The following is a 56,183-nucleotide window of genomic DNA, read 5'->3' as shown; positions in this document are numbered from 1 at the left end:
AGAGAGAGAGAGAGACTGAGAGCAGAATGTGAGCGGGGGAGGGACAGAGAGAGAGGGAGACACAGAATTCGAAGCAGGCTCCAGGCTCCAAGCTGTCAGCACAGAACTGATCACAGGGCTCGAACTTGTGAACTGCAAGATCATGACCTGAGCCGAAATCAGACACTCAATCAACCGAGCCACCCAGGTGCCCCAGGAGCTGTCTTCCTCTTCTTATAAAGACACGAATCCCATTATGGGGGCCCTACTCTCATGACCTCACTTAAACCTAATTATCTCCCAAAGCCCCACCTCCAAATACCATCACAGTGAGGATTAGGACTTTAACAAGATTTGGGAGGAAACACAAACATTCAGTTCAAAACTTTGGGTAAATATCTCCTTCTCAAAGCAACAGTTAGTTCAACTGTATGTAACAAATGATTGTTTACTGTTTGAAGACTCGCTTCAAAAATCCTAACTTTCCTGTATTAACCAATACAAAACTGTTTTATCATAAACCTGTCCAATCCCAATAAGGCCTGACATCACCTTAAACCTGACATCACCTTAAGACTCACCTTAAACCAGACCCCAGCAACCCTGTAAATAATTCCCCCTCTAATCTCCCTCTTCAGTGACACTACTAAGACTTCAAATTAGTTACCTCTAGAAAGCGTTAGCAGTCATCAATATAATCATCAGTAAAAACACTTTAATAAAAAAACAAAATAAATATTATAGGACACAAATGGAAACATGTAATGATTTAAAAGCACATTACTTTTAGGATGCTGGGTGCCTCAGTTGGCTGTCATGATTCCAAGGTCATGGGATAGAGTCCCGATCACTTCCGAGCTGGGGCTAGAGACAGCTTAAGATTCCCCTCTCCCTCTGTCCTTCCTCTGCTCCATGCACGTGCACACTCTCTCTCTCTTGCTAAAATAAGAACATAAAAATACATTACTTTTTAAAATAAAAATACTTTACTTTTCTTAATTTTTAAAATAAAAAAATATAATTTTTTTAAAGGGGGCAAAACCTTATGCCTACCTGCGGTCTGCCACCATCATGAGTAGCATCCTGGTTTCTATCTTTAAGCTTTCACTTCTTCAGATTTTCCAATGATTGTCCAAGTCAACCTTCACACGTTTAATGGAGAGCATAGCTCTCTCCACTCGTGTTAAACAAAGGACACATTGAATTATTTTAATTTCTTAAGTATTTCAAATGAAGCAAATAGCTAAGAAAAAAACCTTAACCATAGGATGAGATTGGCAGGTTCATAATAATCTCATTTAATAAATCCCAGAGACTGTGATATTGTCAAGTTTCTTCAGAATGAAGGGTAGCAATGTTCAAACATCTCGGCAGGAAATAAATTTCCTAAAATATCTTCACCAAAATATTTATCTTAAATTTATTCTGTATTTGATTAAAACTTCCCAAATTTTTATTTTGCAAAAGTCAGCGAAAGTGGCTGAATGATAGTAAACAATGATTGTATTATTTTATTTATTTATTTATTTATTTATTTATTTATTTATTAGAGAGCATGCCCTCACGCATGTGCAAGCAGGAGGAGATGAATAAAGGGGGAGAAGAGAGAGAGAGAGAGAGAGAGAGAATCTCAAGCAGACTCCACGCTCAGCACAGTGGAGCCCAACTCAAGACTCAGTCCCACAACCATGAGATCATTCCCTGAACTGAAATCAAGAGTCAGGCACTCAATGGACTGAGCCACCCAGGTACCCCTGATCCTTTACTTTAGAATGAGAGTCTGGGTCTTGGTGAAAATGATTGAAACATTCACACATGTCCTTTTGATTTCTTCTGGCAATGCAAGGCAAGACACCCTTGTCATTCTGTGATATGTCTGTTTCCTTATGCTTTGTTTTCGTGGAGTTAGTGGTGTTCCTTGCAGTTCCTCTGTTCCAGTCTTTAATGAACAAATTAAAGCTTATCATTTCACTGTACAATGTGGGAGGTTGATTCTGATGGTTTGCAAATATGTTAGCATGGGTGCATGTAGACAGAATTAAAGTTGCTCTAGTTCCATTTCTTGTCTTTATAATCACTGAGTTATTATTGATTACTGCAGATATACAGGTTAGACTCAGGAATAAGTACTGAACTGTGCCCAGGTTGAGGTCTAAATGATTCCAACTGATCATGCACTTACTCCTGAAACCAATGGTTGGAGCTGAGTCTGCATGTGTCATAGGCTAAACGAGAACTAGTTCTCCAAATGAACTTGATGACATAGGACACAATGTTTATGAAAGGATAAGTAATAAAAATGTGTTAATTGGAAATTTATTTTTTTTTATAGAAACTAAGTAGAAACCAAAGTAGTTGTTTAGAATTTAGACCAGAAAAAAATTTCAGGGAGAATTATTTTATCGGTGCCATTTTTACAATTGCAGGCTGGTAGCAATACTAAAAAGTGGGCCACTTTTAGTTGGTTTTATTGTTGTTTTTCAGTTCCCTTTGGAACAGTGCACTCCATACTGCCAGCATGAGGGTTGTTCCCACTGCCTCTCCCATCTCCAGGCCTCCACCGCCTGAAGTCGGCCAGGCATGCAGAATGGGGGACAAGAGAGACTTAGGTAAGACTGTTAGGTGTCCTCTAACAGGACTTCTTCCTTGTAAACAGAAAACCAATTTTCTTTAGGTCTCTGCCTCTCAAGAAAGGGACTCTGGGGGCGCCTGGGTGGCTCAGTCAGTTAGGCCTCTGACTTCGGCTCAGGTCAGATCTCACGTTCGTGGGTTCGAGCCCCATGTCGGGCTCTGTGCTGACCGCTAGCTCAGAGCCTGGAGCCTGCTTCCATGTCTGTGTCTCCTTCTCTCTCTCTGCCCCTCCCCCTCTCATGCTCTGTCTCTCTCTGTATCAAAAAATAAATAAAACATTAAAAAAAAAAAAAAGAAAGGGACTCTGTGCTCCATTCAGGAAAATATACTGACTAATCCAAAATTTTGTGTCAATTTAATTCCCTTTGCCTGTGATTGGGTTAGGTATGGGTATTTGTGGAAGTTCCAGCCAAAGAGCCGTGAAGACAAGTCTGTTGTGAAGGCTTTCAAATCCATCAATGCATCCCAGCATAGTCTAGAGCTCAGACCAATAATTAAATCACACACATATGTGCCTATCTATATACCTATGCATCTATCTATATATGTATATGTATGTGTATTTACATTTACATTGAAAACAAGATAAATCATGTCATCTTGTTAATACATATATGTCATCTTGTTTTCAATCTAGATTAGATGTATACTATTGAAGTGAATAAAAATGCATTCACATAAAAGAGACACCAAATTCATAGTAGCTCTTTGACTTTGTATGTTTTCTCAGCCAAAAGATACTAGAAAGTACAAATCTATCAATATATGTTCATATCTTTGTTTAAAAGAAGTCTTTTTTAATGAACAATCTTCTATTTCTTTGTCATCATGTAGGCGTATCCCCAGAATTTTCTACCTACCACTAGAGGGTAGTATAAACCAGCAAAAGGTCCAACCATCCAGTCAGCAATAGCATAGGCCTAAGAACAACTAAGCAGCGATAAACAACAACCACTTCACCAGGATGGCCATGTTAGGCAAAGCAATATAGGTCCCATTTTTCTTTAACTCAAAATGAACATACCTTTACTAACTCTCATGACTAATCTGTGTATTTTAACTGGTTAGACAACCTTAGACATTAAGTGTTCACAGTCTAGAGTAAGAATGACTGGGTTTCCGTCTCGCATCCATCCTTCATAGCAGTGCAGCATTGGAACATTTTTCTACCTGTTTCCTTATCTGCAAAATGATAGTAATAATATCAACTGCATTCTCCATAAGTGCTAGCTCTTATTAAAGCTTAAAACACTTAGGCTTTGCTCCTCTACTGCCTGGATTCAAATATTGGCTCTACTAAGCTAAATGCATAGCTTAATAACTATGGGTATGTTACTTTTCTTAACTGTGGTGTTCTTGTCTGTAAAATGGGGCTAATATTACCAACCTGATGATGACTGCTTAAAGATTAAATGTGTATCAGTGCCTGGCACATAGTAAAATGTAATACATATGGTTAGTATTACTTCTAATATCTTTTTATACTTACTAACAATATTATTGTTAGACTTGCAATGATGAACTTGGCCCTTGTATTTGTACCATGTATTGTTTACCTTAAGGCATATTTGTGAAATAGCAACACAAAGTACATTTTCTGAGTCTTCCCAAACCTAGATAGACCCCTCTCCACCACTATTTTGAAGTTTTGTCTCTACCAGAAATCCAAATTGGAAAAATCATGCAATTAAGTGGAGAATTTGATCTTTGTCAACAGATAGTGCATGGAATTTGTGTCCCCTTTAAAACTTGCTTTTTTTTCAGAGGGAGTTCTTTTATGTCACTCATTCAAAAACTTTTGAGTCTCTGCTATGAGGTTGTGCATGAGGTGTCATCCCTTGTTTATTTCTGGATAGACTTTTACAGATCAAAGTGTCTGCTTTCTCCCTAAGCTGGTATCATCAGTCCAGCCTTCCTTGTCACTGAGCAAGGATGGCAACATTGGCACTCAGCCTTACCTACCTCCATGGAGAAGCTTGTCTTTTTGAAAAAAAATCAAACCAAAATGATATAAAAACATCATCAGTCATTTTGAGAGTTTTATTATATCTGCCATAAGATATAATAATTTGATGGTGTTGGACTGTTGCTTTGTATTGTGGTCTCTTTAGTAATAAGAAAATTTATTTTTAATGTTGGCAACAAAAATGAATTGATTTTATGACCTAACCAATAGTATTGGGGGATTTAGAGTTTGCCAAAATGAACCAAGAGGTCCAAATTGCTTATAAAGCCCACAGCTGTCAGCCTTTCTGGTCAATTCTTGGCAACAGACTGACTTCCCCATCAGTTTTGCTCCATCTCACCCCTGAACTTCCTATTCCATTGGATGCCATTGTTGTTCCTACCCCATTATGGCCAGGCTCCAGCAGTGATATCATGGAAAGATGGAGAAAATGGCTGGGTTGGATGACTGCAAGCCCTGGATCACTTCCAGAAAACAACTTCCCCCTGTGAGCCAATGAGTCTGTTTTTACCAAGAGTTCAAAAGTCTTATCCAAAAAGTCCAGAGTTTCTATAGTTGGACAACTGGTGTTCCAGTGTGATCATGTCTGCCCTTTCAATGTAAAAACTAAAGCACTTTGTAAAACCTGAAAACAGTTTAAGACATAAAAAAGACACGCACCCCCCTCCAAAAAAAGGAATTTTCATGCACTGTAGAAACCATTCAGAAGCAAAACATCACATCCTAGTGAATATAATAGGGTCTTGCTTTCTTCTTATTTGAACACAACTCTCATTGACTTAAAAGTGACATTTCAAACTGGCTGCAAGAATGATTTGTCCTCTAAACAAAGCAGGCTGCATTTGTTCTGGTAGAATGGCTTCTCTTCTTTGTCTCTGGATAATTTGATACAGCATTCATTCCTTCAAGTGTGACTCTCATTTGAAAAATTTCTCAATGAGACCATTTAAAAATATTTTTTAATCTTGAGCTTTCATGACTTACTTACTCCAAGTCTTATTTCAGCCTTGTCCTTGTTAGCTTAATAGAAATGGCAAAATTTGATCTTTTGAAATAGAATTGTTCCCAGTAAATTTCAACCTAAAAGCAATCATTTCCCCCTAAAACTCTGTTTGAACTATGCATGTGCCATTTATGTCTACAGTTTTAAGACTAGGGATTTTCTAATTGCCTGAAGGATTTTTTTCTTTTCCCAGATAAAATATCAAGCTTTCAGCCTTAAGACATGGAAGGGAAGGGAAGTTACTTAAATCTAGAGTCTTCCATATATGCCTGGGGCTTTTTCAAGAAGAATAACAAATCTTGGAGTGTTTAAAAACAGTGCCTTGGAAATTAGAGCTACAGGTAATATAATTTTCTCTTCTGGGAAATGTACCCCATCAGGGGCCAGTCTCCAAGCTTCCCACCTTCTCCAGTCTCAGGCATTTCCTGGCCTCTTAGGTCAGAATTCCCATAAATTTTAGGGCCTGCCATTTTCTCAGGGCAGAGGTGAGACCAGGGAAGAAGAGACTCCACAATCACATCTTCATAAACTCAAACAAAGCAGACTCGCAGGGTTTACATTTTAAGCCTATGAATCTGCTTTGTGATGGTTCCCATGTCTCTTGAAATAAACAATGTGGAAAGAAAAATATTATAGTCTTTATCTGCAGCATTTTCTGCTGAAAATAACTTGTGTAGGAAAGGGGTGAATCAGTGGCACATGCCTGAGCAAGGCTTTCTGACTTCACTTTCACAATTGCCTCTTCCTAATAAACAACCAGCTCACAGCACCTCAATACCTGTATGTACATAAGGAAGCCAAAATTTAAAATGTCTCTTTAATACTAAAGGTAAGGTCTGAGTTAAATTTAGAACTATCAAGAAGGCAATCTGGTTAGTGGCTGTGTTTTGCCTTCAGCTTCTGATTTTAGCATATGAATAATGGCTAAAAGAATAATCAGCACTTAAAGTCAGTGTGGCCCTTTAAGACATAAATAACTGAGACCATCAATGAGATTGTTAATTATCAAAGAGGTTACTACTACATCTTAAATTTCCCCTTGAGTGAGACGTGAATGATCAAATTCAGAAACACTTCGTTTGATAAAGCTAAATGCTACCCTTCATGCTAATCTCCTCCTGAGATTTTGCTCTTCACTTGAGCAAATTAACGGAGGGTGAGCAATGATCAAAAGAAAAACTTATGAAGAGCAAACTCCATAAATCACTAGTGAGACTGAAATACACATCAGAAAAAAAATCTTTCTTTACTCAGATAAAGATCTGAAGCAAAAGACACAGACATAATCATGAGATATAAAATAAAAAGAACACAGACACAGGAAGGTTGGATAAGGGTTAAGAATGTACTATCCAGGAGAAACTTTTGGGGGCCCGGCCATTTCCTCTTCCTATACCTTCCCTGGCAAGTAGAGTCTGAATTATGAGGAACTTCCAATTTATAGCCTCCCTAGGCCCACTGAATTCCCCCCCTCCACACACACACCATACACACACATACCAACTTTTTTTTTTAAGTTTATTTATTTAGAGACAGAGACAGAGACAGAGAGAATCCCAATCAGGGACTGGGATTCAGGGCTCAATCCCACCAACCCAACATCATGACCTGAGCCAAAATCAAGCATATGATGCTTAACTGAACGAGCCACCTAGGCACCCTACACCAGTTTTCTTTTTTATAAATAGGGTTTACACAAGACCCTTGAGCTGAGTTAAAATGAACAGAGGAAACTTACATAGTCATTAAGATAGCCATGCTTTAAGAACAGAAGTCTAAAAATTATTTTTGGAATATAGCCTACAGATATAACTGTGAGCATACCAAAGAACCTATGTACAAGGTTACTCATTGTATGCAGGGTTATTTGTAAAGAAATAATTGGAAACAAACATCCATCAATTGAGGACTGATTAAATAAGCCTTACCCCATAATAGAATCATATGTAACTGTGAACCATTCTGAGGATGCTTTTCAGAAGATACGAATGCTGAATGGTATACATAGTATGCTATTTCTGGTGTAAGGACAGAGAGAAGATAGGAATATATATTTGTATTTACATAAAGAAACTCTGAAAGGAAATATAAATTAATGAGAATGTTTTCTTTTTTGTTTTCTTTTTTTGGTTTATTTATTTTTGAGACAGAGGACCAGCAGGGGAGGGGCAGAGAGAGAGGGAGACACAGAATCTGAAACAGGCTCCAGGCTCTGAGCTGCCAGCACAGAACCTGATGCAGGGCTTGAACCTATGAACCATGAGATCATGACCTGAGCTGAAGTCAGACACTTAGCTGACTGAGCCATCCAGGTGCTCAAATGAAGTGTTTTCTAATAGGCTGCATAAACATGACAAATGAATTTGGGCATTTCCCAATGAATGACTTTTTTTTTTTACAGTTTTTGGGTTTTTTTGACTATGTGGATGTATTATCTATTCAGCACTTTTTATTTAAAATAATAATAATACAACTCAATAACAAAACAACCCATTTTTTTTTAATGGGCAACATATTTGGACGCTTCACCAAAGTAAAGATGTGGGTAGCAACTAAGCACATGAAAGATGCTCACCATCATTAGTCATTAAGGAAATCCAAACTAAAACCAGGATGACTCAAATTAAGAAAGCTGACAATACCAAGTGCTGAGGAGAATGGGGAACCACTGGAATTCATGCATTGCTGGTGAGAACTCATGCATTTCCACTTTGGAAAACAGACTATCCGTTTCTTGTAACATTTAACATGCATTTCCTATACTACCCAGAAATCCTACTCCTACAGACTGAACCAAGAGAAATGGACATAGAAGTCTCTCCATCCAAAAACTTCAAAAAACCTGAACACAAATGTTTGAGTAGCTTTAATTATGATCACCAAACTTAGGAAACCGTCCAAAGTCTACCAACTGATGGATAACCAGTTCTATCGCTAGAATACCAGTTAGCAATAAAAAGAAGAGAACTGACACGTGCAACTAATGAATGAATTTCAAATGCTCTCTGCTAAGTGAAAGAAACCAGATTCAAAAGGCTACATGTGGTATGATTGCATTTCTGTAACACCGTGGAAAAGGTAATACTAGAGAGACAAAAAACAGATCAGTGGCCAGGATCTATAGGCTGAGAAAGGTTTGCCTACAAAGGGGTTCAAGGGAACTGTTGGAAGCCATGGAATTGTTTTGTATCATGGATTTGATGTACATTTGTTAAAATTCATAAAATTGTATACCTTAAAAGGGTGAATTTTACTGTAATTTATACCTCAACAAATCTGGCTTTAAAAATTATTAATAGTAAATAGGAGGGAGACATGGTCCAACTTATGCCTTGGAAAGGTCACTCTGATTTGCTAGTTGGTAAAAACACCAGAGTGTGCAAGAGTAAAATTGCAGCTGTTACAGTGATTCTGTTGGACAACCCCCCTGAGGGCCAGGACTGAAACAACTCTCCTGAGGCCCAAGTGGTGACACTGGACAAAGGCAGGCCCCTTACAGGTATATTTCAAGGAGTAAAAGTTGGGAAGACCTACTAATGGACTGGACATGAGTCAGGAGAAACCTAGAGTTGTTAAAGGGGACTCCCAAAATTTTTTTATTTCCCGTGTGTCTTAGTCCATTCAGGCTGCTATAACAAAAGTACCAATGACTGGATGGCTTAAGCAACAAATATTCATTTCTCATATTTCCAGAGGCTGGGAAGTCCAAAATCAAGGTGCTGGGAGATTTGATGTCTGGAGAGGACTTGCGTCTTGACTCATATACAGCCATCTTCTCACTGTGCTTTCAGATGGCAGAAGGGGCAAGGGAGCTTCCTGGAATCTCTTTTCTAAGGGCACTAATCCCATTCACGAGGGCTCCACTCTCATGACCTAATAATCTCCCAAAGGCCCCACTCCCAGATACCATCACACTGGGGGGTAGATTTCCACATATGAATTAGAGGACATACAAACATTCAATCTGTAGCACTATGCCATATGAGGTAAGCAGATAGAAAATATCAAACAGTTCTATTCCCAATGCCACCATGAATTATTTGCAGAACCTCTGGTAGAGTCTCTAAATGTATGCTAAGATTGTAAGCATAATATAAAAACTAAAGACCATGAGACTGAGAATCCTTAAGTTGTTTGTCCTGGAAATTAAAGCGAAAAGAACCAAATCCAGGTCTTCTCAGGTAAGAAGGACTAAAAGGGTTGGGGGGGGGGGGCACCTGGCTGGCTCAAATGGAAGAACATTCAACTCTTGATTTCAGGGTCATGAGTTCGAGCCCCGCATTGGGTGTAGAGATTACTTAAAAAATAAACTTAAAAAAAAGAGGGGAATGTTGAGGTGGCTACTGTTAAAGAAAATGCTCCCACTCCAGAAGAGCAAGAGTAGAAAGATGAAACTTTGTCATTTCCATTTTCTGGTCAATATAAAATGGCCTGACAAGAAAACAAGAGAAAAAAATTGGTTGAAATGTATTTTGTTTATTAATAAATAAAAAATCATTGGCTTTATTTATTTATTTTTTTAATGTGTAAAGTTCATTTCCTGTGCTTGCATGTATATTTACGGTGGCTGATTATGGACTGACAATTGATTGCCCATTAGCTTAGTGTGGACTTTCCTCACCATGCCATTAACATGCTGACCCCAATTTGGATCCAACAGTCTAGAGCAAGGCAGTTGCCTTTGGTCACTTCAGTTCAGAATCATTTGGTCAAAAGAGCTAAATCATACCTTAGAATGTCATGTGAGGTTCAATAGGAAATCCTTTTAGGTTTGTGCTAGTGAAACCCCTTTGTGATAAAGGTTAAGATAATAAAGAAAAGCAATGATAGAGCCCAAACATAATATGTACAACCTCTTGTTTTATTTTACATATATATACACACACGTATACATACTTATATACAGATATATTCTGATTATAAAAATAACACATAAAGCCTATAAAACATTTTAGAAAACCCTCCCAAGTTCACTTACCAGATAATCACTATTAGCTTTTTGTTACATATTCATTCCTGTAGATTTGTTTTCTACCCAACCACGTTTATTTTAAGAGTATTATTTATATAAAGATAATTTAAAGAAATTTAAGCCGAGGTTTTGACACTGGGTATTAATACTTCTACCCTTATTAGAAGGAGGAAATTTTATGAGAGGATATATCTAAATATCTCTAAAGGATATGTCTAAATAATTCATTAACTTTTAAAGTATTAATCTAGGGTTGGTTCCTTTGAGGGTTATTAAGAGAACATGATAGAAAATTCATGTAAAAGAGTAAAATAAAACTACAGAATTATCTGATTCTAAATAAAGATTCTTAGCAACAGTATTTCAAAAAGAGGTAATACATTTAATTTATGATAGTGCCAAAGTTTAGAACACACTAACCCCAAATATGGCACCTTGGCATATTGCATATTTTAAGCTGAAGGAATTTGGGAAATGGCAGGTGCAGGAAGGACTCTTCCCTTTTGCCCTGAAGCAGGTCATAAGACCCTCATATGAGAAGTGCTCTTCCTCTACCCAGAGAAAAGGAACATTCTTTTTATCAAAGATAGAGGGGCTCTGAGAGGAATTCAAACAGATGTTGCTAAATTTCCTCCAGTTTCCCACTCTCAACTTGTGCACTTTTTCCTCCACATTTTTTCATGACTTTCCACTCTTCTTCAAACCCAGGATTAAACCACTCAGAGTTAGCGGCTTCTTGGGAACATCACTTCTTTATGAAGGCTCTTGCATTACATAAAATTTAGATTACATAAACTTGTATGTTGTGTACTTGCTAATCTGTCATTTGTTATAGCATCCCCATCAAGAACCTAAAAGAATTGAAGAAAAAAGATTTCTTTTCCTACCCTACAATGGAAAATTTTTACTCTAGTAGGAAGGTTTTTCACCTAATACAATCAAGTATATGCCCTAATGTATTTAGCTGTTTGAATTAGGAAAAAAGTAATTAATAACTAGTAGGTAATTAACATCAAGATATCTTGTTTGTCAACACTCAAAACTATTCCAGAAAGCTTAAGAAAACTTTTAAACAAATATGTTTTGTATCCCCTTGTATGCAGTTTCTTTTGATTATAAAAATATTTGGGGCAATCAAAAAAATACCCAGACATGTTTTGAAAGATCAACTAATACCACTACAATTATGAAAACAAATAGCAACAACAATAAAAACAGTATTTGGCCCCAGAATTAGATTTCCCAGAGGCAGAGGAAACTTTTGATCTAATTAGCTGTTTCTCCTCTTATATTTAACTCCTTTGTTTTCATAACTTTATGCTGCTATATATCGATTAAAAAATTTTAGACATTATGTACTCACTTCCTATATGGAAGATAATAACTTAATATCCTTTATGCCCCTACACACACACACATGCTCTTCTCCCCCCACCCTGTGTATTTTAATCATAATTTTGTATTAAATGAATATTCAATTTCTATAATATAATAATGCAAATATTGCTTACAAGCAAGCAATGCTTTTATACAATTCTTTTTTTATACTTCTTTTTGTTTTTCTGGGAGCTAAATATTGCTTATATATTCATTTTGTTTTGTTTTAGTATGTGTGAGTAGAGATTGTGTGTGTGTATATAACTTTTCTTTTTTCTTTTTTTCTATTTGTTTATTGAGAGAAAGCATGCACATGCATGGGGGAAGGGCAAAGGAAGGAGGAGAGAGAATCTTAAGCAGGCTTCATGCCCAGTCCAACATACAGGGCTCAAACTCATGAACCATGAGATCATGACCTGAGCTGAAACAAAGAGACAGATGCTCAACTGACTGAACCACCCAGGTGCCCTTCTGTTTTTGTTTTTAATGGACATATCTCTCTTAGATCCTTCCATCCTTCTGTTTCTATCTGGACTTGTTGATCTCTGGATCTGGTACATTTTGTCAGCCTAGTATTTTCTTCACTATGACTCTAGAAATTCAATTTGCCTCTTTCCTTTGTTGGAATTCTTGTTTCTTTACTCACATCTTTCTCTTTCTAGGTTTATTCTCCTCCTTTGGTAACATACATGTTCCAAAAGATCCCTGGGGGAAAAAATGTAAAGAAAGCAACTTTTGAGATTTGTCTATTAGAAAACATCTTTTTGCTGCCTTCATATTTAATATTTTAGCTGAGCAGAGAATTAGATTGGAAAGTTATTGTCTCAAAATTTTTAAGACATTGCTTCATTAGCTTTTAGCTACTGGTGTTGAGAGTTCAATACTGCAGTATTTCCTCATGACCTTTCTTTCTCTTTCTGGAAGCTTTTAGATTCTTTTTCTCCCTATTGGGGATTTTACAGTGCTGTGCCTTTGTAAGTGTCATTTTTTAAGAAAAATATCTTAAAGTTTACTATTTTGAGAGAGAGAGAGAGAGGGGGAGAGCATGCACCCATGAACGGGAATAGAGACAGATGGAGATAGAGAATCCCATGAGATCATGACCTGAGCTGAAATCAAGAGCTGGAGTCTCAACTGATTGAGCCACCCAGGTGCCCGTATGTATTTCTCATTTTTAAAGGCACCCTTCACATACATTATTCTGGGATATATTCCTCTATCTATCTATGATGGTGCATTATATGTGTCAGTTTGGCCACAAGGTGCCCAGATATTTGGTTAAACATTATTCTGGGTGTGTCTTTGTTTCTAGATGAGATTAATATTTAAATCAGTAGATTGCATAAAGCAAATTGCCCTCAGCAATGCTAGTAGGCCTCATTCAATTCATTGAAACCCCAAGAGCAGAACAGAATGCTGAATTCGAGAGAATTCACTTTCTCTGCCTACCACCTGGGGTGTTGTTCTCTTGCCCTTGGACTCAGACTCAAACTCAAACTGGAGCTACACTGTTGGCTCTCCTGGATTTCTAGCTTGCTGATTACAGATTTTGGCACTAATTGGCCTCCATATTCAAGTAAGCTGATCCTTTATAATAAATATATAACACTTACATGCATGTATATATTATTGGTTCTGTTTTTCTGGAGAACTGGTAATTTCTGTGTCTCTCTTTTGTCCTCTTCTTGAAATCCCTGTTAGTCCGTTATTGAACCTCTCGAATTGCCCTACTTTCCTTTCCTTTCCTAATTTTTTTGTTCTACTCTTGAACAATTCCTCAACTTTATTTTTCAACCGTTCTATTGTATGTTTTACTTAATCAACATATTTTCCATTTCTAAAGCTCTTCCTTGTTCATTATTCCATTGTCTTAGCATACTATTTTTATCCCATGAATGCAGTATCATCACTTATCTTTCAGAGGATATTAATAGTATGTTTGAAGTTTATGTAGAGGCCGCTTTTAGGCCACAGTCTTGAGCAATGGAAACCTGAGCAAGGCAAAAGGGCCCACAGCAAGCCACGTTGCTTGCAAGCAGGCTCATTAAGCGACCCACCTCCAAATAACCATAGGCCCTAACTGACCAATGGGCTACTTACAGCCAGGCACGGTTCCTAGTATTACCAAAAAAGGGAAAATTCCACACAGTCTCTGAACTCCCTTACTCTGCCTTGTAACTGTAGCCCCTCACCACCACCCCCAACACAGTGTCCTTTGCTGTCCCCACTGCTCCCTTGCAGTATTTTCAATAAACTTCTGTCTCCTTTGTTCAGGCTCTGGTGAATTCTTTCATGGTCTGTGCCACCAGCCTCCACCCAATCTGTATGCCCCACAGTTTTCTTCTGCCCTTTGGACTGCCTTGGATTCTCCTGAGTTTCTTTTTTTTTCTGTTGTTTTACTACCTTTTTTCTTTGTAAGAAGTTTTCCTCGAAAGTCTTCCAGTTCATATTAAAACTGAAGTGCTAAAAGCCTGATTGGAAGCTTTCAGTACACAAACAATGCTTGTAAAGTGGTGAGTTTCACTGTAGGGTAATCAAGTGGAGTTTGGATGTTTTACTGGACAACCCTAAAAGTCAATAGGTCTTTTTCTTGGATCTTCTCCAAAGAGTAATTATCCAGTCTGCTGAGGGAGGGCTATAAGCTTCCCTGCCAGCATTCTGGTGACTGAGGAGGGGAGGAGGTCTGGGTATCACCATGTGGTATGCAGCGGTTTACTAGACTCCACTGTTTACTGTCTAGTGCCTCATCCCCACCTTCAGCTGTGCCTCTCATCACCCCTGGGTCCAGGGCATCATCACCAAACCTCCCATTTCCTTCTTGGGTTGAAGATATAATCACTAGATTTCAGGGGTAAGGTAGAAATTTAAGGGGTCTAATTGCTCCTTACACAACCTGTCGACTAGTTTTCCTGTGTTTGTCTCACATCTTGCCCTTCCTTTGAAGGTCTCTAATTCTGAGTCTTTCAGGAGTTCCCAAGCCATGAATCAGTTGCTTTCCACTGGCAACCACCTCAGGAAAAACGTATACTTCCAATTTCATTGCTCTGCTAATTCAGTTGCTGCCTATCTTCCACTTTGTTGGGTTTTTTTTAATAGTTTATTGTCAAATAGGTCTCCATACAACACCCAGTGCTCTTCCCCATAAGTGACCTCCTCCATCACCACCACCTCTTTTCCCCCCGCCCCCTTCAACCCTCAGTTCGTTTTGCTTCCCTCTCTCTCCCCAACTCTCTTTCCCTCTTCCCCTCCCCCTGGTCCTCCATTAGGTTTCTCCTGTTTTCCTGTTAGATCTATGAGTGCAAACATATGGTTTCTGTCCTTCTCTGCCTGACTTATTTCGCTTAGCATGACATCCTCGAGGTCCATCCACTTTCCTACAAATGGCCAGATTTCATTCTTTCTCATTGCCATGTAGTACTCCATTGTGTATATATACCACATCTTCCTGATCCATTCATCAGGTGATGGACATTTAGGCTTTTTCCATGTTTTGGCTCTTGTTGACATTCCTGCTATGAACATTGGGGTACATGTGCTCTGATGCATCAGCATTTCTCTATCTCTTGGGTAAATCCCTAGCAGTGCTATTGCTGGGTCATAATGGAGTTCTATGGATAGTTTTTGTAAGCTTCCAAAATTTTGTTGTCTCTAATCCTCTATTTTGGTCTCTGTTCTACTTGCCCTGTATTGTCTCTTTATATCTTTACTGCCATTTTGGTGAGGTCTTAGGAGAAAGCAGAAATGAACACAAAACACATGTTTTAAAAGATACATCAAGAGTCCTTTGCCTTATGTAAGTAGAGAGAGCAAAACATGAAAGCACCTTTCTCTGTCCTGCCCAGGTGCTGTCTTTGATCTGGCATACACAGCCTCCGCAGTCTAGTCTTCACAATCACACACACACAGAGCACTAAAGTACTTGACTTTATATTTTTTATTCTGGTCTTGGTTTTGTCACTTAACAAAATGGCTTGGAGTTACTTCCATACTAGTACTTACAGGCCTCTCTCTCCCTCTCTCTCTCTCTCTCTCTCTCTCTCTCTTTTTCTTTTAGTTAATTTATTTATTTCTGGGGTGGGGGCAAGAGCAGGAGAGGAGCAGAGACAGAGGGAGAGAAAGAGAATCCCCAGCAGACTTCCTTTACCCTGTCGGTGCAGACCCGAAGCACGGCTTGAACTCATGAATGTGACATTAAGTATGATGCTTAATGAACTGAGCTACCCAGGCACCCTATGGGCTTATCTCATTCTTTTTAATGACTACATAGTATCAACAGTATGAATCTTTCATGATATATTTAACCATTTTAGCATGCTTTTTGAATTTTATACATGCATGCAGACATGCATACATACAAGTACATATTTATATCTTCTTCAAGGATTAGTAAATTAAGTAACTAAAATTGCATAAATATCAAATAATCATACTTATGCAAAGGAGGGATCAAAAGAAGGACAATATTATATGCATAGAAATCTTCACTGTTGACTTATGTCCAATAGCTAATGAATAGAACCATCTCCAAGGCCTCCAAAATCAGAAATATTAGGATTCCCCTTCAGGTGAAGACACACCATACATGAAACTACAGCAGCCTTGAAACTATGTCAACCCATAGGCTTAGATTTATGTTCATAAAAAACTATGATTCAATTTACAATTTATATTTTTATAAAACATGTAATGCATTCACCACTAATCAGATTTTATGTCAATCAGAGTCCTGACAGGAAACAGATGGAACTTTCAAATGGAGAACGGAGAATTTAAGGAAGGAACCATTTTCAGTGATGAATCAGGGTTAAAGGAAACCAGAACAAGATGGTGAAGCACTTGAGGACTACTGAGAGAGTCATGGCCACCCCTGCACCTGGGCCCAGCAGCTGTGGCTTCGTGGAGGGACCCAGCCAACCTTCAGCAGCCAGAGACCGAGGAGCTGGCGGGGAAACATCTGACCTCACTCTTCATCCTGCATTTTTGCTAAATCTGGCAACACAAGGTAGGGACGAGTAGAGAGTTGATCTGGAGGGGCTAATGGAAAACACTCCTCTTACCTGAAGGAGCAGTGTTCTACTGTGCTCATTAGTAGCCATGTCTGTGGACCTCTGGGCAAAGCCAGTCACCAAGAACCACAGACAATGTATATATCCAATCATGGTAATGAATTCATTAAGTCAGCTCTGAAAGTTTCCCACATCTTGGCTTATAACTCCAATTATATAGAAAAGAGACTACATATAAAAGGAGTCAATAAAAATGAAAAAGCAAACTATTCATTTAAAGAGTCGATAAAAATGAAATAGTAAAAACGTCCCTTTGTTGCCCCCTGTCATTAGTATTTGGTTTCTTTATTATTCCAGCCCATGGGCCTGCAAATGAGATATGCCATCAGTAGCCGAGTGAAATGTCTCTGTCCAGGTTAGGAGGAAAATGCCTTCACGACTAGAGGCTTACCAGACCAGAGAATGCAAAAGGGATTATTACTTGAGCAGAGTGAGAACCATCCTTACATTTACAATAAATATTAATCCATGACAGAAACAACACATGGATAGGGCTACTAAAAAAGCAGAGTCCCTCACAAATCAATATGGCTGAATAGTACTCGGGTAATTCTTAAGATGCAAGCTTCTTTATGAGTAAAATTTATTTTAACTTATATGTAGATAGAAAAAAATCAGAAATGGATTATCTGCAGTTTTTCTTACCTTTAAATAATAAATATGATTAGATGGGGGGGAAAAGGATCCCCTAGGAAGTATGGAGATTTTATAGATTTGGAAACTACCTTTCCTTTTAAAAAGTCTTTTTTAACTTAAAGATAAGTTTGAATTATTCCATTTCCATAGTTCATCTATTTACTACCAAAATAGGTTTAGCATGCTATGCTTTTTTTTCTTTTCCTTTTTTAAAGTAAGCTCCAAAAATAAAAAAAGTAAGCTCCCTACTCCACATGGAGTCCAAGGCAAGGCTTAACCTCATGACCCCGAGATCAAGAGTGGGATACTTAACTGAGTGAGACACACAGGCACCCCATATGCTATACTTTTTATTATAACGTTTTATTTTTAGAAAAATATTGAAGAGGAAAAGTTATTTAAGTTTCTGCCATTTGGCTCCACAGCTATAAGAGTTTGGACTCATTTTTAGTGATAGGTTACTACGTACCTGGACGGCTGGGCAAGTCCAAGATTCTGGTTTCCAAATAAGGACTCACATAGCATAGTAGATCTCTTTTTACCACACTCTCTCTATGTGATTATTTTCAATAATAATCATAAATTGAAAAGAAGAATAGCAAAAAAACTGAGTGAAAAATTTTATTTATTTCCAAAAATAATCATGTAGTAAAAAACAATTATGGCAAAAAAAAGATTGGATTAATTCTGTTTAATTGTATTATAGTAGGTCTTTAAATTTTTTTTTAAATATTTACTTATTTTGGGGTGACAGAGAGACAGAGTGCAAACTGGGGAGGGGCAGAGAGAGAGAGGGAGACACAAGATCTGAAGCAGGCTCCAAGCTCTGAGCTGTCAGCATAGAGCTCGATGTGGGGCTCAAATCCATGAAGTGAGGGATCATGACCTGAGCCGAAGTCGGATGCGTAACCAACTGAGCCACAGAAGCCCCTCTAGTAGGTCTTTTTTTAAAGGAGGAGGAACATATAAAGAAAGACTTCCAAAATTTGTGACTATAAGGGGGTCACACAAGGGTTTTTGCAGTGATGGAATAATCGTGTGTCTTGATTGTGGTAGTGGTCACACAAATCCACACCTGTAATAAAATTGTATAGAACTGTATACTCACCCACAAATGGGTGCATGTAAAACTGATGAATGTGAAATGAGGACTGTGGATTTTACCAAGGTCAATGTCCTGGTTTTGATATTGCACTATAGTTAGGTTAAGATTCCAGCACTGGGATAACCAGGTAAAGGATATTAGGATCTCTTTGTGCTATTTTCCACAACTTTCTGTGAATCTATAAGTATTTCAAAAATTTAAAAATTCTTTTAAAGCTTACATACTGTGTGAGTCTATGTTTTTGATACTATCAAAAAGACGAAAGTATGGCAGCAGAGAACAGACAGTGGCTACCAGCAGTAGGGAAAGGATGTGACTACAAAGGAGGCAGACTGAAGGGAGATTTGAAGGGTGATGAAACAGTCCTAAATCCTGATTATAGCTGCGGTTTCAGGAATCTACACATATGTTAAGATTCATAGACCTATATACCAACAAAATGTCGATTTTACGATATGTTAATTTTTTTTATTTGGTCATTATCTTAAATATTTTTTGAAAACTTTGAAAGCTTTGGAATCATCACTTCCACTTCAATATTAGAACACTGATTTCACTTATATGAGGAATCCAGAAAACAAAATGAACAAACAAACAAAACAGAAACAGACTCAGATACAGGAAGCAAACTGTTGGTTACAAGAGGCAGGAGAGGTTGAGGGAGAAGGTTACTCAGTGGTACAAACTTCCAGGGGACATCTGGGGTGCTCAGTCCGTTAAGCATCAGATTCTTGACTTCGGCCCACGTCATGATCTCATGGTTCATGGTATTGAGCCCCAAATTAGGCTCTAAGCTGACAGGGCAGAACATGCTTAGGATTCTCTCTCTCTCTTTCCCGCTCTCTCTCTTTCCCTCTCCTTTCCCTCCCTCTAAGAAAGAAACGTTAAAAAAAAAGAGGTACAAAACTCCAGTTATAAAATAAGTCACCAGTATATAATGTACAGCATAGGGAATAGAGTCAGTAATATTGTAATAACTTTGTATGGTGACAGATGGTATCTTATCAGGGAGATCATTTCATAAAACATAAAAATATCAAATCACTATGATGTACACCTGACACTAATAGGATACTGTAATTCAATTATACTTCAATAAATAAGTAAATATTGGGATATCGGACAAGTTAGTCTCAGTTATCTTATCTGTAAAATAGTAATATTAATATCTATCTAATGATAATGTATGTAAAGATCTTAGTATATTGCTTAACACTGGGAAAACACTGAGTGAATAGCATTACTTATTTTTATTTATTTTTTTATTTTAGGAATTCATTCTGTAAGGAAATTTAGAAAAAGCAAAAGAGATTACTGGATGTTTCTAATGAAAAATTGTATTTCCTAGAGCACATCCTTCACTTTATCTGATTCGAGCTTTTTACTAAGCATTTTATAACTCAATTTGTAGATAGGTGATAGCAATGCAAAATAATTATCTACTGTCATGCATATAAAGTCCATGGTGGAATTGTGGTGTGGTAGTTTAATTTGACTTCCTCCATACCCCTAAAATCCCCACCTAACTAAAACATGCCAGTTTTGTGTCCCGTTGTGAATTTATTTCAACATTTCTTTACTCCATATAAAATAGTGATTCTTAAAAAAAATGGTGTTCTTTTGACTTTTCCTTTGAACCCAGTTATAATGTATTTCCAGTTTATTCACTGAATAATGAATTAAGTAAAATCTTTAACATGGGTTCATTTTATATCTGCTCTTTTTGAGAGATGTGATGTTACTATTTTTAAAAATCTATCCTTTAATAAATTTAAAAAATTTTTAAGTTTATTTATTTATGAGAGATAGAGACAACATGAGTAGGGTAAGGGCAGAGAGAGAGGGAGACACAGAATCCAAAGGAGGCTCCAGACTCTGAACTGTTAGCACAGAGTCTGATGCTGGGCTTGAACTCACACACCATGAGATTGTGACCTGAGCAGAAGTCAAACACTTAACCAACAGAGCCACCCAAGTGCCCCTCCTTTAACAATTTTAAGGCCAGAAAATGCTGAAAGGCAATGTGAAAGTGTAATAAAATCACCTTCTGAAGCATCTTATATACTAAGTCATTTTTGCTATTCTTAATTATCTGGAATTTTAGTATCCTATAAAAAAAGTCCTGACAACCAAATAAAGTTTTTTGTTACCCTTACTAATAATGCTTTGAACAGAGAAGGTCCTTAAAAAATATTTGCCAAGTGAATCAATTAAATTGGTATTTCATCTGAGATCACTCAGATGGAAAGACAGCGTTAACTTTTCTATTCATGGGCTGAGGCAAAATCTACAGAGCTCTTCATTATTAATTTATGGTTGTTCCAAATTTTATCTGTTAATATTGTTAATCTAAAACATGGGGGGAGGGGTGCCTGTGTGGTTCAGTCGGTTAGGCGTTGACTCTAGATTTCAGCTCAGGTCATGATTTGACAGTTCAGAAGATCAAGCCCAAAGTCAACTCCTGCTTGGGATTCTCTCTCTGCTCCACCCCACTCACACTTGCTCACTCGCTCTCTCAAAATAAAATAAACATTAAAACAAGCAAACTGTGGAGATATTAGAAAATTACTATACACTTTGGCCCCTCACAAAAACTTCCTCCCACCACTACCCCACAAGAGATCATCCTTTGCCCTGCATTTCTTTTTAATTAGAGTTTACAGGAAAAAAACAAAAACAAAAACCTCTGTTTTTATTGTCACCATCAGAAAACCACTGAAGTCCTTGGTAGAGGTGAGGAGAACCTGTAGGCACGTTTAACCTAAGAGCAGAAATAATCTGAATGTTTAAGTGGAAACTGAATGCTTAGAAAGAATCCAAATAAAATTTCCAAAAAAAAGATTAAAAAAAGGAGGAATGAAAAAAACTCTAATTAGAAAAAAAAATTAGATTTTTCAAAAAGCAGATGGGGGTATGTCTAAGAAAGTATTTACCTGACAATCCTCGATGGGGGTGGCTGCAGAGCTCCAGCTGATATTTGTGTACTCGTTGGTGAAGACAGAATGATTATGCCTTGGCACAGTTTTAAAACAGGAAGAATGAGGGTTTTAAATCACGGTTTTATTGAAGGAAAACCGTAGTCTGCACCAGAGGATTCAAAAAACCCAGGAAGTGAAGTGTAGCCAACTGCTGCCTGCGGGGATAAGGGGGGGCGGTGCCAGGTCTGTACCTGGATCCAGACCAAGTCTGTTTCAAGTTTATTTGATTGAGAATTTCACTTTGAAAAGAGTACTTCAGGGGACCTTTGGGAGCTGTCAAAGGCTGCCCCGGGGCAGAAGATTAACTGCTCTGTGGACCAGCAGGGAGAAGCCTAGTAAATCAGAGGCCCCTTGTTTGTGGGTCTGTGGGTTTACAGGTGGCAATGTAACAGGCTGTGCCTCTCTGCGGGCGCCTGTGGAACTTCCCAGTTTATGGGTCAGAACTAACTGTGTGGATGGAAAGGAGCATTTGAATCCATTCTCCAAACTGCAGATTGAAAAATGGGCTTGAATGAGTCTGCAAAAGACAAGTTTCCTTAAATTATCTATCTTCTGGAAGGATCCCAGGGAAGCGGGCTGCTGTGGTGGCTTCTGGGGAGGGGAATAGCTCTTTTGTGTTTTATTGAGGGGGTCAGTCAACTGTGGCAGTTGAAAGCATGACCCTGGAAGTTTCCATCTGTCCCTGGTTGTTGTGTGGGTTTTTCGACCTGAAATGGTGTCAGCTGTAAAATGGGGATTATAATGAGGATTAAATGAGTCAGTTATATGGAAAGTGGAACAATGAACATAGTGCTATACAATTTTGGCTTTTATAATTACATGTATTTGCATATGTTACTGAAAAAATTAATTTTATGTTTTTATAAAGCATTAGAAATATTTTTATAAAGCAAACAATTGTCTCACAATCCCTTGTCTTCTGGGATTTCCTTTTTATAAATAGCATTTTCTTATAGTTAGACACAACTGTAATGCTCCTTCCTCCCTCTGTCTCACTTCTCCCTTCTTTGCATTTCTTTTTCATGATTCTGCTCTGGCGATGCAAGGCTGGCTCCCTTTAGGTCTGTGGTGGTGTGGAAGGGTGAGGGGTCATTTCTATCGGTCTGCCCCCACAGCCTGGTTCTCCAGATTTCACCTGACTACCCCCCAGAGAGCTCATCAATAGTAAAGGAAATGAAGTAATATTTACTATCCCCCTCAGGCAATCCCCTGCACTGTAGGCACCCCCAAAATACAGGAGGGTGCTGTTGTCTGCCATTTTATTAAGCAATTAGTAAAGGCAAGGGAATGCATTCTTAAATTTATGCCCAAGGGCATGGATGTTAAACTAGAACCACTAACCTCTTCATTAAAAATTTTTTTTCAAATACACAAAGAGGTAGAGAGAATAGCATAATGAACCCCCATATATCTAGCGCTTAGATTCAACAATGTTAAGTTTGCTATATTTGCTCCTTTTTTCCCTTGTTTTAAACAAAATTATAGAGCATGACTCTTTTCTTTCTCCTTTTTAAAAAACAGCTTTATTGGATATCAATGAAGCTCTTTTGGGGTACTGACTAGATGGCTCAGTCAGTTACCTGTCTGCCTCTGTCTCAGCTCGGGTCATGATCTCATGGTTGGTTCATGGAATCAAGCCCTGCATCAGGCTCTGTGCTGATAGCATGGGGCCTGCTTGGAATTCTGTTTCTCCCTCTCTCTCTCTCTCTGTCTCTCTCAAATAAATAAACATAAAAAACAGCTTTTTTTTATGTTCTTTTTTTTTTTTTTTTTTTGAGAGACAGAGAGAGACAGTGCAAGCAGGGGAGGGTCAGAAAGAGAGGGAGACACAAAATCTGAAGAAGGCTCCAGGCTCTGAGCTAGCTGTCAGCACAGAGCCCGATGCAGGGCTCGAACCCACGAACTGTGAGATCATGACCTGAGCTGAAGTCGGATGCTTAACCAACTAAGCCACCCAGGCGCCCCTAAAAAACAGCCTTATTGAGGTACACTTCACATAGCATATAATTCACTCATTTAAATAGCACAATTTAATGTTTTTAAATATATTTACAGATGGATATGTCCAACCATTACTAGAATCAATTTTAAAATTTTTTCATCACCCTAAAAAGAAACTTGAAATACTCTAGCTGTTAACCCCACTTCCCTCCACATCCCCAACCCCAGTCAACTACTAATCTACTTTCTGTCCCTATTATACATTTACATATTACATAGAGACATTTCATATAAGTGGAATCATAATATATGGCCTTTGAGGATACTGGCTGCTTTCAATTAGCATAATATCTTCAAGGTTTACTCCTGTTGTGGCATGAATCAATACTTTACAGCTGAATAATATCCCATTGTTTAGATATACTATATTTTATTATCTATTCATCAGTTGATGGATATTTGGTTATTTTCTACTTTGGAAACACTATGAATAAGGCTGCTGTGAACATTGGTCTACAAGTAAAATGACATTTTCCCCCTTATTTTTAAAATATTCAACTCAGGTAGATAAGGACATTTCCTCACATAACCACAATAGCATCCAAATTACCAATCATCAAATTACCCAATTAAAACACAAATTTCTCCAACTTCCTCATAAAGGTTTAGGTTTATTTGCTCAAATCAGTATCCAGTCAATATAGAACTTCAGCATGTTAACATTTCGTTGTTATGTCTCTTGAGTATCCTTTATTTTATTTTTTAAGTTTATTTATTTTGAGAGACAGTATGCATGGAGCAGGGTTGGAGAGAAAGGGAGAGAAAGAAAATCCCAAGCAAGCCCTTCATTGTCAGTGCAGAGCCTGATGCAGGGCTTGAACTCACAAACCATGAGATCATGATCTGAGCTGAAATCAAGAGTCCGATGTTCAACTGACTGAACCACCCAGGTGTCCCTTGACTGTCTTTTAGTAGAAGAGTTCCATACCCCCCCCTTTTTTTTCCTGACTGTTGGCTTGAAAAACAGCCACATCTTCCTTTAAATTATCTTTTGGCAGCCCATAAGAGAACAGCAGATGGGTCTTACAACAGCCACAATTCTTGTTATCTTCATCCATTGTTTTTGTTTATGTATTTATTTATTAAATTTATTTTGAGGAATACAGAGAGAGTGCAAGCAGGGGTGGGGCAGAGAGAAAGGGAAACTCTCAAGCAGGATCCACTGTCAGTGCAGAGCCTGACTCAGCCCTTGAGCCCATGAACTGTGAGATCATGGCCTGAGCCGAAGTCAAGAGTCAAAAGCTTAACAAACTGAGCTACCCAGGTGCCTCATTCATTGTTGTTGTTGTTTTTTAATTTTTTAAAATGTTTTATTTATTTTTGATACAGAGACAGAGCTTGAGAGGGGGAGGGGCAGAGAAAGAAGGAGACACAGAACCGGAAGCAGGCTCCAGGCTCTGAGCTAGCTGTCAGCACAGAGCCCGACGTGGGACTTGAACCCACAAACGTGAGATCTGACCTGAGCCAAAGTCAGAGGCTCTACCGACTGAGCCACCCAGGTGCCCCTCATTCATTGTTTTTTGTAATGAGTTTGAATCTCAGTCCACAAAATAAGTGTAACTTTCTTTTTCTATATAGAACTTCCTTTGAGCCCTGCCCTATTCTACAAAATGATGGAAACAATCATGATGGGATAGGCTTTCATCTTTTTCCAGGGTGGAGTCCAAGTTCCTGGGAGTTTACAGAGTGTGGACCCAAGAGAGGGGTGGCCCTCAGAGCTCTGGACTGCCATCTCCGTGACATGCACTGAGACATCCATATGGTCCTCTGTCCACTCAGCTCATGCAGATCAGTGCTAGATCAGCTTCCCCTTAGCCTGGAACAAGATGTTATTAGCTTATCTGGCTCTTTGGGCCTTGTCAATGATATTCTTGAGCACATAAAAAGTATTCTATGGCTCCAGTGGCATCTGAACGGCTCAGCTGGTTAAGTGTCCAACTCTTGATATTCACCCAGGTCATGATCTTGCAGTCATGGATTGAGCTCTGCATTGATCATGGAACCTGCTTGGGATTTTTTCTCTCCTTCTTTCTCTGTTCTTCCCCCCTCTCAAATTAAATAAATAAACTTTAAAACCATATATTCTGTGGCTCCCATTTTCACCTGGAAAATTGGACATTCCATAGGGTCATTTTACTATTGATTGTCCAGACCTGTGGTGTGTAATGTGGCCTCCAGCTACAGGTGGCTACTGAAGACAGAACTGAAATATAGCTAATCCAAATTAGGATGTGCTATGACTGTAAACTACATACTAGATTTCAAAGACTTTGTACAAAGAATATAAACTCTCATTAATGACTTCTATATTGATTACATGTCAAAATAATATTTTAATATATTGGGTTAAATGGAATATTTTAATAAAACTAATTTCACCAGTTTCTCTTTACTTTCTTTAATGTGGCTACTTATTAGAATGTAGAAAACTATATGTGGCTGAAATTATAATTCTGTTGGACAGTGTGCTGGTCCAGACTTTCCACATGGCCATTTTTTCCCTACTCTTCTAATGCCACACTGAAGCAGGGAAAACTCTGGTGTTTTATTAACTCTGCAAGCTCTACTCTGGAGTGGGATTCGGCAGGGTGGGATTCATGAGGGATTCACCAGACCCCTTTCTTTGGAGGGAACAAACACTAGTATCTCAGTTGCTCCCTTTTCCTCAACTTCCTTTCTTGTCCAATTAGACCCTTGTTCAGTCAGGGGTAAGTAAATCAGCTCTTTAGCTAGTCTTCTAAATCTGTTGTTTATACCCCACCTTAGCTTTTGAAAGACAAAAGCCAATCATTTGACTCTAGTTCCACTGTGTTATTCTGAGGCAGTCTGTGCATAGAACATCAGAGCTGGTCCCAGAAAGGGGGAGAAGCAGGAAATACTGAGAATGAAAACTGCATCAGTTACCACACTAAACCTCACCCATTACCTGTCATTCCAGAAACATATTGTGCAATGATTCTGTGTCAAATACTGTCATAAGATCTGGGAATATCAGGGGCACCTGGGTGGCTCAGTTGGTTGAGCTTCCGATTTCAGCTCAGGTCATGATTTCACAGTCCGTGGGTTCGAGCCCCGTGTTGGACCCTGGGCTGACAGCTCGGAGCCTGGAGCCTGAAACCTGCTTCAGATTCTGTGTCTCCCTATCTCTGCCCTTCCCTGCTCACTCTCTCTCTCTCTCTCTCTCTCTCTCTCAAAAATAAATAAACATTAAAAAAAAAAAAGATCTGGGAATGTCAGGATGAATAAGACCCAGGTCCTACTACCAGAAAGAACAGGCCTAATGGGTGATTTAAGAATGTAAATCCCAGGGCAACTGGGTGGCTCAGTTGTTTGAGCTACTCACTCTTGATTTTGACTCAGGTCATGATCCCTGGGTTGTGGGATTGAGTCCTGAGTCTGACTCCATGTTGAGCACAGAGCCTGCTTGGGATTCCCCACCCTGCCCCCTCCTCTGCCCCTCCTCTGCTTATGCCTGTGTACCCACTCTCACTCTCTCTCTCTCAAAAAATAAATAAATAAATAAAAATAATAAATAAAATAAAATGATTTTTTGAAAAAGAATGTAAATCCATAGGTGCAGTGAATGTTAGAGGCGCTGCAGCTAAAATATGTTTGGGATACAGTAGGGCACAAGGAAAGGGCTAGATTAGCCAATTCTGCTGCAGCGTGGGCACAAAGCAACAAGAAATGCATGTCAAAGCACTATGGAAATGAAACACTTTGTTATGGACTTTTTTATGCCTCCGATAAGTCTCTTTCTGGGCCTCAGTTTCCACTACTGAGAATGATGTGGATGATTCTGAGCTGTCCTCTCTATTGCAACGTATTGTTGTAAAGGGGAAATGTTCAACAACTGTTAACATGGTTTGGCATTGGTGGTGGGATTATAAAAGACTATTTTTCTCTTCTTAATATTTTGAATTACCCAATTTTATATAATGAACAAGTATTACTTTTATAATCAGTTAAAAAAAGAGAGAACAATTTATTTTAAATTTTGCCTTTGCTGCCAAACTTCTTGAACTACTGGTCTTACTGGCTCCCTCTACTTCCTCCCCAACCACTGAATCCACCCATTGTAATCTGGCTTCCACTCCTTATCCAAAGGTCTCCGGTGACCTCCCACTTGCTAAGGCCAACAGCCTCTTTTCAACCCTTGTCCAACTTGACTTCTCCACAGCATTAACATAGCTTCTTAAACTTTCTGAAAAGCATTGGTTAAGTCATAGTGGTAATGCACCTATACCACAAAAAAATAAGAACAAAAACAAAACCCGGCATCTACAGTGCCACTACCATAATACAATGATGGCCATTTTGTTATATTTTCTGGTAGTCTTTTCACTTAAGCATATTTTCATATCACTATGACATAAATGCATAACCAATTTTGAATTTACCACCTCCTTGAAACTCTCCTTATTTCCACAAAACAATTTTTTCCTGGGTTTTGCCCAATTCACACATCTCTCAAGCTTAGTAATGCACTAATGAGTATAAAATTTCCTAAAATTTTATTAAAATGCGGATCTCTGGACTCCATTCTGTCTTCTCACTTATATCCTATTTCATCAGGATTGATTTGGCCCCAAGAGCCTATGTTTTCTGCTTTCTGTAGCATGTGGCCCAAAGACCGTACTGAAAAACACCACAGTAGACACACACACCTTCACAGCAACCAGCTAACCAAGCAACCAAAACCCAAAAACAACTTTGGAAACCCAAACCAGTGTTTCCTAATCATCAGATTCTCTAGGGCTAAGATTTGAGTATCTGTTGATTTTTTAATCCTTTCTTAGTGATTCTGATGAACCACTGCCTTAACTACAACCACACTATTCTGTTTACATTTCTCTGAACACTTCCAAGCCTCAGAGCTTTGTTTGTGCTATTCCCTTGGCCTGGATTCAACTCCTTCTTGCATTCATCCTTGAGACTAGTTCAAAGGTGGTCTCCTCTATAAAATTGCATAGAGGCTTCTCTTCCATCTCTTCTATCTTCCTTTTCCACTCACAAATTAAAATTAGTCATTTAATGTCTATGTCTTTAGGCTAGGCAATGAGCTACCTGGATATATTAATTCCCCTTTTCTGAGTAACAAATTACTCCAATACTTAATGCCTTGAAAGAATAATAAACTTTTGTGATCTCACAGATCTCACAGTATATACTGTTCAGGAATTCGAAAGCAGCTTAGCTGGGTAGTTCAGGCTCAAGTCTTTTATAAAGTTGCAGTCAAGGTGTAGACCATGGATGTAGTCATTTGAAGGCTTGCCTAAGGCTGGAAAATATACTTTCCAGGTGGTGCACTCAAGTGGCTACCAAGCTGGAACTAGATGTTGGAAGAAGGCCTTGGTTCTTCTCCACAGGGATCTCCTCATGGGGCCGCATGCACATTCTCACCACACAATAGCTGGCTTCCTTCAGAGTAGGTGATCCAAGAGAGAGCAAGATAAAGGGTTGAAATATCTTTAATGACAGCCTTGAAGGCCATACATCATCACTTCTGAAGAAGTCTATTGGTCACACAGACTAGCCATGATATAGTATAGAAGGTTATGCAAGGATGTGAATACCAGGAGGTAAAAATCATTTGATCTTTGAGGCTGTGAATATCTATTCTTTGTCTCTACCCATCACCCTTTTCTCTCTGTGGAAAATACATTTTATGTTGTAAAACTGGGGTTGAACATTCCTCATCTGAGGGCAAAGCAGGTAATCTAAGCATGGCCAATTTGAATATGCTATTCCCCTGGCCACAGACTGGTCAATCAACTAGGCATGTGATCAACTGCAGCCAATCGGAATCTTCCTTGATTTTTGATAGCTGGATTCTGAGAGAGAGGCGTCTCTATTCCTCTGCTATTTTGAGCTCTAAGAATGATTTCAGCTGGAGCTTCTTGCAGCCATTGGTTCAGGTCCTGTTGGAGGAATTTATCTTCAGTAAGGGAAAATAAGGCCAGAACACAAACAGAGACAAATATGAGCAGAGATGAAAAGATAAAAAGGGAGACCTGATGAAATGATTTGAACTCCCTTGATCCATCCATGCCTAATATTTATGCTCAAACTTCTGTTACATAAGTCAGTAAATTTCAGTTTTTGTTTAAGCTACTTTAAGTTGCTTATAAGCAACTTACTACAAGCAAAACATCTCCCAACAAATCAGCAACATCCATATCTTATTTCTCTTGAATTTCTAGTGTTGGGTTCAATTCTTAGTCTCAATTCAAATTTGATGAATAAACAAGTTAGTTATTATATTTCTACATAAAATCAATCTGATGTATGTGAATATTGGTGATTTTTTAAAAAAGAATTTGCAGCTTACCAAGGAGCAGTTATAAAAACCTTGAAAATTCTAGAACCTTGAAACATTTGTGGATCTGGCGGCTCCCAGAGCCATTATGTTAGTCTGCTGAGATCACAGTTAGTTTCCTATGGTCCTGTGATGTGCTTGAGTGAGTCGTTTGCCAGGATCCTGAAAATACCCAGAGCTAGGCTGAAAAAAGAGGATAATAGGAGATACACACCATGTTCCCTCCATGATAGGGAAATGGAAAAAGGCCCTGAGTGGACCTCCAAACACTCACTTCTATAAGATGTGGGTAAAATTATGTTGCAGGAATTAAAGCAAGTAAACGGTAAAGGGCATCCGTGGATTGCTGGCGGCTGGCCGGTGGTTTCTGTGCCCTTGAAAAACCATGCCCAGGGAGGAACTTTGCAAAAGCAAAATGCAAGAACAGTTTTTTGTTTGTTTGTTTGTTTTTAATTTTTTATGTCTTTTATTTATTTTTGAGAGACAGAGAGAGACAGTGCTAGCAGGGGAGGGTCAGAGAGAGAGGGAGACACAAAATCTGAAGAAGGCTCCAGGCTCTGAGCTAGCTGTCAGCACAGAGCCTGACGTGGGGTTCAAACCCATGAATGTGAGATCATGACCTGAGCCACAGCCGGGCTCAACTGACTGAGCTACCCAGGTGCCCACAAGAACAGTTTTATAGCTGCAACTAAAAGAGTTTACCAAAACACCGGCTGAGTGATCAGCTTATCCAGCTCTTGCCCTGGCTTAGGGATTGAAAGGAACAGAGAAAAATACGGCTTTATGAAGGAATGTTTTGCTGTGACTGAGATCAGCAACCTCACATGTGTGAACAGTTGTTCTAGTATGGGATGATAGAGAGAGATATAAAAGGAAGGAAGTCAAATGTGGAAGACGGAGAAACAGCCTGTCTGCTGCCTGCCTTTTTCTTCAAAGTCTTCTAATACTTCGCAGCCTTGTTGCGTCTAGGAGAACTGTTATACACATCATCAACCAAGTGACAGGTCTTTATTTTTAATTCATTGCAGAAGCCCTGCTGCCCAAACGATGCCTGACAGAAAAATCTCTTGTTGGTAGGGTCTTTTCTCAAGCCAAGGAAAACCTCAGAATTCCTTAGTTTTCCCCCTGGGCTCTTATAGCAAGTCCAGTTTTCTTTAACCCTATAAATTCCTGTGGCTCCTACTCCCATAGAAATGGCTATTTTTCAGAAAGGAAATTCTGGTTTCTAAAATAGTGAGACCCTGGATTCTGGAGTTAGATTCTCTGCATTCAAATCACTGCTTCTCCACTCGCTTGCTCTGTATGATCAAGGACAAGTCACTCTTTGTGCTCCTGTTTTCTGGTTGGTAAAATGAAATTAAGAATATGACTATAGTATTTCTTCATAAAGTTGGGGTAGGTATTAAATGAATATATGTATATGTTTATGTATAGAGAGAGTTTAGAACATATATAATTTATAGTAAGCTCTATATAATTTGTTTACGTCATTAGTATTATGAAGACAGAACCACATTTTTCTCTATGAATCTTCCTTAAATCTTTGCAATTGTAAGTACATTTTCTTTTTTCTGTTTGGTGAACTCTCTCTCTTTCATTAAATACATATCGTGGTAATCATTTGTGGACTAAATGTTCACTAGCTAAGCTAGTTTGGTGGTACACAATTGTCAGCATCTAGGTGGGGCCTCTGCCAAGTTGTGTCCATAGAACCTGGGCCTTCTCACCCTCCATGGGACCACTGGGTAGTGAAATTGATGAAAGTCAGTGTCTCACCAAATTCCATGTGCAAACACTGATTAGCAAACAAGCACAACAGTCCTTGTATGTGCCCTGAGCTCAAGCCACACTTCTCCTTGACTCAGGTGACAGAATCCTGCATTGAGTGGCAGGCATAGAACTAAATAAACACCCAAGCCTAGAGCACCATTCTGGACTCATCAAAAATGTATGCCCCTTTTCTTTAAAGGTGAGATTCTTATTCAGTACACATACCTCAAAAAATCATGCATTTAACTAATAAAAAGTTATTTCTAGCATCTCTTGTGCTAAAGAATAAATCCTCTAGTGTAAATTCAGACATGACTAGTTCGAGGAGCTGTAGTAGTCACAGATTCCCATTCAAGTTCTGATTAGAGTCTGTCCGTGCTCACAGGCCACCCCCTGGAGTCTGTATTCCCCAGTAGAGCACTTTAAAGTGTTCATTAACAACTCCAAGGTTGAATATTAAAACTAACTTTTAAAGTATTTACATACATCTTGCTGTCTAAACTGAAGTATTTAAATTATGATAATAATCACTAAATGCCTGTGAAACCTTCAGACCATAACTTGATTTTTTTTTTAGGTGACAGTCTACCTATTAACTCTGATTTTTTAAAGACAGTCATGGATTCCTCATTAAAGATGAAAAATTAAAATAACACCAGCTGATGAAATACTCTCTTTGCAAGAAATCTTCACAGCTTTTGATTTTATAATCGCTGAAAAATGTGTCTTCAGACACATGGGTGGGTAGGAAGCAAATCTATGTGTGACTCAGACACTTCAGAGGTGACACTAACTAGAGTGCTTTAATACCAAGATTATCAGTGGGAAATGGCCCTCAGAGAAATAGATATTTGATGAAGCAAGTGGAACTGTGGAACTTGAATATCAATGTGTTGACACAGAAGCTCTTTTAAACGTTTACTGTCTACGGAGCAACTTTGGTTGATGGTAAAAAGCGATGCAGCCAGAACGGAGGAGCAGAGTTTGATGCCATGTTTATTTAGGACACACCTCACTCCCTTGCTTTTGAAATTGAACTAAAAGTAGGTCACAGTAGGCAAAATATTAAAAGAAAATATAGATATTTATTTTTAGTGCCCTTGATGGTACATAAGTTTGGCTCTAGTTAATTGCACAGAGGGCAGCAGGGAGCACAGGTTTTCTGCAGGATAAGGGAGAAAAGGCAGAAGGGAGGAAAGATTAGGAAGGGTAATTGCCAAAGATAGGATTTGTCTAGTTTGAAGTGGATGGCATAGTGGAACCTGGCTGGCTCAGTCAGCAGAGCATGCAATCAGAGCATGATATCAGTTGATATCAGTGTTGTGAGTTCAAGCCCCATGTTGGCTGTAGAGATTACTTTAAAAAAGTTCTGAAGTAGATGGTATATCACTAAAAACCTGAACCAAAGTTTTTTGGTCTTGGTTTTTGTTGTTGTATTGTTAGGGGTTAATGAAGGAACCCTAGATTATTGAGCCATAGCAATTCATTGGTGTGAAAGCATGAACCTGTTTAATTGTTCCCAGCCTCCTCTGGTGGAATCCCTGGGCAGGGGGTTCCCTTTATATCTGAATGATGTCCCCATCCAATTCCAAAACTTCCTAGTCCCATTGCTAATGCTCAGTCCTACTCATTTTTCAACTTCAGTCTCAAGAACTAAACAACACAAAGCTTCAATGTCAATCTAGTAGGAGTAGAAGTGGGAGATGTATCTGCCTTCACACACCCATCTTATTCTTTCCCAGAGGGGACCACCCTAGTTTTGGGGGATGGAATGAGAGGTGGGATCTCCTTACTTGACTCCTTTGGGAGTCAACCCATCTATATTGCTGCTGTCTCTCTAAATGCCCACAGATTTCCTTCCCACTACAGCTGCCCATCTTTGCCCTCCATTGGGTCACATGTGCTGTCACATAGTCTCTTGACATGGGTTCTGGCTCAAGCACAGCTTCTATTTCTTTCTTTCAGCTCAGGCATCTTCCTACCCAAGTGGTCTGCTTGTACAATATTCTCTTGGATGTGGTCCTGGCAAAGTGGTTCAAGCGCAGTTACTTTGTCTACTCCACTTACAGGAAACTCTATCCTTGCAGGACAAATAGTGGAAATGCAGCCTGGAGCCTCATGAAGAGTGAATTAGAGCACTTTGTAGAAGACAAGGAGAACAATAGAAAACCATCTGTCATTAACTCAAAGAAATGCATCATTCCTAGAAGTAATGCAATTCTAGGATGAGGCAAGGAGTGAATAGATCAAGTGCCCAACCCATCTCCTCATTCTAAGCAGAACTTAATGCCCAGTACACAGACAGAGAATACATTGGATGCTTTTAATTGGTGAAAAGAGATACTGTGTTTGATTTTAGCTAATAGGCAGAGAAGAGATAATGGTTCTCCTTAAACCACACTTTTCCCTTTCACACTTGAGATGGAAACTACCACCTTCAGAGCTCCCACACCTCTCTAGTGCTCTGAATCTTGCCCTGATAGTGCTCTGAACTGTTAAAATGCTCCTGAAGAAAAAATCTTTCCCATTAAAAATGATTAGTTTTGATATCTTCATCCTGAGGCCTGATACAAACACCTCCTTTGTATATTAACTCACTAACTGAATTGCTCAGCTCCACCCTCCCAGCTCCCATATTTTCTGTACCTCTCTGGGAGTCAAGGGACAACTCTGGGACTCAAGTCAATAGACTATTTTTGTTAACTTATTATTATGGGAAATTTCCAAATTGTAGTAATCAAATTTCTATAATGGTTTCATAAATTGAGATCCTAATGAGATTTATCTGTTTTATTTGATTGAAACATTTCTTGCATGAGTCAGATTACACTATGCTATGCTGTGGTAGCAGAGAGCCCCAAAATCACAGTAGTTTACAACAGCTCAGGTCTGTTTCTTGCTCATGTGAATTTCCATTTAAGTCTGCTTCACATACTCTTCACTCTTGGACATGGGCTGACAAAATAGTCCCTATTTAGGATACACCCACTGCCTGGAAGATGGAAATGAGAAATGGTTAAAACACTATGACTCTTATTTATTTATTTTTTTAATATTTATTTTTGATAGAGAGTGAGTGAGCAGGGATGGGGCAGAGAGGAGAACAGAGGATCCGAAGCAGGCTCTGCACTGACAGCAAAGAGCCTGATGCTGGACTCGAACTCTGATCCATGAGATCATGACCTGAGCCAAAGTCAGACGCTCAACCAACTGAGTCATCCAGATGCACTGTCTGACTTCTAATCGGGTCGTAATCTCATGGTTGGTGGGTTTCAGCCCTTTGTTGGACTCTGTGCTGACAGCTGAGAGCCTGGAACTTGATTCAGATTCTGTGTCTCCCTCCCTCTTTCTGCCCCTGCCCAGCTTGTGCTCTGTCTCTCTCTCTCTCTCTCAATGATAAATAAATAACCTTAATTTTTATTTTTGCTCAGAAGTAGCAAATATCACATCTGCTCACATTTCATTGGTTCAAGAAAATCAAATGACCAAAGCTGCTGTTTAGAAAAGGGAAGCATAATTCTCCCATATATTGGGAATAATGCAATCTATCATACCTTCTAAGTCCATTTCAATGTTATATTCTCCTCACTGGCACACACACACACACAATTTACTAGTTGAAGAAATTGAGTCATTTATGCTGTAGAATTTTCTGGATTCTGGATTCTGCTAATCGCATCCCTGTGGGGAACTTATTTAACACATTCCTTCTATTTCTTCTAAATCTGTAGTTAAATATACAGGTGTATTCAGATTTAGGTTCAACTTTTTGGCAAAGATACTTCTTAGGTGATCATGTGTGTCACTCGTGCTGTGTAACAATTATCCCAGAATGTGGTGGCTTAAAACATTTTCATCTCATGACTTCTGTGGATCAGGAATTTGGACAGAGCACAGGAGGATGGCTTCTCTGCTTAATGATTTCTGGGGTCTAGCTGAAAAATTCCAAGGCTGGACTGAAATCACTAAAGGCTTGACTGAGTCCAAAGATTCCTTGTTCAAGCTGTTTCAATCACTTGGTTGGCAAGGTGCTATTAGTAAATAGGTTCTTTTCTATGTGGGCTTGTCCAGAGGGCGGCTTGAGCCTCCTGACAACATGGTGGCTGACTTCTCCCACTGTGATTGATCCAAAAGACCAATATTGAAGCAGCAATGTCTTTTATTAACTGGCTTGTAAATTCATACACTGACATTTTAATTGGTCAAAAAATTAGCCCTTATTCAGTGTAGGAAGTCTATATAAAGGTGTAAATACCAAGAGAGGAGGTTCATTAGGGGCACCTTCAATGCTGGATACTATATGCATCAAATGGTTTTCGATTCAAAAAGACAAGTAGGAACAATCTCTAGCATGCTGTGTGGGACAATGGTTTCCTAGCATTTGAGAGATCATGATCCAGTAGAATTTCAAGGGAAAAATAAGACCTAAATGGAAGCACTAGATCTTTATTTTGCCATGTAAAGTCACTCAAAAAGAGTAACCTGTTAATTCTACCACCATTATTTTTTCATTTTTTTAAAGGCCCCTTTTCTTCCCTATAGAAATACATTATCTCAGAGTCCAAACTATCATTTTTGATGAGGAGCAAGGAGAACTGCATTACAAATGTACATTGGGAATCTGTTTGGAAAACAGTCTGTAGTCAAGTGGGGGACTCACATACTCTGTCATCCAACAATTCCACTCCTAGCTGTACACCCTAATGAAAGCCATACACACACAGGAGTCATGTACTAGAGGGAGCCAGTAAGTTAATAATAGTCTTGCATTGGAAACAAACCAAATGCCAACAACAGTAGCACATAGACAAACTGATACACTTCCATTTACATTCCATACTGTATGCTTCCATTTATATTAAGTGCCCACACAAGCAATACTAAAGTATAGTGCTTTAGGGTACATACTTAAATGAAAAAAAAAAGAGCAAGAGTGTGGTTGTGATAAAGATCAAGCTGTGGTTACCTTTTTGGGGAGGGACAGTTTTCTGATTTGGTAGAGACACAGGTGGAGACTGCTGAGGTGCTGGCAATGCTTAGTTTATTGACTTTAGTGATGGCTATACCAGTATTGCCTTGATAACTCCTGTCTGTGTGCTATTTTACCATTAAAAAAGGGGGTTTTAAAAAGGAAAAAATTATTCTTTTTATTTAAAAATTTTAGCCCTACGGGAAACTTCTCTTTAAAAAGACTATCTGTTCTTGGGGCGCCTGGCTGGCTCAGTCAGTTAAGCATCCAACTATGGTTCAGGTCATGATCTCACAGTTCATGGGTTCGAACCTAACATTAGGCTTTGTGCTGACAGCTCAGAGCCTGGAGCCTGCTTCAGATTCTGTCTATCTGTCTCTCTCTCTTTTTCTGCCCCTCCTCTGCTCACACACACACACACTTTCTCTCAAAAATAAATAAACATTAAAAAAAATTTTTAAAGACCATCTGTTCTTTCTCAACTCCATCATCCCTCTCCCACCCCTTTCTCCACACGGGATGTCAGCAGGATCTCTGCTAGTTCCAGTTCTGGCCGCTTCACACTAGAGACTCACACATCCCTGACTCAGCGGAGCGGGACTGAATGTGGTTATGCGGGACACACGCACACACACGCTTCAAGAAGAGGAAGTACCTTTGTTCCTTTGTAGCGGGTTGGTGAGAAGAAGGAATAGCATCTCTTCAAGAACTCTGCAATTCCCCAAAGGCACACCCCAAAAGCTCCCCACTTCTTCCTCCCAGGTCTTCTGGGCAGGAATGAGGGCAGACTTGCTGGCTTTTCTGACAGACATTGTCAGCAAGCCCCCACAGGCAGCCCCAGTACCAGAAAGTGCTGGACTGAGACCTGTGTAGTGCTTATTAAAATTGCAGTTAGCAGTAAATCTGAAGAGCCCGTTTTGACACTGGCACTTTATAGCATCCGGTTACACCCATACACTGTTGATGGAACCTCTATTGTGTGCTGGGCATTCTGCTAGTTGTTTACATTGTGCAATACCTTATAATTTACAACATTTTATTTCATTTTCATAGCAATCCTATGAAATATATGAGTGCTATCCAATCATTTCCACTTTTCAGGGGCCACTGAGACTCTTAAGGTTTCAGTATCTTATCTAAAATCACTCTAAAAGGCTAGCCATACGTCTGAATACTTGCCATACACAAAGCCCGCTTGGCAGAAAAGTAACCCTGTGTAGTTCCTTAGGCAAGCTCTGTTTGATGTTATCTCCTGACCCACCTCCTCCTCCTGGGCCACAGCTGATTAGTGGCCTGAGAAAAGATCTGCCCAAACAGGAATGATGGTGATTAGATAGATAATTAGATTATGTCAGAAACATTTTGTGAAAAAGACAAGGAAGCCGTTGTTATAATAGAAAGCTACAAGACCCCAGAGATGAAAACGTTGCGCACAGATAGCATAAGGCAGTAGAAATCATCAATAAACAGGGAGTATGAGTAAAAGTCACGTTGACTGTGAACAGAAAATGAGCATCTATTTGATACCAATAGAAGGCGAGTTACTTAAATGGTACTGGCAGGAGCATTGAAGCAAAGATTTCAGTGGACTAAGTTCCCACAATGATGGGAGCAGCACTCGTGCTGCCAAGTGGGCTTTGCGGGGCTTCTGTTGTTCAGTTCCTTTTTTTTACTTTTTTCTTTTTTTTTAAATATTGAGCAGGTGTGCTGGGGCAGTCCCTGCAGGGTGGGCGGGCCAGACCCGCGTTCTGTAGCTCTGTCTGTCTGTCTGTCTGTCTGGGTCCTGGAAGCCACTGCTGCCCCGCTAGAGCCCCGGTGGCTCTAACTCAGGGCCGCCTATGGAGGGCAGGGCAGTGGGCTGCCGCTCACGCATCCTGGCAAGCACCAGCACTCACAGGGCGCCAAGGTGATCTGCTGCAGGTAATTCTTCCTGTTTGGTTTCAACATTGTCTTACCGGATGCTGGAAGCCCTGGTTCTGGCCAACAGCCTCTGGGCCTGGGGTGAGAAGGAAACTCTTTCCAAAAGCTTGGGTGCTGGCTGATCTGGGATGTGGCTGTTTGTAGTGATTAGAGGCGTCACGGTGGTGGGCTTTGCCTGCTGCATCCAGGTACTGCCGGAGAATACCTTCCTGCTCAAGTTTTTCTGTGTTCCTCAGTCCCATCTTCTTCCTGGAGCTAACAACAGGGATCCTAGCCTTCGTATTCAAGGACTGGATTCAAGACCAGCTCAATTTCCTTGTCAACAACAACATCAAGGCCTACGGGACAACACTGACCTCCAGAACCTCATTGACTTTGCTCAGGAATATGGGTCCAGAGGGCCTAATGACTGGAACCTCAATATCTGTTTCAACTGCACTGATTTGAATCCCAGAGGAGAGCGCTTCGGGTGCCTTTCTGCATCAGCGACCCTGGGGAACATGTCCTCAGCATCCAGTGTGCCGATGATTGGTGGCTCAGACTGGAGCTGGAGCCGCAGGGGTCTGTCCACACCAAAGGCTATGTGGGCCAGTTTGGGAAGCAGCTGCAGAACCACCTGATGGTTGTGGCTGGGCTCTCTGTGAGCACTGGGCTCCTTCTGATCTTTGGTCTGGCCCAGAACCTTGTGAGTGACATTAGGCAGTGAAAGCCAACTGGTGAGGCTGTCACAATGGCATGGCCACTTGCCTTGCCTACTCACTGTTACACCCCCCATTTCCCTGCCACTGTGCCCATGATGGCCATGGCCATAGGCGTTTCTGCTTGGACCTGAGTTCCATACAGAGCTTGAGTGGGTGTGCTGGGCATCCGTGGAGAAAGTTGTGTGCCTCTGCCTGTGCTGCCTGTCCCAGAGTTGGGCGCACAAAGGGTGGGTGTGTCTATGTGAATGTGCACAGGGAGCCATTATCTCAGCTATTATTGGGTGGTGGGCTCTCCAGGGGATTAAGAATGGCACAGCAAAGAGGCTGTGGGCTAGGTTGGGTGGGAGGGGTCTGCCATATCCAGCCAGGCTGGGACACGCTTCTCTGTTCTTGGCTGTATGGGGCAGGCTTGGGACTTGCTGTCGCTTGGAACATACCCTCATGCAGCTTTAGAGCTGTCTTCTCTACTAGTGTGACTTTGAACTTGCCAGAAGCCCACTTCAGCCTCAATGTCTCAGACCCTAAAATAGATCCAAGAGGGGCGCCTGGCTAGGTCAGTTAGTTAAGTGTCAGACTTTGGCTCAGGCCATGGTCTTCTGATTTGTGAGTTTGAGTCCCACATCAGGCTCTGCACTGATTGTGCAGAGCCTGCCTGGGATTCTCTCTCTGCCCTCCCCTCCACCTGTACTTTCTCCCTCTCTCAAAATAAATAAACTAACTTAAAAAAATAAAATAAAATCCAAAAAATCCAAGAATTTCTTCTCCCTTCCTTGCCTCTCAGTGATGGCTACAAACAACTACTCAAATAAAAATAAAAACTTTGGAAAACAAAAACAAAAAAACAAACCTTTGAGCAGATGACTAAGCTCTGAAGACAATGATCAAGGAAACCTAAGTCTACAGGCAACTAATATATCTTATCAGCTGACAAGAGCAAAGCCTTTCTTCCAAAGTACTGATGAAAGAATAACAGAGAAAATGTGAAAGAGAATCAATCTAGGAAGTCTATCATCTGATTAACAGGAAAGAGAGATTTAAAAAAGAGAGAGATGCATGGCATATGTGCACATAGGCCAAGAACACCAAGAAAAAAGAGAAGAGTCTAAAAGCTTTAAGAAAGAGACAACTGGGATGCCTGGGTGGCTCAGTCAGTTGAGTGTCTGACTTTGGCTCAGGTCATGATCTCACGGTTTGTAGGTTCAAGCCCCACATCAGCTTAGAGCCTGGAGCCTGTTTCCAATTCTGTGTCTCTCTCTCTTTCTCTCTGCCCCTCCCCCACTCATACTCTGTCTCTCTGTAAAAGATATTTGACTGCCTCCTTACTCTGTCTTTTGGATCATTTACCCTTGACACAGCTAGCTTCTACCTTATGAAAACACCTGGCAACTCTAAGGTGATGTGTTGAAAAAGTGAGGCCTGCTGACAACCAGCACTAACTTGCCAGGTATGTGAGTAGATCCCACCTTGGTAGTGGACCCTTCAACCCCAGTCAAGCCTTCAGATGACTACAATCCCTGCTGGCAACTTCGTGGCAATTTGTGAGAAACTGTGAGGCAAGAACCACCCAGCTAAGCTCTTCCGGATTTCTGATCCACGGAAGCTGGAAAGATGATAGATGTTTATTACTTTAAGCTCCTAAATTTTGGGGGTAATTTTTTATGCAGTAATAGATAACTAAAATGAGTATGAAGAGAAGGGTAGAGAAGAACACAATTTTAAAAATTTTTTATATTAAAACAATATTTTAATATTCCTCTTCATTGTTTACATTTTTATAAATAACGCATAATTTTTAAATAAAAAAATTTTAAGTTAAAAAAGGCAACCTTTAAGGAAAAATAGTAGCCCATCATTTGCTGGACCTAGAAAGAATACATGTTTCAAAAAACCTATAGAAAACTCTTTCAATGGCCAGCAGAAGTGACTGCATAGAGAGAGAGAGAGAGACAGGCCAAAAATATAAAATATCTGCTTCTAGTGATATAAAATATAAGACTTTGCCAGTCATCAATCGTTATTATGATTTTCTGCTTAAATATTACCCAGTCATCCCTGATTTGCAAAGGAGAAAACCACAGAAGAACATTTCTCTTTGTTTTTTTTTTGTTTTTGTTTTTGTTTTTTTTAATATTTTATTTATTTTTGATACAGAGAGAGACAGAGCATGAGAGGGGGAGGGGCAGAGAGAGAAGGACACAGAACCGGAAGCAGGCTCCAGGCTCCGAGCTAGCCGTCAGCACAGAGCCTGACGCAGGGCTCCAACCCATGAACGTGAGATCTGACCTGAGCCGAAGTCGGAGGCTCAACCGACTGAGCCACCCAGGCGCCCCCATTTCTCTTTGTTGTACAAATGTTTGTGTTTATGTTAACAAAGGACAAAGAGCCCCTTTCTGATTTTTTTTCCTTAGAGAACCAGTACTTAAACTTGCAGTTTTGATTAATGTTAATGCCCCTAGTTAAAAGACCAGTTTAAAAAGTTAAGTTTTTAACATTTGCTACTGTCTCATCACCTCCATAGGTTTCCTCTGGGTTCTACCCATTTGAACTTCAGTATGTTTTTTGCTCACTTCATTTCTTCTCCTCTACCCAACTATTTTATCTCAGTACTCCTTGGGTAAACCCAACAAATCAGTCCAGCCAGATTGCAAAGCAAGGACTTCCTAACAAAACCATTGACTTAATGACTTCCCCTGTTCATAGTTACATTTAATTCCTGTTGAGCTAATGGCACCAGGGGACCAAAGTCTGCATCCTATGGCAAATATTCCCATAATTTCTTCGTCTCCACTTAAAAACATTCTTAGGGGCACCTGGGTGGCTCAGTCGGTTAAGCGTCCGGCTTCAGCTCAGGTCATGATCTCATGGTTCGTGGGTTCAAGCCCCGCGTCGGGCTCTGTGCTGACAGCTCAGAGCCTGGAGCCTGCTTCAGATTCTGTATCTCCCTCTCTCTCTGACCCTCCCCTGGTCACACTGTTTCTCTTTCTCTCAAAAAAAAAAAAAAAAAAAACCTTCTTAGTTCTTACTAAAGTTAAGGGCCTCAGAGTTCTTTATGCGAGTATTGTATGTGCTGCTATATGGATTTCATTCATGTACCAGATTTTTTAAAAAATGAATGTTAATCTCTGCTGTTGTATAAAGTAAACCTCTGCAATTTTCCATATGTAGTGATACCATCAAGGGAGAAAGGAGTGTAAGAGAAGAAGGGGAAAAGTCATTAAAAAGAGAATGTTAGGCTATGACAAAGGAATCTAGACCTAGCCTGACTGTCTGAAAAGCTAAAGTAATTGTTCAACTTGAATTACATCATCCACCCAAGTTGGGGTGTTCAGGACATTCCAGTCATGGCATTTCCAGCTAGCCACCCAAGTAGTATAAAAACTGCCCTCAACCTGTTCGTGTTCATTTTTAGTATCCAGGCTTAATTAGCATTCAGACAGGAACCTGACACCTATTGGACTCACTTAAAATATGTTGGTAAAATTATCATCCCGGCATCCTCCCCCACTCCCCTTTGCTAACATAGTCAACGCATCCACTATAATACTCCTGAAAGAGAATGGAAATCTTCACTGTTTTAACTATGGAAAGCAGGTCTTTTGAATACTGACTGCTTTATGGTATCATTTGGATTATGGTGGGTAAATAAGAATGAGATAAAGTCCAAATAAACTGACTCTCAAATCCCCATGCTTGTATGGATTTGTTTGGTCCTTTGATGTATTTTTTGTTTCTCTGTTGGAATGTTTCAAATATGCACTTAAGTCACCCATAGAAAAGGCTGCTAATGTAAATGGACATGTGTTTAGAATGGGCTGTCGTCTTAACCTTCCCAGAGATGCAAAACCCATAAGGCACAAAGGGTCAATTGGAATTACCTCTTCTGTTTCTTCTTTTAAATATGAGAGGTTTCAGAGTTCAGAGTGCCCTTTCCCTCTTGGCTCTCTATTTATTCAGGTGACTTAAATTTTGGCTCTTACAAGAAGGGGTTGACCCTCAACTCTAGGACATTCTTCTTAAAATTGAGTTTTAACTTTCATGCCTTACTGATTATTTTAAGAGTACTATTTGAGTCTTTGATACTTTATCATCACAGTATTTTCTATTAAAAAAGATCTATACAAATATAGGAGTGGATAATCTGAAGTATCTGAACTCATTGTTAATGCTCCTTAAGTTAAAAAAGTTTTATAAAAAGAATTTTACCAGAAAAGTAATAATAAAGACAAATAGAAAAGCAGAGGGAAAAATAATCTGTAATCTATAATTCAAATACAAGTGCTGCTAACATAGACCAACTCAGAGGTGAGGTAGGGCCTTGACCCAGCCAAGCACATCCAGGTTGGTATATTGAAACTGGTACATGCTGGCTGCTTAAAAGCCCTAGCACCAATGCCTCGGTAAAAGTGTACAGACTGCTTTTTACGTGTAACGTTTTATGACAAGCATTTTCAAATAAAGTCTTCATAAGAGAAGAAACCATATTCCTTCAGATTTATAATTTTTTTTAGAGTGTGCTTAGAAAAGTCAGAATCTAGCTATATTATATCAACAGCTTCAACTTTGGTTGAATACTTAAGGTCTTATGGTTAGCTATGTAGTAGAAATGAGACACAATGTGAAAACTATTTTAAAAGCTTAAAGGATCATCCTCTCTTTGCTGAAAATTACATCCCTCAGAAAAGCAGGTCATCATTCTCTGCCTGAGACTTCTTGGTTGAATCAGCCTCTCTGGCATGCTTGAGTGCATACTTCACTTCAAAACATGAATCCTTCCCCAAATTACTATATTCAGAGAAGTAACAAAAAATACATAATGCTTATAATGAACTTAACAAAATTACCTGCACTTTAGGGATTAAAGAGTAAGATTTATGTAGTCGCAAATACAGCTCTCTAAGAATTGGGCATCACCCTGAGTAATAGGAGGCATTCTGGAGTGATCACTTGAAGGCTTTTGAGGAACAAAAATAGCATAATGTGGCCTGTCAATTTTATGGAAATGTCTGTGTGACCCACTTGGCATTCCTAATATCTCCTTCTCCATAATCTCATTTTAGTAACTTTGGCTTCTGGTCTTGTGGAGTTGAGTTGCAGATCCTTGGTTAGGTTAGTTCACTTGGTCACCTCATTGTACTAAAATACAGTGTACTTGACGTATGGACAGTTTGGCTTTGTGGAGAGAAATATCCCTTAACAATAAATCTTTTCTTTGCTCTCTGTTTCCCTGTTCCATCTGACCCCCTTCCCACCCCCAAGACTTGGAGGTTGTGAGCTGCTAAACATATTATATCAGGAGGCTGAGGGAAATAATGGAAAAAGCACTGATTTTGGAATCAGAGGAAACTGAAGTCAAGTCTACACATTAGATGGGATCCTTGGACAAATTACTTGGTCTGTATAAGCCTCAGATTTCTCATCTGAAAACTAAGGCTAAACAATATCAAGGTTGTGGTGAGAATTAGATAACACGAGGTGTACAACACACAGCTGTGGGTGGGTGGTCCTGTCGGTAATGCTAACTCTCTAGTGGCACTAGTGTTCTTTTCCAGCACACGGTAGGGTTGCTCTTCATGGGCCACTTTTGGTTGTACGGGGTCATGAAACTGGTTCTAGCTGAAGAACTGTGAGCAAAAGTGACGCATATTGGAAATTGCTAGCTCAAGGCCCTTTCCTTTCGACATGGTGACAGGTAATATTCAAGGTGGAGTCTGTTCTCTCAGCTTGGGTTCAACAGCTATCATGAGGACCCATCAAGGATGAATGGAATAAACAAAAAACAAATTTTGGCATTTTCAGCTTCTGACCTTTTGGTATTCTTACTGCAGCATAAGCCAGCCTCTGCTGTTGCTTTTCTCTACTTGAACAACAAAGTAGAAAAACTGAGAGAAGAGGAGCAAAGGTTAATTAGTGGATTGTGGAGATGTCTGGCAGGTTTTCTGATTTCTCCGTGGTCCTATGATAAAGTAGTATTTTCAGACTGAAGCTAGAAATAGCTTTCCTGGTGTTGGGGAAGGATCCATGTTTCAGTTCAAGTAGAGGAAGCAGAGCTTTGAAGGCAAACTATTTACAATGTCATAACTGACACTTGGGAAATCTTGAGAAATCTCCTAGGGATTTTATGTATTGCATATTTACTCATGGGTCAATCAACAATGTATTCTCCCTACTCCTACCACCAGTCTTCCTTAGAAAGCATTAAAATGTTGTTGGGCACCTGGGTGGCTCAGTCGGTTTAGCATCTGACTTCAGCTCAGGTCATGATCTTATGGCTCGTGAGCTGTGTTGACAGCTCAGAGCCTGGAGCCTGTTTTGGATTCTGTGTCTCACTTTCTCTCTCTGCCCATCCCCCATCTGTCTGTCTGTCTGTCTGTCTCTTTCTTAAAAAGAAACATAAAACAAATTTAAAGCATTAAAATATTGTTGAGTTCCAAAGAAACAAATCTATTATATTCATAAATAAAACTAAAGACAATATCTCTTGGAAAGGAACATTTCTTTCAACCAAATAAAATTAATTTTGAAAAAATGTTAGTCAAAATATTTAAATGTCTTATTTCCTTTCCCTTAATACAATTACTACGTTTATCAATGAAATCATCTCTTCCGAGGAATAGTTGAATATAACCTAGTAGCAATAAAAAAAACTGCAATAGAATGGCAAATTTTATTTTAATAAATGTTATTACAGCCAATGACTCTGAATAATGAGAATGTTTACCAGCCCTGGTTGATAATGGAGAATTTTATCATTATTTACTGTTAACTAAATTCCAGAATAATAATGGTGAACCTCTCTTAGTGCTCAATGTAATACAGCTGACTCATAATCATGATACTTTTTATAAAAATAAAAGGTAACCTTTATTAAGGTGTTAACAATTGGCAGGTAGTATGCTGAATGTTTGTTTGTTTTTACGTTTATTTCCAGAGAGAGTATGTGCATGCATGTGAACAAAGAAGGGGCAGAGAAAGAGGGAGAGAATCCCAAGCAGGTTCCTCACTTGCCTGATGGGGTGGGGATAGTGCTGGAACTCACGGACTGTGAGATCATGACCTGAACCAAGATTAAGAGTCAGATGCTTAAATGACTGAGCCACTCAGGCACCACATGCTGAGCGTTTTGATCAGGACTGCATTCATCTTCATGCAACAGAACCCCAACCACAGTGGCCTAGCCAAATGGAGTTCATTTTTCCATGTAACAAGAAGTTTGAAAGTAGGTAGTTGACTGCTGGCACAGCTGATTGAGAAAATCTCAAGGACTCAGATTCCTCCTAGCTTCCTGATCTACCATCCTTAGCTTTTGTTCTCTTGGTTGCAAGATAGCTGCTTTTCTTCCAGGTATTTTCATTTTACACAGAATGAAAAAGGAAGAGCAAAAAGCCAAATACACATCCTGGCTGGATCTGCCTTCCTTTCCCTTTTTTAAAAAAATCAGAAACTATTGCTTTCCTGGGAGCCCCTCCCCCTAGAGCAGAAACATATGGTCACCATAGCTGTGATATGTGATCTGTGGAGGGACATAGCTGGACATATTACTACCCCAAACGAAATCATGTTTCTGTTAATAAAAAAAGAAAGGTAGAATGGATCTTGGGTAAACCACCAGCGATTCCTCCATTAAGCCTCAAGGGTTTATCCCAGATTTTTCAACTAAACTATGAAGTAGATACTATTATTTCCCCATCTTATACACTAGGAAATAGAGCCACAGAGAGCTGAAATTACTTACCTAGGCTTACACAGATGGTAGATGGCAAAGCTGGAATACGAAGGTAGGCACCCTATGGAAGAGGAGTCTCAAGCACTCACAAAGGGCAAAGATGGCAAGCTGATTAAGTGTGGAGCTTGGTTCTCCTGTGAGTCCTTTCACTGCTTAATCAATCACACAGAGAGCCAGCTGGGGGCATGGCCAAGGTCTCTTGGGCAATTTGCCAGCAGGTCCCTATGGGAGGCAGTTATGCTGTCATACTTTCCCTGATGTAACCACATACCTTCAGACTCCAAATAGTCTTGAGGCAGCTGTGACAAGCATCAGTATGAGCCTGCTAATGAGGCAGAGTTCATGAGTGCAAAAAACTTCTTGGCACATCAAGATTCTGGGAAGCAACATGGATTGGGGGAGGGGTGATTCAAAGGTGGGGCCTCATGCCCTCTAGGGAGTTTTGTTTCAGGAATGGTATAAGGCTCTAGGGCTCAGGGAGAGAACAAATCACTTTGAAGCAACAAATATTGAAAAAAAAATTAAATAGTCATTAAAATGCAGGGTGGGGGGCGGTTTGTACTAGCCCTGTTTTATCTTTATTCATTGTGTTAGTTAACTTTAACAACTCCTGGCTGGTAGTAAAATACACGAAGTATAGCAACAGAAAAAAGGCTCAGCTCAGGGCAGGCGAGCAGAGGCACTGGGAGCCAGCCAGTGTTCTCAGGTTGTAAAATAAAATCTCTAGACCAATCGGACACTGGCCTCGGGCCATGGCAGTGATTAATGCCAGAGTTGTAAAAAGTGCTGTGGTGGGAATGGTTAGCCAGGTTGTAGTGCGTGTGTGGGTGTGTGTGTGGGTGTGGGTGTGTTGGTTTTTTTCTTTAAAGCAGCTTAACATGAAACATAATTTTTAGTTGGTTTGGAATCTAAAAATAAGTTCTTTTTTAATTAAGAACTTAAGCAATGTTATAGAAGAAGCCTAAGAAACATTAAGCTCTAAACCAGTTCCATCAATCCAGTTCTCTCTTGATCTCTGTTCAGATACTTTCATACATTTTGACCCAATTGTAATCATTATGGTAGACATACAATTCTTGGTTCTACTTTTTTCACTTAAATGTATTTATATGAACATTTTCATACTTATTTGAAATATATATGTCTTTTTTTAAGCTTTAGAGTATTTTATTACATCAGTTCTGCTATGGTTTGCTTAATCATGTCCCTATTGTTGGGCATATGGGCTATGTTCATAGTTCTGCTGTTATAAATGATGCCATTTCCAACATTTTTGTATAAATTCTTTATTTCTATTTTTTCCCTTTGTGGTTACTTCTCTACTCTTTTGGTTATGTTCCCTAGAGTGGTATTATTTAGTCAGTGGGTATGAAGAGTTACTTGTTTCAGCGCTGACTTACAGCATCATCAGCAACGTAGAAACTCACCTGCTTTTCCATATCACTAGGTGTGCTGATTATTTGCCTGCTGTCTCTTGGCTCCACATCTACCATTCCACACAACCTGCTTCGGAATGTTGGGGATGGGAGCCCTGCAAACCTCATTTCCCAGGCTTCATTTCTAGCTGGGTTTCTGTTAGGTTCTGCCAATAGAAGCTTCCAGCAGAAACTTAGGAGGCATTCTAAGGAAAGAGGGGAGAAGTCATAGTTCTCTTTCTTTCTGTTTCTGGCAGTATCTCTAGAAGTGACTTCATTTCTGGATGCCCTCTCCCTGGTATTCCCAGCATCCTGTTTAGCATTCCCAGTGACACAGTATGAAGTGCAATCCTGTTCCTATAATGCTACCTCCTCTTTTTTGTTCGCTCAGCAGCTATCTTTCTGTGCTTACTAATCTCACAGTTACCTACCTTTCCCTTTTTGTCCTTTCAATTCTTCCAACAATATAATTTCCTATATTAAATGCTGTCTTTTGGAAATTACTAGTTTGGTTTCTTTCTCTCTCTTTTTTTTAAGGTTTTTTATTTTGGGAGAGGGAGAGAGAGAGAAACAGAGAGAGAGCGAGAGAGAGAGAAAGAGGGGGGGAGGGGCGGGGGGGGGGGGGGGGACAGAAGATCCAAAGCAGTCTCCTTACTGATAGTACCGAGCCTGAAGTGGGGTTCAAACTCATGAACTATTAGATCATGACCTGAGCCTAAGTCAGGTGCTCAACCAACTGAGCCACCCAGGTGCCCTCCCCTAGTTTGGTTTCTATTTTCCTGACTAGACCCTGATTTATCATCCGGGTCTTACAATTCTAATATATATCTTATTAAGGTAATATGTGTGTGATGGCTCCCAAAGTCTTATTTTTCATTTTTAAATTTCTTATTGGAAATGAATTTAAAAAAATTTTTTTTAAATATTTATTTATTTTTGAGACAGAGAGAGACAGAGTGTGAGCAGGGGAGGGGCAGAGAAAGAGGGAGACACAGAATCTGAAGCAGGCTCCAGGCTCTGAGATGTCAGCACAGAGCCTGATGTGGGGCTTGAACCCACAAACTACCAGATCATGACCTGAGCCAAAGTCAGACACTTAACAGACTGAGCCGCCCAGGTGACCTGGAAATGGATTTTCTTAAAACTGTAAACATTTCACCCATTTGTCATCAACCTAATTGCTCTGCATGTCTCTACAATGGTAAGAATCTCTAGATGATTACATATATGTACATTATTTAAATACAACAAATTACTTGCATTTAACAGAAAATAAAAAATGGACACATTTCATTAGCAAATATCATTGATTTGTAGATTTAAATCTAGTCTTAGAATCTTTATTCAATTTTGTTAGCTATTTGTTTTAACAAATACTATAGTGGATTAAGTAGTGGCCCCCAAAAGATATGTCTACATACTTGGAACTTGTGAACGCTACCTTATTTGGGAAAAGGGTCTGTCAATGTGATTAAATTAAGGATTTGGGGATTAGATCATCCTGGATTGTTTGGGTAGGTGCCTGAAATCCAAAGCCAAGTGTCCTTGTATAAGAAAGGCAGGGAGAGATTTGGGCCAGACGGAAGAGGAGAAGAAGGCATGTACAGTTTGAGGCAGAAACTGGAGTTATGTGGCCACAGCCAAAAAATGCTGGGACGTCAGAAGCTGGGAGAGGTAAGGAAGGATTCTCCCCGAGGCCTCTGGAGGGAGCGAAGAAGCCGGCCTTTCCGACACCCTTATTTTAGACTGTTGGACTCCAGAACTGTGAGAAGAGAAATCCCTGTTGCTTTAAGCCACACAGATTGTGGCAATATCCAATTGTGGCCACAGGAAACTAATACAAATATCATATAATTTCAATATCTATTGTTTAAAACGATTTTTCTTTATTCTGTTTGTAGATTTCCAAGTATGTATACATTAAAAGAGAAAAAAGGCACCTGGTTAGATAATTGGATCCCAGATGCTTCTTTACTTGTATCCATCTCTCATTTAGTATTTGTTCCCATCTTTTTTAGGTGAGATTTATTATAAGTTGTTCTGTTCTTTTTTGTTCCATTTTGCTGATGACTCTAATAAACCTGATAATTAGGCCTCTGTGTCATTCACATTCAAAGGGAAAAAAAAACCCTAATAGCTTTTTATTGAGCCAAGACTATTATAATTAATTTATCTTTGTTTATTAGATGTTCCTTGTCTTACAGGGGGTTATGTCTCAATAACCCATGTAAATTGAAAATATCTTAAGTCAAAAATGTGTTTAATACACCTAACCTACCAAACAGCATCACTTCACTTAGCCTACCTTGAAAGTGCTCAGAACACTTCCATTAGCCTACAGTTGGGCAAAATCATCGAACACAGAGCCCATGTTTTTTTTTTAAGAGTGTGGAAAATCTAATGTATATATTGAAGACAGTATGGAAAGTGAAACACAGAATGGTTATCTGGGTACAGAATGGTGGTAAGTGTATCGGTTGTTCACCTTTATGATCTTGTGGCTGACTGGACGCTGCAGCCTGCTGTCACTACCCAGTGTCACGAGAGAGGATTGTACCACATGGTGCTCACCTGCGAAAAGATCAACATTCAAAATTTGAAGTACATACAGCTTCTATGGAATGTGTATCACTTTCCTAACATTACAAAGTTGAAAAATTGTAAATAAACCATCAGTCAGGGACCATCTGTGTGTTTTTCCTGTTAACCCTTTTTTTCCCCATTTTCAATCCATCTATTATCCTGTTCTCTTCCCCATGATTATCGCCCTCCCCCCATATAGTTCACAATTTAAAGAATTTTTGTCTTTAACCTATATATGCCACTTGTGGTGGATATTTGTTGGTTTGCTTCTTCCTAATCAGATATTCATTTGGGAACTTACTTTTCTTCATGTAGCCCACATGCTTCAAGGCAAGCAGCCCTCTCCTCTAACAGCAGAGATAGACTTGGCAGTCAGCACATTCTAGCCCCATCCCATCTACTTATATTGGATTAGAAGAGGGCATTGGACCAGATGGTCCAATCAAGGTCAGTTTCAGGACTCGTGCTTGGAATGTTGGGACGGGAATATGTATTCCCTCTAACTGGATGTAAACAAAGAAACATGCAGCCCAGTTGAGGTTGGCAGTTATGTTCCACTGTCAAGGGGAATTGATATTAGGATGAAGGATGAAGCTCACATTGTACATAGCTGAGCAGAAGAAGGAAAGAAAATGGGTCTTTGATGACCTTGGTAAGTTTCTGGATCATCTAATTTTGAAGTTTGCTTTATCTATGGCCTTGGCACTTAAGTGAGCCAGTAACACTGTTATTGGTTAAGTCTTTTTAAACCGAGTTTTTTTCTGATTCTAGCCTTAACTGGTGTATCAAGAAATAGTTAATTATTTTTATTAAGACATGCAAATTTGAAGTTTTGATCAATAACTGCAACATCTGTTTCTATTTATTATCTGCTATATGCCATTATATTGAAAAGTAGTTACAGTTATTCAGCCATAAAGAAGGAAATTTTGCCATTGCAACACCATGGATAGAGCTAGAGAGTATAAAGCTAAACGAAATAAGTCAGTCAGAGAAAGACAAATATCATATGATCTCACTCGTATGTTGAATTTAAGAAACAAAACACATGAGCAAAGGGGCAGGGGGGGAGGGGAACAAAGGGCGAGACAAACCAAGAAATAGACTCTTAACTGTAGAGAACACACTGATGATCACCAGAGGGGAGGTGGGGAGGGAGATGGGTGAAATAGGTGATGGGGATTAAGGAGTGTACTTGTCATGATGAGCACTGGGTATTATATAGCGTTGCTGAATCACTATATTGTACACCTGAAACTAATATTACACTGTATGTTAACTAACTGGAATTTAAATAAAAACAACAACAAAAAGAAAAGTAGTTAAAATGATAGTCATTAGGAGTACAGCTATGTCAGCTACAGAGAGGGGTAGACTGCAGAAGGACATACAGAAGCAACACATTGCCACAACTTTAAATTTAATAATAGGCACTCTCATTCTTTTTTTCTTAATGATTTTTATTTATTTTTGAGAGACAGAGGGAGACAGTGCAAGCAGGGGAAGGTCAGAGAGAGAGGGAGATACAGAATCTGAAGCAGGCTCCAGGCTCTGAGCTAGCTGTCAGCACAAAGCCCGTTGTGGGGCTCGATGTGGGGCTCGACGTGGGGCTTGAACCCATGAACAGAACCGTGAGATCATGACCTGAATCAAAGTTGGACGCTTAACCGACTGAGCCACCCAGATGCCCCAGGATTCTCATTCTTAAAATGTTCCTTGAGGGGTGCCTGGCTGGCTCAGTTGGTAGAGCATGCGACTCTTGATCTTAGAGTCATGAGTTCAAGCCTCACTCTGGGGGTAGGGATTATATAAAACAAATAAATAAAATAATAAAAGTTCCTTTATGCCCTCATTGCAGGGAACTTCTGGCAGGAGTGGGTGTGGTCCTTCCCATACACATTGCTTCATACCTTTTTGCTATCTTACAGTTTCTTCTTACTTCCTCTTTTTAGAAGCAAACACAAACTCCTCTCCTTGTCACACTCAGAGCAGTCTGGCCCTTGTCTGTGATACCTTGCTATTTAACTCATACTTGGGACCAAAGGTCTCACTTCCTGACCCAATAAATGTTTTCCCAGTAAGGATCTTCTAAAGGGGAATTCTGATGCCAGTTATTAAGATAAGTTTCACCTTGGGTTGCAATGAGGTTAAATCACTTTGCCAAGGGCTCATAGCTAAAAAGGGCAGAACTGGGATGTGAGTACAGGCCTGCCTGTCTCTAAAGACTAAGGCCTTTTATTTTATTTTTTTTAAGTTTATTTACTTATTTTGAGCAAGAATATGCAAGGGTGTGTACACACAAGCAGAGAGAGGGGCGGAGAGAGAATCCCAAACAGGGTCCACATTGTGAGCACAGAGCCTGACCCAGGCTCTCTCGAAGTGTGAGATCATGACCTGAGCTGAAATCAAGAGTTGGGCGCTTAACCGACAACCCCCCTTCCACCACCAAGGAGACCCCTAAGGACTTTTTATTACACCGTGGAACTCTCAACGATAGCATTAAAGGTTGTGTGACTTCTGAGTTTATGTTAGAAAAAGCCATGCAGCTTCTGCTGTTGTTCTTGGGAACTTGCTCTACGAGCCTTCAGCCGCCAGGTTAAGAGGTTTGGCTATGCTGGGACCACCATGTGGAGAGACCACAGAGAGAGAGAGATGCCTAAGGAGCCCTAATTCTTGTGGGTCTTCCATCTCCAGGCTCCAGACCTCACTGAGCTATATTCTGACTGCATCTGCATGAGGCATCCTGAGTGAGAACTGCCCGGCTGAGCTCAGTCAGACCACAGAGCATCGCTGTACCAACCCACTGAGGTTGGGATGGTTCTTCACACAGCAAGAGACAACTTGGAAAAATGCAAAATTCATATTCAATCATGCAACATGTTCCTTGTCCTTATGGATCTCACATTCTAGCAGAAAAAGCTGTCAGCTTTTAAGTCACTCTGCCTTTTGGTTATAGACGTTATTTATTGAAAAGATTGCTCTCCTTGAGGGCCTCTGGAAGTTATGTTTCAATCAACATCTGGAGCCATTTTTTGTTTTTCATACATTTGTCATTCTAAGTGATGATACACAGGACCTTTTGTTAATGGCTATTTTTAAAAGTACTGTTTTTCAACTTCATGAATATTTTTCCCCATCTAATTCCTTAAAAATTAAACTTTTTGTTTTGAGATCATTGTTAATAACATAGGCAGTCATAAGAAATAATGCAGAACTCTCCTGTACCCTTTACCCAATTTATCCAAAACAGTAGTATCTTGCAAAGCTGCATAGTGTATTGCCACAAAGATATATATTGACTTTGAGACCCCCAGAAACAGAACATTTCCATCTACAAGGACCTCTTCTGATTTTTTTTTTTTTTTAGTAGCTCCGTGCCCTTCACTTCATCTCTGACTCCCGGCAACCACTAACCTGTCCTCCATTTTTATAATTTTGTCCTTTCAAGAATGTTATATAAATGGATCTTTCATTCTGTAACCTTTTAGAATTGGCTTCTTTCATTCAGTATAATTTTCTGGAAGTTCATCCAAGTTGTGTGGTCAATGATAGTTCATTCCTTTTTATTGCTGACTAGTAGTATCCATGGACCTTTCACGGTTTGTTTGACCATCTCTCTGTTGAAGGACCTCTGAGTTATTTCCACTTTGGGCTATTACAAAGAAAGCTGCTATGAACATTTGTGTATAGGTTTTTGTATAAACATGAGTCTTCATTTACCTGAGATAAATGTCTAGGAGTGCAATTATTGGGTCATATGGTACTTGTATGTTTAGTTTTTTTAAAAAGAAATTGGCGAACAGTTTTCTAGAGTGGCTTTTTCATTTTATATTTCCATCACCCATGTATGGATGATGATTCACTTTCTCCACATGCCACCTGATTTTGAATGGAAAGTCAAATATAGCTTTTCAGGTAAATACTTTTTTCCCCCCATTGCAGGTACCAATTCTTTGTCAACAAGATTTAGGCCTCTAGCATTTTGATTAGCCATTAGGGTAGTAGGATGAGGGTATGAAGAATTAGAAAGAAGATGAAGAGTTGATGAGGATACCATCTAATTTTAACCCTTGGTGACTGCTGTCTTATTTTGGATTCCTGATGTCTTGTTTTAACCTGTTTCTATTGTAATTGTATCAGTAATCTCTCTCCCTTCAGGAGGTCTTTTCAAAGGCACTGAAAACCTTGAAGAGAGGCAATAGATGAGCTGTAAAAGCAAAAAGAGGCTTAGGAAGAGCTTTGAATCCACTGAAAGGTAGCAAGGCTTTAGCTACAGCTCACTAGGTAGTCAAATCAATCTTTACTAAGTATCTGGTTTTTAGAGCAAATGCTGTAGGTAAGAGGTGACTTCTCTAATGAAGCCCAGTGGTTTCATTTCTTGTGATAATTACATCGTGCCCTATTTTCTCTTAGACAGACGTGATTCGCGTTAAAGCCACTGAAACGTTTAGACATGACACACACGGAAGATGGAACAAAATTTTATATTTAAACATTTCTGCCCCAAATCTAAAATGTTCAGATCTTTAATAGACAGTTTTAGATAGAGATTTCTAATTATTGTATTAAAATCCCAAGACTAGTTTTAAAAAGTTTTCTAAATGCAGGAATCCTGCTTTAAGTACATTTGTCATGGAAGGTGAGCCTTCCTATTCTGCATTGCCTCTTAGGGGAGAAACCTCTCTCAGTTCTAGGAAACTGATTATCAACATCATCACTATCATCAGTATTCCTCATCTGTTTCTGGAGTGGGTTTTCTGATCATCAAGGGGAAAACAGCAAACTGATTTTTAAATAAAACCAAACTTTGGCCAGGCTTTCCATATTTATGTCACCTCCCCTTCCCCGGCTTAAATCACATCTTTTGGTAGGTGTACTCTTCCCTGATTTATATTTCTTCTTCAAATAAATACGCAACTGCAAATGAGTTTTGACTAGTGCTTGGTCTTACAGAAAATATATATAGGGGTTCAAGCTCATTATTTCATTATTGTTGATCGGTACTCCTTCATAGACTTGAATTGAAAGGATAGTTAGTAATTAATGATGTAAGTAAGATTGTAATGGCA

General features: G+C 39.5%; 1 non-coding gene and 1 pseudogene across 1 annotated transcript; one reads left to right on the top strand and one right to left on the bottom strand.

The window, feature by feature from the left end:
• Positions 1–33,990: 33,990 nt before the first annotated feature.
• LOC115288707 lies at positions 33,991–34,182 on the bottom strand. The gene has a single exon (XR_003907137.1). It is a non-coding gene; the product is annotated as a U2 spliceosomal RNA (small nuclear RNA).
• A 4,065-nt stretch (positions 34,183–38,247) lies between these two features.
• Positions 38,248–39,476, top strand: LOC115287018 (annotated as a pseudogene).
• The last annotated feature ends 16,707 nt before the right edge of the window (positions 39,477–56,183 follow it).

Source organism: Suricata suricatta, chromosome 3 (assembly GCF_006229205.1).
Source record: "Suricata suricatta isolate VVHF042 chromosome 3, meerkat_22Aug2017_6uvM2_HiC, whole genome shotgun sequence".
Taxonomy (NCBI): Eukaryota; Metazoa; Chordata; class Mammalia; order Carnivora; family Herpestidae; genus Suricata; species Suricata suricatta.
The sequence above is the reverse complement of the archived record's forward strand: the minus strand, read 5'-3'. Positions and strand labels throughout refer to the sequence as shown.